This window comes from Drosophila biarmipes, chromosome 2L, assembly GCF_025231255.1.
Source record: "Drosophila biarmipes strain raj3 chromosome 2L, RU_DBia_V1.1, whole genome shotgun sequence".
Taxonomy (NCBI): Eukaryota; Metazoa; Arthropoda; class Insecta; order Diptera; family Drosophilidae; genus Drosophila; species Drosophila biarmipes.
In genome coordinates, this window is record NC_066612.1 from 20,483,257 (window position 1) to 20,550,430 (window position 67,174).

Here is a 67,174-nt window from a genome sequence, read left to right on the forward strand (position 1 = left end):
ACAAATGTTTGGGTCCACCACTGACCTACTAAGAAGACTGCGCGACGCACTCCCCGCCTGGGAGCGCCGAGCTCTGCGAGATCTGGGGGCTCCGGCTCCCGAGCTCCCGAGCTCCCGAGCTCCCGAAGACTGTCTTCGGGTTCTTCGTTGCGTGTGGCGCTTTTCTCGTCGCTGTACTCCCCTGCCTGCTGGCCTTTGTTTTTCTTTTTGCGCTGGGTCGTTTTTCAGCGTTTGTCGACGAATAATAAATAAGAAAAAGTTTTCCTGCAAACGCAAACCAAAAAGCAAAAACACAAGCAAGCCGAACCGTAAAAATAAAAAGCGTTTTCGCTGGCGCAGCGCTGAGATCCATCGACCGATCGCACCGCCTCTTTCTCTTCGCCACCTTCCTCTCTGCAGTCGAAAAACCGGGGGCTCTAATTCAGATATTCAGAGTGAGATATATGTTTGAGCCCCATCTTGAAAGCATATAGGTAACACCAGTACTGTTTCTGATATTAGTTTTATTTTATAAAAAATATGGTGCCGTGTCATTTAAAATCTTTTGTTGAACTTAAAGAGTTTATGATTCCATTATTTTTATAATGCACTAAAAAGCAAAAATTATAATTAGGTTGGCTTAAAGTTCCATAAGTTAGATATACAATTTAATTTTGAAATCAAATTTGTTGGAGAGTTTTATAAATTGAAGAAAGTATCTAGCACAACTTATTTTAATAAATATTTAAATCTTTTCTTGCGAGCCCTAGCAATATTTTAATTTTAAAAATAAACCAAACGATTGCATAATTTGAACTTTTTTTTTTCTTTTGTCTAGTTTAATTGAATTGGTTAAATTCAAATTGGTAAATAAGTTTACATATGTGATCTGAATTAAAAAGTAAATGTAGAAATTTTTTTGAATTTTGAATGTTTTTGTTGTGATTAAATCAAGTTGAACTGGTGGAATTTACATTGTTTAACTTAACAACTAAACTATTAGTCCACCCAGAAGTAACCTCAGTTTAACTGTTCTCTTCCTACCATTTCGTTCTACTATTGGGAACATTTTACGAACGAATGCTATTGATTGAAGAACAAAGCATTCATTTCAAAGCATAACATGACGTTTTGGTGGCTTGAGATCCACAGAAGTATTGGCGCGTTTTTCCAAGTGTATTGGAGCTGGGTGCGAGGCGGAGGAAGAGAAAGAGAGAGGCCGACGTTTTGCCGTGGGACTTCGGGGCTCGATCAGCCGCTGGTGGCGTCGCAGTTGCAAACGTGAGTTCGAGGCGTGTGAACGTGATTTTTGGCTTTTCGCTGGTCCTCCTCGATTTCCCCGGTTTCGGCGCAGTGGGAAAAGCCCCGGGCCCAGAGAAAAACAGAAGCGGGACCCCAGAGGTCGCGGAAACTGCATACGATTTGCAGTTGTGTGGAAATATGGACTTCACCACTAATTTTCATTGCCCTGCGAGTGTGTGTGAGCGTGCGAGTGTGAAATCTGCGTGAAACATTGCCAAATCCTTTGACAGATTTCTATTTGCACCTATTTTGCATTCGGCTTTCGGCATTTGGCATTTGCCATCGACGCGAGTGTCAATCGAGTGAAAGTAAACAATGGTGGGCATGGGCACCCAAATGGACAGCCGATCGCGGATCACTAGACCAACAGCGGTAAGTGGGGTTTGCCCATGGCGATTGCCTTGCATAACAAAGTGTCAAAAAGTTAACAATTGCAGCAGCAACATACATATATATGTAGCGGCTATAGAGGTAGATAACTTAAAACAAATAAAATATGTTGATGACCGCAAATGTGTGTTTAATCAAGATATATTGCGCTTATTCGAAAACCTACTTTCTATCGACAAACGAAATTAGGGATTTAATAGAAAACACTAGACGGGCTGATAAGCTACTTCTATCGCCAAAAAACGATGATTCTTTCTTTAAATCTAATTATAAGATTTAATAGAATTTACCAGACGAAATGCTAATAGTGTTTTTAAAAATATTAAGAAAAACGCTAATTTGTAGAAAGGGGAATCTTGGAGTTGCTCGATTTGTGTAAAATACTTGAGTAAAAATTTCCTTTTCGGTCATACTTCACTTTTATAATAAAATATTAAAATAAATATGCTTTAATTTTACACTGAATCCCCTATTGAATCTAATAAATAAATTAATTTTCCCTTACTATTTTACACTGATTCCCGTTTGAATCAAACCAAAATCAATCAATCAACCGAAACCAATCGCAGATCGGAGTATTTCAATATTAGCGTCCCCTTTGGCCAGAAGCCCCTGATGAAAACGAAATCGCAATTAAAAGATGGTCACACGTCCCCGTCATTTTTCAAAATGTGTTGAAATCGGTAAACGATAGGGCTAAGCGTTTTATGCATATTAACAACTTCTGTCCCCCCGAGTGCGAGTGGGCTTTGTTTTCTTTTAACGCATGACTACGCAATCATAAAAGCATAACCAACAACGAAAATGCTCAAAGTTTCCGCTGTGTTTGCTGTTGTGGTTGGCAGTGCCGGTCCCAAACAGAGGGGGAAAAAGAGAGAGAAGCGGAATAAAATAAAAAGTTTCACTTTCTTCGAGAGCAATGCGGCTGGCTTGGGATCGACTCGTTGGATTTGGTCCAAGCCCAAAAGCAAAGCCCAAGCTACAGCAAAAACCACACCAAACCGAAAGCGAATCGGCTGCCTAAAATATCGACTTGCCAAAATGGGGATGCGGAGTTCGCGGCCTTTTCCGGCGGAGTCCAATCAGTGAAATTTTTTGTTTAATTAACCATTTCGCCATGAATATGCATTGCCCAAGTCTGGGAAGGGAAATGAAGAGCTGCACCAGGTCGAGTCAAGGTTGTTGCCAGAGTCTTTTGTTTGGGCTGCACCGCGGCCTCGTCAAGTTTGTCGCCTGAGTCTTTTGTTTTGGTGGGGAAAATTTCACCACTCGCCAGCTGCTCGGCTGGCAATTAGCAGAAAGAGCAGCGGCAAGCCAAATTTGGTTAAGTGTAACATCAACTTCATTTCCAGAGCCAATTGAATTTATAAATAATTCATTCTAGCCACTCGCCAAGAGAGTTGCCGATGGACGGACGGGCGGGTAACATTGTATTTGTATTTGGGAAATGAAGACATGGACTGGAACGTCTTCTCCTCGAGACACCCCTGCCGTCCCCGGCAGACTGGGTTTTCGTAGAAAGTCGCTGACACATTAAAGTGTTGCAATACGTTTCTCTGCCGACAGCTCGGCATCGTCTGCGATTGACAAATGTCTTCCTCGATGCGAGTTGACTTAATGCCCATTTGCACTGCACCACAGCCTCGGCACCGCACTGCTGCATCCAGTGCTGCCAACTATGCCGCAGAAGCAGCTATAGAAGCCCCCGAAAAAGCCACCTTACTCCAGCATTTAAACCCACGGTCATAAAGTTTATTATGGTTATAACTAGCACATTCGGCATTCTCATAAATATGCTTTTCATACTTAGCGCTTGTTTACATATCATGGGGTGTTTATAAAAAAGCTTTATTGGCACTCCATTTAAATAGGTTGTCATCAACGAATCGAGTGTCATATAACGAAAATATGCCTTAAATATAATATCTTTTCCTTAACGCTGTTTATTATTTAGTCCTTAAAAAAGATCCTTGCTTCCTGTATTCAGGCTTAAGGCAATTTATCTAATTGTAATCATTTCCAAATCGAAGGCTAATCACAAGCTGTAATCGACGAGTTTTGAGAAGTCGAAAGACACTGACTGGAAATAAGCCGTTCTGCCACCACTGACTTCGGCGGTTGCAAGCTCTCACGGCTGATTGGACATATACATATTGATTTGTTTTGCCGAGTTGGGACGCCGACAGCCGCATTTGCTCCAGTTTCCCCGTGGATCCTGCGTTTCCAAGAAATATGACAATGTTAATGAATGGGATTCGGCTTGATTGTCTCGATGCACATGACAATCGACACTAATGCCAGCTGCCTTATTTATTTTTTGCCGAACAAAGCGAAAGTACTTCTGCTTTCCATTTCAGACGTCTTCTCTTGCGGCGTGACCTGATTTGGTTTTCAACACAAATTAGTTCGCAGAGAGCCATTTGTTTCGCACCCAAGTTGCGGTCTCATCCTCCGGTCCCAGACCTCGGATCACTTTCTTCTCGTAATTGCCATGGTCTGGGTGCTGTGCAGCTCTTGATTGAAGTACTTTTCCAAATGGGAGAAATGGGTACTGGCACAGGAATTCCACCTTGTCATTGATATTTAAATTTGATTCGAGTACATGATGTATGAGAATTATTTGCGTACACTCTCTAAAATGAAACCGAGGACCTTCCAACTTTTTGTTATTTAATATTGTTCTTATTAAATATTGTTAGGGATTGATTTGATACCATGACTACACGAAAGAAATCTTTCGACCTCAAAAAGCACATTTAATAGGTTAAAATAACATTGATTCTTAAAAGTATATAACAAATTTATTTTCCTTGTACAAATTTTTTTCGTTTTCTACCGTTTATTTATTTATTTATTTTACACTAATTACCTGAAACCAATTTGGTGTTATTTCGCAATTATATGCCAGACTCAGGATACCAGAATTTCCTGAAAATATTACGAAATAACTCAGGCATTGACCTTGCTTACATATGCAAATGGGCTGGAATTTTCCCGAAACGCAGAAGCAAGAGATTGCCAAAGATCAATGGTGGATATTACCTAACCGCATGACCAGTCGTGCTGTGCTCACACTTTGGACACACATCCGCCAGCGAACGGCCCACAAGGGAGCCGATCACTTTCTTTTCTTGGGTGAATCACCAGCGATCGATATGTGCACGCCATGTGATTGGGGCCTTGCGCATCGAGAGATAACCGAATACCGAATTCGGAGTGCATGTCAGTTTTGGCCAACCGGTTCGGTTACCAGGGCCCCTCGAGTAAAAGACCGAGGGCTCGGTGCGAGCGACCCTATTAGGATCGACCTGAAGTACACGAGTCCCGGCTTTCTGGCGGCGGTTGTGCAACCGAAAAGGAAAGTTGAAAGGGCCCCTGGGCGAGGGAGGCGAGGCGGGAAATGCCTTGGCTTTTCCAGCGCGCCGCAATTTACTTTTACTTGGCTAACCCATTTCGCTTTTGATTGCTCTTTGCATTTCACTTTGCCGGCTGCCGGCTGCCAGTGGCCGGTGGCCAGTTGCTAGTTGTCCGCCGCCAGCTGCCGGTTGTCGGTCGTTGGTTGCCGGCGAGCCACTCGGGTGGTGCGAGGTGGCAGGGTGGTGCAGGGGCTTGCGGCTTGGTCGGCGGCCAGTCTGGCGCGATGGAATCCATGCAGAGAGAGAAAAACCAGTGGCCATTATTTAGGAAGCGTTTCCGACTCATAAGTATATACGTATTATCTTTATCAGGATCACTAGCCGCGTTAGCTTGCCATGTCATTTTGGAAACTCTAAGAGCTAGAATTAGGGATGTGGCATGCAAATTCATGGGCATCCCGTGCAACGCATCAGCAGGGTGCCACGACCACAAATAACCAAAACACCGTCTAAGTCTTTTTAAAATTTGTTGTATTTTGAAAATATTTAAATGAGATTGTGTTTTTATTATTAATACCCATTTTACATTTCATTTAACTGCGTTGCAAACTTCTCACTGAAACCATAATACCCTCAGCAAGTGGAAATTATTATAAATTATCCACTTTCTTGCAATAAAAAGTACATTAGTTGAATTAATTTTTAAAAATGAATTTTTATTTCCAAGAGCCAAATAAAAAATTAAAGCTCTTTCTTAAGGACCCTTTAATGTTTATTTCAAAAGGGTTTTTGAAAAGGCTAAAATATTCTACCAGTGTAATGGTCGCTGCAATTGCGGCCATTCTCTCTCTGAGATGCAGTCTGGAGGTGGCATGCAAATGCACATCGATCATCTTTATGGCTTGTGATTGTCCAGTTGGCTTTGCGTGAAAGTAAAATTTGATTTTCTACCGGCTGCAGTCCAGTATATGGCTCTGGCGATTCGCTTTGGCCGAGTGAGAGCCGCCCGGCCTTTCCAGACCTCCCATCCCAGGTGCATTGAGCCCACTTGACTCCACTTCTCCGACACATTATGTTTTAGCGTCACGCCATTTGCTTATCAGCGAGCGCCTGTCGTTTCAATTAAGATTTCCTCTGCTCAGCTGGAACTGCTGCGTCTTTCCATTAGCCCAAGCATCCCAGCTTAAAAAAAGAGCTTCCGAAAGCAGGGAATTCAGAAAATAAAATGTACACTCAAATATTGATTAATAAAACTAAAGATCATTAAAATATGAAGTGAAATCTGGGGTCACTTAATTCTTTACTCGCTGTTTCTTCTTTTTGTTACAGTAATTAATTTTTTATTTAAGTCCGTCAAGTAAAACGAAGGGAAGGGGTCGTGAAGATCGCACTTTTAACATATAAATGTTCTGATATCTTTTGACAGAAACTGCTTGCACATTTGACTGAATACATAGACTTTCTACAATGTTTTCATGAGCTTATTTCATATTTAATCAAAAATCCTTTGAGCCGTTTTAAACAATAAATAAAAAAGAGAGAGAGAGAAAATAATGTAGATTAAAAAATAGTTTTTGCGGTAAGAAGGCGTGCGTAGTACTTAAAAATATCTTTCAAACGACAACTTACGGGCCTACAAAGTTGAACTATTTAAAGCTGTTTTCCCGTCAAACTAGAGGGGTTTTCAAACGTGGAAAAAAAATCTTATTTGGGGTATATCTTTGGAACGGAGCATCGGATTTTAACCAGGTGTCATTTGTTGCTTATTTTAAGTAAGAATACAACTAGACTAATTCGCACCGGCTCTGACAGCTTAATTTTTCTACATTTTCATTATTACACTTTGAACGCTCTTTCTGCTAAATCAATCGTTTTATTAATGTATTGGATCATCACAGAAGATTTTTAAATTTCTGTAGTCCAAATACGAAAGATCGGAAAAAAATTAGTATTCGAGTTTTTATGTCAGAATATAATCATTTTATTAATAATATTTCCTATTCCGTATTTATATGAATTATTTTCGTTTGATTATTTTAAAATAAATAAATTACATTTATTTATATATTACTATATTGTACACAAGGATAACCTTTTTTAATCAACTGAATATAATCTGATTTATTTCCTTACAGAGCGATGTACTGTGGTGTCTGCTGGTCATCTTGGCCGTGGCTCTACCACTAGCCTCCGCCGGCTTTGGTTTTGACTCGGCCAATTCGTGCAGTCCCAATGGAAAGATGTCGCGTCGTGGTCGGGCACAGATGCTGGCGGCGATTCCCTGTGACCTAGGTCAGCAGGCCTTCTGCCATTTGCCCGGATCCGCATATCCGTGGCACGCTGTCCGGCGATTCGTGCACGAGAACCAGGGCCTGATGAAGCGCATGTACGGCGATGTGCGGCACATTTCCATTCTTCGAGATGAGATCCAGAACAACGAGGTGGATGCGGACGACATGGAGGAGGCGGCGGAGCGGTACAGCAAGGACGGGGGACGACGGAGTGCCAAGTATTTGATGAATGGGAGGGATCGTGATCGCGACAATTTCGGGAGCTATAAGAGCAACGACGTTCTTATGGAACCTCATTTTCGGCCCGTTTCCACTAGTACTACGAGTACAACTAGAGGAACGACTACCACTGCGGCTCCGGAAATAATTAGCAGCACTACGGATAAGGTTCCCAGTGAAGTTACCAGCACAACGCCTGGAAATTCCACAAGTGCGAAAAGTACCACTACGCCTCTTCCATCATCTCCCGAACAGCCGGAGGTACAGGCGGAAATTGTGGAAATCCAACCCAGTCCAGAGTCAAACAGCGTCTACGAAGTGGTGCCCTCTTCAGCTCCGTCAACCACGTCCACTGCAAAACCTTCACCAGCTGGGGGCGAAAATATACAGATCATCGACTCACCGCAGCTGGGATTGCATAATCTCACCGGAGAGGCCAATCCCACCCAAGAAACCCCTACTGCCACAACTCTAAAGCCCACATCGCTGTCCAAGAGTTCATCAGCACCACCCATCAGAAGGAGGAAGCCTGCGGAAACCACCACCACAGTAGCCACCCAAACTTCCAGCTCCGTGTCGCCCCCAACCACAACGACAGCCACCTTGCTGACCCGTCGCAATGTGACCAAGTACTCACCCGCGTCCGTGACCACGCCCGTCAGCTTCGCCTCGCTCTTCTCCGGCACCTCCAGCGGGCTTTTTAGTCCGGAGAAGCTGCGCAGACCTCTGACCACCAGTAGTACAAGTGCTCCTGTTCCTGTCCCAGTTCCAGCGGCAGGAGGTCCACCAGCAGGAGCGACTGGAAGCGCTACCAAGTCGGGACTTCTGAGGGAGGGTCAGCTCTTCCAGGATGCCATGAAGCAGGAGCCAGTGACAGTAGCCAGCAACTTACGCGGAGTGTAAGTTTCTAACCTGACTCCTCTTAACATTTTTAAGAACTTGGTTCCTCCTTCAGAAATGCCTGTCCCGTCAAGGATGAAGTGGTTGCTCCCTTCTGGGCAAACAACACCCGAGGCGAAGTGTTGGCCTTGCTCAACCTGTATCCCTTCGAGCAGTACGTCCACTGGGAGAAGTGCACCCACGAGTTCAAGCAAATGTTTTGCCGAGATGGATGCAGGTGTGAGCAGCAGTACCGTCTGCACAGATTGTTGGCCTACGATCCGCACAACGAGTGCCGAGGTATCTTCTCCGACTGGTTCCGGTTCCCGTCCAGCTGCATCTGCAAATGCTACAACATCCCGATGGAGTTCCGGGCCACCTCACGCAGTCCGAGGTCCGACAGCCGATTCGATGCTCCGAAATCCGATCCCATTGAGGCTGCGGAGGCGGAGGTCCAGAGAGCCATCTACGAACATGCCACGGACGAGTGGTACCGCCCACGCGATGAGTTCGACTTCTTGGAGGGGTAATCCTTCCACGTATCTTCGGGATTAATTGTACAGTAGTTTTAGATTCTATAGAAATAAGATACAATTCCCTTTTCAATCAGACACTTCTTCTTTATAGTCCATTACTACAGCTTTCTATATCCTCTAATCTATACCCTTAAGCTTACTTTTAAAAGCGGCATTATGTAACTGTAAATATAGACCAACATAATGCCCGGTTTAGGAAAAACTTACAGAGCGAATGTACCTTGAAATACTTGCGAACGAATCGCAGCCATTGAGCTGCGCCCGATGGTATTTACTAGTGTTATTTATTTATTTATTCCCATAGTAGCCCTAAGCATTACCATAAAAGTGGCCATAACATTAACCCCAAATATTTTAAAATACCCCAGATAAGTGTTGGGTAAATACTGCTCATTTGGATTTTCTCACTTGCTCTTTTTGTTCACCTGCTAAATTTTGCTCACTTGATCCTTTTTGCCAACAGAAATGCCTCACTCATGAGCAACCCAACACCAACCCAGATTAAAGTGAAGGCGTTTTGGAAAAATATTTATTGCAAAATGTATGCTCATATATGTAATGTGTATATTTAGAATGCTAACGTATGTATAAAATAGATTTTATTGTATTTAATACGTTGATATATTACTGTTTACTCTTTATTGCATACAAGGGTACGTTGATAAATTAGATTTACGCGTTGAAAAGGGTTTCCTTTCTAAGCAATTTGAAGGCATTTCAGGCACTTCATTTCATTTTAACCGTTTACCACTTAAGGCTAGTGATAGCTTTTGTCAATCACTCAATAAAATAAAACTTCGATTGTTTCTTAACTAGCCGATATTTTATTTTTCGGTCGGCCAAAGGCACTTGCCAGAATAAGTAAAGTTGTAAGTAAAGCTCGATTTTGAAGAAGTTCTCAAAGAAAATTGGATTAGTTGAAACTATTTAATATACACAGTTGAACAGTTGAAGGGTTTAAAGCAAAACTCTATTGCCACCGAGTTTATCGAATCGTTTAGGTAAATAAAATACAAATCTACGTTTTTACTTACAATTACATAATAATAAATTGCATACAAACAGACTTTCGGCTTAGAATGTCGCCTTCGAAAGAAGTCCAGACGGTATATATAAATAAGATATATAAATTGTGGAAGCATTCCTTGTTTGTGATCAAGTTTGACAAACTGTATCTGCCGGAGCGGACAGACGTACCGCGAACAAAGACTACACCTACATATATAAATTAGGTTACAGAGACAAGAAACAGGTAGAAATACCGCGCCCCATATGCAAACTCCTCAGTTGCAAATCGACGCATATTGAATACTCTGCGTTGAACAAAACAAATACGAACTCGATACTATTGATGCGCGTTGAAAAAATACTAGGCGTGAGTGTCGCGTTGTGTGCTCATAACTAAAACTAGGAAGATCCCACGTCCAGGCTGGACAGGCGATCCACTCGGATCAACCACTCGACACGGGCACCCAAAGCAGCTTGTCCTGCTCCTTGTCGACGGCGTCCTTAATTTGGGTGCACATGTGCTTGATGCTGACGCCGGGGATGACGGCTGTAAAACCACGATTTTTATTAATTGTGATCGAAACTACTGGAGAACGGAAAGCTAACCTGATATGTACTGCTTGTAGTCTGTCTCCAGTTTCATGGCCCGTTCGTACATTTCCTTAGCTGCCTTGGCCGAGATTTTGTCGGTGCCAAAGTCGCGAATGTCGCGGATTTGCTTTGCGGACTTAAAGCGCAGCAATAGGACAATTGGGTAGATTTGTAGACGCTGCAGGCGCTCTACAGCGGAGATCGAAACGTCGAGGATGCAGTGACGTCGATCCTAGGGGGAAAATTGGAGCTTAAAGAAGATCAAAGCCATTCAAGGATTGTTACTCACATTCTTGCAGGCATTGCTGATGGCCTCCACGGTGGTGCTCTCGAACTTGTTGCCTCTCCGCCGGTAGTCCACAAAGATGTTCTCCTTCAGACCCTCCTCCATGGCCTCCTGCGAGCAGTCCATCGCAGTCACCTCGCACAGCTTGAATAGGTTGGAAAAGTCAATGGTAAGGCGGTCCATAAGGCACTCGGATAGCGGTCCAATGATCAGCACAGGCCGGCGAATAGGCGCTGAAAGATGGTCATAGAAATAACTAATTTAATTGTATTTCGTTAAGGGCAGCTTACAGTCCAGCAGCTCCACCCGCTGGTAGCTAAGGGCTCCACCGTCATCGTTGAGCAGGCCTAGGTCTGGAAAGAAGCTAAGCTGAGTATTGCTGAAGCTGGCAATCTCCGTGGAGTCGCGGGACGAGCTGCGCTGGTTCTTTTTGCGACGAAAAAACGATCTCCTGGCCGAAGTGCTGCCTCGTCTGGCGGTTCCCGTATCACAGTCCACCACCTCCCCCGAACGTAGTTCCTCCTCCACCCTGCGGATTAAAAGAAAAAGGTAACCACTCAATAAGTTTGCGTTAAATATAATTAAAATACTTATGGTAATGCATTTTAAGTGACACAACTAATTATGTCGTTATTTATTTTAAACTTGTATCATTCTAGACAAGTAAGAGTATTACCTTGTGAGGAGTTGAATAACTCCCCACAGCGGCAATTAAACACGGTGGCCCACGCGCGTAGTAACGGAATGGCGAAGGGAGTTGCGTTCAGCCTCGAAATTCGGTCTAGCAAAAGAAATGCCACATCAGAGCAGCAGGACGGCGCGCATCAGTGCCACTGGCTACAGAAGGATCAGACATAGGACTTTAGAGGAACCGTGGGCTCGACTGAGAGAGTTTGCCCGACTGAGCAGTCCAACCAAATCAGTTCCTTACGTCCTGCTAAACTTTTCTAAGACTCCCTCTCAAAACTTACTTTATTTGACTGGGTATAATGCCGCACTCCTTCCGATGGCCCATTGCATCCAGCTTCCACGCCCGCCACAAGCCAAAGGTGCCGTTGAAGACCGTGTTGTCCACGTAGAGCACCTCATCCTTCACAAACCGCAAATCGTCCTCGTTTAACTCACCAGTCCGGTCAAACCCCACGCGAATGTAAAATGAGTCACCAGGCTCGTCTTTAATTTGTTTTAGAGCTGCATGGAATAAAGGTAGGCGATACAAGCTGGAGGCGGTATTAACCAATCGCTACTCACTGTGCAGTTTATTCTGCACCAGCATGGTGACCGTATCCGTGAGCTTTGAAATCTCGTTGGCCGCCTGCTCGGCGGTAACTCCGCTCAGGTCCACCCCATTGTACTCCAGTATTTTATCACCCTTTCGTATTCCCGCATGATCGGAGGGCGATCCGGTCGCCACGTCGTGCACATAGATGCCTACTTTGTTGCCCCCAAACAGCTTAATGCCCAGGTTCTTTGACTTGTCCATGTGCAGAGTCACGTACCTCAGAGCTGGAATAAAAAGTTGTAGTCATGTCACAGGAAAGAAAAGCAAGAAGTGGTTTGTTAGTAGAGTATTCTTCATTGACCGTCTTAAGTACGTTTTTCTGTGTTGAACCTAGATCTTGAACCCTTCTTGGCCGGAAAATAATAATTTTCCTTACTAACTCTATGGCGCCCGAAAATAATTGACGAATCAGCCTTAGTCTTTTAGCTTACGATCCTGAGAATATGTACCTTATACAGCTGGAAACGCTTCCTGCTGCACGGTTACCTTCTTCGTCGAAGGATAGAACTATTGGAACTTGCTACTACCCCGGGAGTGTGGTTAGTAGTGGGTGGAGTGTTGTGGCTACGTACTCTCTGCCGGAACGGATGCAGGCGGCGGCGGCAAGGCGGGCTTAGGCTCCTCATCGTAGACCGTCGACGTGGCCGATGCTGTCGTTGTGGTTGTGGTGGCCGCCGACGAGGGCATGTCCTGGCTGCTGCTGATATCCGACTGGTTCTCCAGGCTGTCGGTGAAGCTTTGGTCCTTGATAGACTGATGCGAGAGCGGAGCCCTCGAGCCGGACCTCGTTGATGGAATCTGCGGTTGCAAAGGCAACGGGAAGAGTGAGTTGCGAGCAGGGGGACGCGGAGAGTTGCGCGGAGTTGGGGAGCCCGAATGGTTAACGGGAGATTCTGGTTCCAGATTGTGCGCTCCCTCGTACTCCATTGAAGGGAATTCTGAAAGAAGGGTCGGGATTTGATCGTATGCTTTGGAACACACAGGTCAAATGTACTTACTCTCCGGATTGTACTGTACGAGCATTGTGAAGGAGTCGCCGCACTGCCGCAGCACGTTGGCGGCTATCTCCTGCGTGGCCGCCCGCATGTTGATGCCACATACTTCCAAGAGTTGATCGCCCACCTGGAGACCGGCACGCATCGCTGTGCTCTTATCAGCGACGGTGGACACAAATATTCCTCCGCCGTTGTTATTGCACTGAATGGTGATACCGAGCGACTTGTCGCGCTTGTCGATGGTGACTCTTCTAAGGTCTCCGGGGCACAGAAAATCCGCGGGCACATTGGAGTTGCGCTTTCCACTTCCGCCGCCGCCGTGGCTGAGGATCTCCACATGAACTTGCGGCATGGGCGAACCGCGTCCACTGCCTCCGCCTCCGACTCCTGATCCAGTTCCACTTCCTCCTGCCATATTTGCACCATAACTGTTGTGAATACTGGAGCTCATCAGAGAGATGGGAGCACGATCTGAGGATGATGCTGACATGGACCCTCCGGAAGCTGGCGCCGTGCTCGTAACATAGTGGTGGTCAATGCTACCGGAGCTGTTCTTTACCATGCTGCTGCTCTTGCTGGCCACACTGGGATTGGATGGAATTCTCAGCCGCTGGTTGTCTTTCTTGCGCGGAAAGGTTCCGCCCTCATAGATCACACCTCCCACTCCCGAGACTCCTCCTGCGCCCACGCCCATGTAGGGATAGGGCCCGTGTCCGTAATCCAGGTAGGGGGCATGCGGAAGCGGTTGGGGATGTGGTAGCGGGTTGGTCTGGGCATGATGGTGCGGATGGTAGTCCAGGTCGGTGGGTATTCCAACGTTGTCGTGCGGAACTACCGCCGCAGGAAGTTGTTGTAACTGCTGCTGAGGCGGTGGAGAGGGCAGTGTCAAGGGACTGGATCGACGGTTGCTCCTGCCTCCGGGCCCAAAAGTGGGGAAGAGCTGCGTGTGCCGGTTCCCTGGGATATGGGTGGATTGGAGAAACCCGCCGTAGCCCCCGTGAATTCCGGAGCCAATGCTTTCACTGTCGCTCGGGTACTTGGGCACATGCCTCACCTGCATGGGCACATGACGCTTGGCGTATACCCCGTACTCGCTGACAGCCGGACTTTTGGCGGACAGTATCGACTCGATGGAGTTCTGCGATTTCAGAGACACCACATCCGGCGGCTGGCCAACCGGCAACGGGTGACTGCCTCTCGGAGGATTTAGCGGCATGAACAAGGCATTGGGATTGGATCCAGAGCTGTTTTTTGGCAGCGGCAGCGGTTGGAAGACGTCAAAGACCTGCTGCTTGCGCACTGGAAACTCGCCGGCAGCCGGACCCGTGACTCCACCCATTGATCCCGATCCCATTGCAAAGCCCGCTGAAGACGACGATGCATTCATTACCTGCTGCTGGGCCTGCTGACCACTGGTTTTGGGCTGGTAAAAATCGCCGCTGGGAGTGATATTCAGCGACAAGCGATGGTTACTGTGCGGTCTGGATCCGTAGCGCTCCTGTGAGGGTATTTTCACCCTGGCATTGGCTCCCATCAGGGGTGCCCGCTGTATCGGCTTTTGGTTCATCTCCTCGGGAGCGTAGAGCGAGTGCCTTGGATGGGTCGGATAGCCGGCGATGGGCATGCCTCCAGACGAACCGGGAGGAAAGAGTGCTGAGACTCCCGAGCTCACCGGATTGGAGTTGCGGTTGGGGTGCGCCTTGATGGCGCTCCCATTAGCTCCCCGGATGTGGGCCAAGGGCTTGGACATCTGTGGGGGCAAGGGTGGGGGCAGTTGTTCTTGCATCATCTCCGGCTGCTGCTTCTCTGGCACTCCCACTTCACCCACCAATTCATCATCCTTGTCCACGTTGATTGGACCGGCTGTGAAAAGTGACATCAGGGCTTGTTTCTTCTGATTGCCACGCATGGTGCCTGTTGGGTTGTCGTGTGAGATGTTGGTCCGGGGCCAGGTGCCCATACTCTTGGAGGCCTCCTTTTCCTTCTTGGTGCGCTTCTTGCGGTTAAACAAGTTCTCCTTGCTCTTCTCTGAGCTATTCTCACTGAGCACCGAATCCAGAGCGGCGATGGCGTCATCGTGCTCCTGCTCAAAGTTATCCTCCGGTGTTCCCGGCTTGCTGAACTTGAGTTTTCGGAAGAAAAACTCAGCGAATTTGGACGGATGTTTGGTGGCGCTACTTGGCCCACTTCCACCACCTCCGCCGCCACCCGACACATGCTGCATGGAGTCAATGGAGTCCGTCTGTGCCGACGAGGTGGTCATGCCCGGCGGCAACTGGTCCTGCACGTACTTGAGCGCAAAAAGGTTGAGACCATCGTTGCGAGGATCGTTAAGCACCTGCATCACCTCCTCGATTGACTGCACCGAGTCCATTGACTTGTTGTTAATGCTCAGCACTCTGTCACCAACGTCCAGCTCCGGTTCGTAGAAAGCCAGTGAGTTCTGCTCGATCTTCGCTATGAACACGCCCATGTCGAGTTGCAGGCCATGCGGGCAATCTCGATCCCTAGTCTTCAGCTGAACAGAGTACGCGTGCCGCTTGCTGTGACGAGTGCGGGAAACCAGCAGGAGGGAACGAGGTGCACAAGCGCGGATTTCGTCTAGAACCATACGCTTGGACAACGACTGGCAGTCAAGGTTGTTCACCTTGCAGATCACATCGTTGATCTTAAGCTTTCCGCAGGCGGGAGAGCTGCTAGTCACGCCACACACTAGCTTACGCTTGTTGCTGTCATCCAGGATGATGCCCAGATCGGACGTGTGTTCGTAGCCGGACAGCTCTACTTCCAGAAGGTCCTCACCCTCGTAACTGCTTAGACGGAAACTGCGTCGGGATCCGGACGCATTGCTATCCAGATTGTGACGTTCCTGCTGCTCCATTTGTTCCTTCAGCAAGTCAATCTTCTTCTGAGCCTCGTCTTTCTGCTTCTTAATCTTCTCGCTATCCCTGATAGCCATCAGCGAATCGGAAATGGCCTTATCTCTCTCGTGGCGCATCTTGTCACATAGCGTCTTCACCGAGTCCCGCTCCTGCACAATTTTCTCGCGCTGCGATATGGCCCAATCCCGAACGCGTTTGGCCTCCTCTGCATCCTGACTGGAGCGCTCCACCTCGGAGAGAGCCTTCTCCAGACTCTTGCGCAGCTTTTCCAGTTCTTTGCTGGTTTCCAGCTCCTTTCCGCTGGGGAACTCCTTTGACCACGAGCTCTCGCGCGACTTCAGCAGATCGCGCTTTTTGAGCTCCGCGTTGGCCAGCTGCAGAGCCTTGATCTCTCCCCTAGCAAGCTGCTCATCCTTTTTCAGCCGTTCGATCTCTTTGTTGGCCAGAACCAGATCATCGGACATCTTCTGGTGCTCCTGCAGCACGTTGTCTTTCTCGGACAGCAATTGGTTGAGCTCCTCGGTGAGCGAGACTACGTTCTTGGTCTCCTTGGAGAGCAGGACCTTCAGTGTCTGGTTCTCGTCACCCCGCTCCCGGTAGTAGTTGCGATCTTTTTCAAGCTCGATGTAGGATTTCTTGTACTTCTCGCGCTCCACTGCGGCCATATTGCGTTCCTTCTTCAGCTCGGCCATCTTCTCGGTGCAGCTGCCGTCGCAGCCCTGAGACTTCCCAAAGTAGTAGGGATTCCCACTGCTTCCTGGCGGCACCTGGCTGTTTCCATTCTGGGCCTGCTGGCTCTGCTGGTTTTGGGTCTCGAGCAGCAGGCGCTTGAGCCGGGCGCTCTCCTCCACTATATCCGTGAACTTATTGCGATCGGCCATGTAGTGCTCCTGGTAGAGTCTCAGTTCGGTGGCCAGTTCATCGCAACGCCGATTGGTGCTCGAGTGCTGGTGGCGAAGATTGTTCAGTTCCAGGAGTGCCGACTTGTACTGCGTTTGCAGTAGATCGTACTTTGGGCCGTTTCCGCCGGAGACGCCTGACACGCCCACTCCGCTGTTGATGCCCTTCGAGGGCCCGTTGTTGTTGGCCATATTGGCTGCTGTGGTGCTTCCACTGGAATTGGACGGTGGACGGAGGGTGTTATCATAGCCCACATACTCCGAGCTCTCTTCTGGAAAGGCGGGGGTAAGCTTAGAGGAGGTATTCATTGGTAAGAGAACCACAGACTTACCCTCCTGACTGCTCGTGCTGGTCAGGGAAAGATCTCCCGATGCCATCTTCGCCATCACAGCATCCTTAGCTCATACATGAACATGAAGGCTAAGCTGGCAAGCAAAAGCATACATAACACCTGTTGGGGTAGGATGATATAGTTGATGACTTTAAATACCATGTTGGATCAGAGTACCAGAGTGTACATTTACAAGGAGAGAAATTAAACGAACAATATAGACAGTAAAATACTCTAATACCTACGCTCTGGCCTAGTTTGCCAATCTCGATTATGTAGTACTATCTGGCTAACAAAGTCCTAGCAAGATGTCAGCTTAGATTTATAGGGTATCAATTGGAGTTTAAACCGATAACTAAAGATTAAATATTTGGAAGATACCAATTTGATACGGTCCGATCGTAAATTGAATATATAAACTTAACTTGTACTTGCTGATCACGGTGATAGTGTAACCAAAACTCTAATCCCACCATGCTTATTGTTTAAAGCACACCAACAGCAGTGACTGCATTAATTATCTTCGTTTAAACACAACAGCTGTGTTCGAAAGATTAGAAACGTTTCAGCCATATTCAATTTAATTTTGTTTTTAAATCATACATTTACAGGAATATATCTTATGATTTTGGATTATTTGAATATAAGCAAATTACACACATAATGGCAAAAAAAAAATGTACATATATTGAAAACAAATATTATAAACAAATTTCTAAATTGTGATAGCCCCAATCATTTTGCTGGTTTAATTTGAATATTTAAATATTTGAATTTTTATCGAGCACATACTATGCCGAACATTTTAAATAGGCTTTCAGGCCTGGAAAGTTCTATTGTAGTGGTCAGTGCTGTGCATATCTGAGCCATGAGAGTAAGTAGGAAAACCGAAGCACTGGAAAAACGAAACTTTCACAAAGTTTGTGAAACCGCGATTTCCACAATGGAACGAATGAAATTTAAATACAACCGCAAAACGGGATGGCAAATGGGTTTGGGCGCGGGTGGGAGGGGGGTCGCGAGTGGGAGGGCAGGTACCTCGGGTTTTGGGGCCTTTTCGAGCGGCGAATGCTTGCGAAAACGAAATGTGTGGCAATTAGGCACTCGAGCTAGGGCATCGGGACTAAGCCAAAGAATTAATTGAAGCAGCCGAGCAGAAAGCGTAAATTAATAGCAACATGTATGCACACACGCACACTCGCACACTCACTCACCGACTCGCCAGCGCACACACACTCGCGGGCGGGCAAAACAAGTTGGCCGAATGAAGGAGAAGAAAAGCTGGCGAACGCACAAAGGTGGAAAGCAAAGCGAATTATATAAACGCTTTTCGGAGTGGAGTTTGGATTCGTTTCGCAGGCACTTATCTTGTCCAACTAGCCGCCTATTGGGCCTTAAAAAACAACATTGCGTATGTTCCTTTTGGTCGAAAGTCTTTCGCACACACTCGCACACGCACGCAAACGCAACAGCTGAATGGACGAGCGAAAGAGAGGGGGCGAGCTCCACCCCAATTCCAGGCCGGCGGGAAAGAGAGGGAGAGATGCAACAGGCGGACGAAGAACGGGACAGCCGACTTTTACCGTTTTCGCTCGGGCATCCGGATTCCGGAAGTTCCGCTCTCCAAATCGCGGGCGAAAGGTCAATCTGCACGGCGCTCGGCGCACAGACAGTTTTCCAACGAGACCCGCTCAAAGCGATGACGAATGGCCAACGAAAAACGAACGAAATAAAATAAAAAAAACAACACAACTTCACGAAAACGTCACTTTTCCGCTACAGCCAGTGTGACCGCGCCATCATCGATAAATTATACCATCCGGCTCTGTACTTTTATACTAATTTTACTTTTTCAAATATACTAAAAATATTTCAAGCAATCACGAAGAAAAGTAACTATGACGAAATCACTCCGTATGTTTAATAAACAGAATAAATTGAGTTCTTATATGGTTTAATAATTTTTTAAACCTTGATATATTCAAACGAAAACAAAATGTGCGCGCTACTGCGCCACCTGGTGGGCCAACTCATAATTTAACTTGTTATCGACGACTTCGATTTTGTCTTTATTAATTCGCCTCTGGCCCAAAAGGCGGCGCATTGTCGCCAACATTCAAAATAAATACAAGTGTATCATTTCTGTTGAGTTACAACAGCCATTTTGTAATTTTAGTAAAAAAAACGTTTAACATATGAATGCTAAAAAAAATAAACAAAAGGAAAGTAAAATAAATGAACTGAAAGTTTTGAAGGGAAGGCTTAACGTCAAGTTTAAAGCAAAGTTAATTCAATGTTGATTAAAGAGATAAAAAGATGGAATTCAATATTTACCCAGTTACCCAGTCGTTTTAAAAAAACATAGTTCTGGATCGTATCAAGGCAAATGTGCGTGCTGGGTGCATTATATTGCTGTGCGTTCTAAATGAGTTTCAGAATAGGGAAATATGCAATATTGACTTTGCTTTATACCTTTCACAATCGCCAAAAATCCGTACAGGATAAAAGGACAAGAAGTAAATGTTATAAAGTTAAGTGGAAAAAGCAAACACCAAAGCAGGAAGCAGCAAATCACCACAGTAAAATAAATGTGGAAACCCAGTTTTATGTATTCCTTGGGAAAGCTTCCAGATATTTGATTTTTATCTTCTAGGTGTTACAGGTGCATTAAAAAAGAGTGCACCCAGAAAGTTTTCAGTTTGTTACTTCCAGGTGCATTCCAGATATATGCTTCCAGAAGCATACCACGGGTGCATTCTTTTTTGTCCCGCACCCGTGTAAAAGTAATGGATCATCATTACTCATCACTTCTGGAACGCCTTTTTGATACCATTTCATGATGAAAGAAACGATTGACCTAAGCAAATGTTTGCCACGCCCACTCTAACGTCCCCAAACGGCTAGAACGCTTAAAACTGTCTGCGCCCACATACCATGTACCGATTGCGGTGTACCTACAGCCGGTAGGTGGCTCTTTACAATTTTTCTTTAATGCTTATACATGTATCAGTAACGGGTATCTAATAGTCGAGGCAGTCGACTACATCGTCCTCGTTGTTCAAATCAAAAAAATACCTAACAATGTTTAGAACAAGATGATCTGGAAATGCTACAAATGTTTTTAATATGGAGTGCCTTTACAACACACAAGCGACTTTTATGAAAATCAACCTTTCCTCATGCGATTTTTCAATCAAACATGTTCACATTACTCATTATTTAAGTCTACCACGTTTGTTTTTGTTCTTTATAATTTTACATTTTTTGCACCGTGCAGTTTTTGCACGAGTGCACGTATTCCTCGACCTTCGGAAAATGACCAAGACCAGACAAGCCAAATTCGAAGGCGTGAAGGGTGGCACTCCTGACAGAAGCAGAAGATCTGCGAGGATACCTAAACAAGTGTGGGAAAAACAAGTGCAGAAAACCGTTAAGAATGTAGGGTCAAAGGTTGAGAGGCCTTCATCCTCGGGCTCTTTAGTGCCCACAAGATCGCTATCCACCTTGAGCGTGAGTATGGACTCGGAGGATTCTGCCATGACAAGTGGCTTGAATACCCCAACCCCAACACATGTAGCTCCCTCTCCGCGGAAAAATTCATTTAAGATGGCGAGATCTGCTGACAGCAAGAAACCTGGAATGTCGCAGATCTCGATGAATTCCTCCATAGTCCCAGGAAAATGGGTCATCAAAAAATTAGGTACTTTTGAAGTAGAGCCATCCCGTATCTACAAGATCAAAAAAGATCAAACAAACTATAGTGCCCAGGTAATAACTGGACCCACGCAAAGTGACGACAGTGAAGATGAATATTTGAGTACGAATGCCACATCGGAGGAAGATGAAAACGCCCAGAGCGAAGGCGAGAGGACAGACTCTGAAGATGCGATCACGAGTATGCGCGATAGCCAGATGAGTGTATCCTCCGACTCGAACATAAGGATGCGATTAAACCTACTCCAGAACATCAGGCACATACCTAATTGGGACGAGCTGAGTTCAACCTCGACGATCGGAAAGATTAAAACAAGGAAGGAGGACAATAAGGACCTCGGGAGGTTCCGGGATCCGTTAGCTAGCAACTCCTCCATCAGCTTGGCTGATAGCATACAGCAAACCGAGCCCGATTACGAAGAAGTTTTACCTCCAGACGATCCCGATGGGCAAAGTCCGCCTTCGCTATCGGCCTCAGAGCTGGAGTCTGATGACGACAGCGAATGGGAATTGGAGAGAACGGGGTTGAAATCCAGTGTTATACCTACCTTTACCGAATTTTCGTCTGGCTCGTGGTCTTCCCAGACTTCTACTCACGTTCGTTCCCATGTGACTTTTCCAATTGATCAAATTGTCCAGAGCTATTTGAATGGACTGATCGAAAAAGTGGTGCACAAGTTCGAAAATCCTGTCTATGTTCTGTCCAAAAGCCTGGACAAGAGTAAGCTCCTGGATCGGCTTTTGAAGGAAGTTGACGATAATACCTGGGAAAGGTACGAAAACGAATTGCTAACCAAGCGTCTGACCGAGCACCACTTGCGCCGGTTTAAATATTCCCTGGTAACGCCGAGCAAAGGCTTCTCGATCAACGAGGCCCATCAAAGGCGTTATATGGGTGCCCTGTACGAGTTGGACCTCTGGCTGCAACGGGAACGGGAGGCTGAGGAAATTTTCGTGGCGGAGAGGGATAGTCTTCTCGGAAAATTGGAGCAGTTGCAGGCGGAGGACAGTGAGAGGGTCGAGGAGATGGAGCAGATTATAAGGAAAACCATTTTCTGCCAGCCCCAAACCTCAGATCGCCTTAAATTCGTAAGCATTTTTAAAGGAAGATATTTTCTCGAAAACTGGTTCCACTTTTTTGGATTCATCGATACATATTGACGAGACCAATACATTTCTTCTAAAATGTGTTTTTCAGCATGAAAACATTGGACCCCATTCGGCTAAGGAATCTAAATTTGAAACTCTCTTTTATAGTTTCCCAGACATCAGCGCTCATATAGACGATCATTTTAGGTTTAAAGTTGGGTTTTTAGGTTCATCGATAGGTATATGAAATGTTTATTTCAACTGTAGAATTCTTGGGCGTCAGAGTGGGCACGGCATTGACCCCTTAGCAAATATGTGATGCGTACCAAGATAATGAATTTAAATCTGAAATCTCCGCTCTCTAGCTCTTGTAGGTTCAGAGATTACAGCGTGCACATGGACAGGCGTACATGGCTATAATACATACTTTTCCCCGAATGCACCCTTTTACTTAACGAGTAACGGGTACAATTAAAAATGTTATTAATTTTTTTAATAACTCATTAAATAGGTAACTGAGACCGCATTACGTCAAATGAGAAAAAAGCGTGATCTTATGTCCGAAACTCGTCTTGCTTTGATTATTAAGCAGCACAACAATGCCTACATTAAACAGGTAAGAGGTACTATAAAAGCATTTTGGATAATCTAATGATCCTTGCTATAGAAAATAGACGAAACAGAGACCATTTCTGGAGAAGTGAAATTGGACACGTATCTCTCAACTGAAACCGACGTTCAGCAGTTGACGAACACCCTAACTAGTGAGTATAAAACAAAACATACTCGTATATCCCACTACTGTGAGCTGCGATAATTAAAGTATTTACTATAAATCTAATCGTCTGTGTTGGCTTAATGCAGACAGGAATGCAGAGCTGCACCGAATGTATGCTCTGATAAAATCCAAAATTCATACTACTTCCCATCTGAGATGTTGCCGAAAGTTGCTGAGTCGCAAATTTCGGGTAGCCAAAGCAGAGCTGCGTAAGAAACAGCAACAACATTTGGCACTGCGGGACCACTTATACACCTGTAACCTAAAGCACAACAAACTTCTCGCCAAAATCAACGAAGTCCGACAAAAAGCTGGGATTATGTGCTATCCAAAGTTACTAGCGGACTTCGATCTAACAGTGAACCTCATTCTGGTGAAGCGGGATCGGGTGCAAGAATTGAAGGAGCAACACGACGATCTGCTCAGAAAAATTGACAAACTTGAATCTACGCTTAGAACGAGCACTGGTTCCTCTGACTAGGTATATTCGTAAGGCACGACTGCTTGCCCAAAGGGATAGCTATCAATAAATTATACAAAAAAACAACAAAACTTTACTTCATTTCTCGACAATATTTATGCCTGTGTTCCCAAAAGCAACCAAATTAGTTGTCAAAATTTCGAAAAAATAAACAATATATTTGTATACGTTAAGTTATTCAAAATTTGTGTTAGCTATCTCCATCCAATGGCTTTCCTCCTTTTCCGATTGGCGCTGGTGGCTGGCGCCGTCTATGGCACCCAAGAGCTGGGCATTTGGGAAAGAGCCGACCACACGCAGGAGCTGTTCGAAGGCGCCAAACGGGAGGTGAGTCCCTTTGCCGAGGACCTGATGGGCCGGTTCTGCTGCTGGCGGTGCGAGAAGTGCGACCCCGACGTGGAGGTCAAGCCGTGGCAGGAGTCCATGGTGGATGCCTGGAACGAGACGGTCAAGAAGACCTTTACCGCCCTGGGTGTCACAGTGCCCTTGTACTACAACCGCTTCTCGGACGACTTGCAGCAGGGCATCGACGACTTGGTAAACAACAGTGAAGATGCAGTGACCGACCCTGGGCTTGGCTCGAAATAGTAGTACTGCATCGGACTGCCGTTCAGGCTAAGATTTTAAGCGAAAAACACGGCAATGTTCGAGAGAAGGTAAACAAATCAGAGTTTCATAGCTAACTACTTTAATCCTGGCAGAATAAAGTGTACACTGAAAAAATCATTGATGAAGCAAATAAACTAGGAGAATGTTCATGCGGAATTCTAACTATAGCCAGACAGAACATTGCGTGAAGTGGAATTGGTGATGCGAGCATGGGCTCCCAGGGCACTAGTAGAGGAACATTGTACCATTTTGCTTTTAAAATCTAGTCGCCAGAGGTTCTGATTTCGGTTCGCCTTAAAGTTGATTTGAAATATTTTTAAATGGCTAGAATGGGTTAAATGCGGGCTCTAGGCGGACCTTAGCGAGTTGCGCTAAAACTAATTTTATTATATTGAATTCGAAATTCTTTAAAATATAAAAATTTATATTCCTAATATTATAAGATAATATGTAAAAAAGCCCCAAAGCTATAATTTAATTCGAAATTCAGAACTTATTTAAAAATGTTATATCCAAGCTTGGAAAGGTATATGTTTAAAAACACGAAAGATATATATATTTTTTAATTTTTTCCCCGATAGTTCCTATGGGAGCTATAGGATATAGTTGTCCGATCCGGCTGGTTCCGACTTTTATACTACCTGAAATAGAAAGAAGGCTTTTGGGAACGTCTCAGCCCGATAGCTTTAAAACTGAGAGACTAGTTTGCGTAGAAACAGACGGACATGGCTAGATCGACTCGTCTTGTGACGCTTATCAAGAATACATATACTTTATGGGGTCGGAAACGTCTCCTTCACTGCGTTGCAATCTTCTGACTGAAATCATTATGCCCTCTGCAAGGGTTTAAAAATTAAAATAAGTCAACTCACCTCGTGATTCTGTTTAAAAAACGCATACTTCACTTCTTTCCGTTTGTTACATACTCTTCCCCGCATACAATATACCCCTTTTCATACATTCGAGAACTAGGTATACCTATGTATATTTATTTAGATACATAGCATATTTGAGGTTAGAATGTTCGTAGTCTACTTATTTTTGCTAACCCTATTTCGGGACTCGAGGCGTTGAGGGCTGCCCGTTCGGATGGTAGAGTCTTTGGAGCCCGGAAGCTATCATGGGTGACACTGAACTAGAACTAGAGTTGCTGAAGCCGCCAGCGGCAGCATCAGGTGGCGCAGGAGCCTGTTTAGACTCCTTGCCCTCCAGATCGGCCATCATGCCCGGCTGACAGTGGCGAAGGGAGGGCAGCATTAGTCCCCGGCTCGTACTCGGCATGGGTGGAGGCTCCTGGCTGCACTTTCCCTTCAGCTCGTCGGTCCGGTCCAGCTGCGTCATCTTCAGATCCTCGACACTTACGTTGGAATGGTTCGCCAGCGTGGCGAATCGTTTGGCCTCCACCAGTTTGTCCCTCGCCAAAGCTAAAGCAATAATATAATATAACATTTGCCTTTACTCTCGGGGTTCAACTTACTGTAAGCCAGGTCTAGGATAACGCCACGTACCTCCGGCTCTGCCTCCACTTGAAGGTCCCTAACCAGATTCTTCACAAACTGCATATCTGTACGGATATCCAAGTTGCGCTCGCTGAGCTTTCGTTTCCTGTCCATCGTTAAAGAAAATAGTTTTCAGTTTCCCTCGAGTGATATGACATTTTGCCTTGGCCAACTTGATTGGCTAAAGATTTTTTAGGGCTGCAAGTTAGAGGGTGGGAACTCTGGCTTATTGGTATTTTCATGGAGACATGCCCAAGAATATTTATTTACTGCAATAAATCGTATATATATTAAATGATTTCAAGTTTACTTATTTATTCCCTTAATATATAAAGGTTTGCTTGCAAATGCCTAGTAACTAATCTGTTGAATTGCTGATTAGTTTAAGTTTAACAGAATGTTTTGTCCCATAATGGTGCAATATTATAGTGTTACCATGGTAAAAAAAAGAAACTAAAATATACTTTTTTGTTTGATTTTAGAGCGAATAATGATTGCTGGGGATAAAAAGGCTAAAGGGTTGCCATAGCCTTTGCATGAATAAGAAGACCACCCAAAGGTTGTTAGCCTCCTAAAAGGCTTGAAAATTGAGTTCGTGTGGAACAGCTGATAAACAGCTGACCACAATTCAGGAATTCAATAATTTAGGGAATTATTTCGATCGCAAAATAAATGGTTGGTTGAACATTTTTACGATGTAGCCAAAAACTTGTTTAAAGAAAAAAAGTGTTGTTCTTAGTTGCTTTTTTAATTTACACCTGACCTTTTTAAACCACCAGTGGTAAGAAGGTCTCCTTTCAGTTTAGACAGAAGAACACAAGTAGGGTAACGCCCATGGAGATGAGGCTTAAATTTCTAAAGATATGCTCTGCTGGATTGCGGTTATCTGGACCAAACCAGGCATAATAAGCAAACTGTACCAATTTGGAGAGCTCATTTAAGCCAGTTAGGTGAACAGTTGTACGAGCAGAGGCTGAACTTGCAACTGGCATTCGAAAAGGATCCGTTTTTTGGGTCCCTTCGGTAGCTATCATGGATTCGTCCAATTTCAAATCCGTGGCGGTGAGAGTTCTGATGTTCTTGTCTTCTCCAACCTTAAGTTCGGGACCCAGGATACCACCATCCAATGCACCATCAAAGAGACCAGTGACTGTATAAAATAATATAAATTAAAATCTATATATTTAAATTAGTGAGGAGATCCTGACCTTTTGTTTCCTTTTTAGACTCACCCACTGGCATGCCAGATCTTTGCGTCGTACTCGAATTGGGAACGGTTTTGGCAGGCAGAGTTTCGTTCATGCCTGTGGAGTCATCTAGGTCCACGGAGTCAATGAGGGAAATAAGTTCATCGATATCGAAATCATTTGAACTGGAAGTGTCGCCTTCTTTAGTGTGGGAATTCGTGTGCTGGTTCTTATTGCTCTGCTTTGGTGTGTCTACTGGCTTGAAATCCGAATTATGGGTCAGCGAATGCTCGTAAAAATGGAAAGTCGTCGGTGGAGTTGCTAGGGGCTTTCTGCTGATTTTCCAAGCAGAAAGCCAGGCGGCGTCTGAAGGCAGCGAATGGGATCCGATTCCCGTCGAGTCGAAATTTCTTACACTGAAACTACCCCCTTTCCCAGGAAGGCTTTGTATGGCTCCAGTTCCCAAAGGAACTTTAGGCTTCATAGGGACATTCCATCCAATGGGCAAAGCAGGGACCGACGAGGCTATCTTTCCGCCCTTGAAAATGTTTAACCCCCACTTGGCATGAACAGCATCCAAGGATATAGCTAACATCAGGAGCCCCGCCATTAGTAGGCTGGCTCTGAGACGTCTCTGATACAATGGCATCTTCAATTCAATCTAGGTAGATGATAACCGAATGCTGTTATTGCAATCTTCTCTCTGGAAGTAAGAAACTTTTTCACAAAATTATTTTGAAAAAATCGAACTAGCTTTCCGTTCAGTTCCGAAAATAAGTTTCACATGTGAATCAGCTTGTGAATAACGATAACAATTCAGCTTGCACGAGTGAAGAACAAGTGACACTCCATGTAGATATTTTTATGGGACGTCCGCTTTTTCACAAGTGAAAATAAAAATGAAAATATTTCGAAGTCACTCCGGATTTCATTTGTTCCTTATGCACTAACTACACTTTAGTGAAATTGGGAAATGGAGATCTGTAACCAGCAAAGCGATATTTTAATGCGCCACCTACCGGCTATTTCAGTAGATGCTATATGGGCGGCAGACAGATTTAAGCGTTTAAGCCGTTTGTGGGCGTTAGAGTGGGCGTGATCCTATCATAATAATCATATTAACTGTAGACGATACAGATTTTCGCGGATTGTGGGCGTTAGGGTGGACGTGGCACCCCGCTGAAACAAACTTGCGCTGCGCAGGATGCCCAGGAATCTGCATGCCAAGTCTTCCCTCTTCTAGCTCTTATAGTTTTCAAGATCTCAGCATTCATATGGACAGACAGACAGAGGAACATATCTAGAACGACCCGGCTATTGATCCTGATGAAGAATATATATACCTTATGGGGTCGGAAACGCTTTCTTCTACCTGTTAAATACTTTCCGACGAATCTAGTATACACTTTTACTCTAGGATTAACGGGTATAAACAAATATACTTTCTAAAATGTTCTCATTCGATACTCTTCAATAAAATAATCCTTTAATGCGAGAAGCTGAAATATTTGACTGCAGCGGGCAGAATGAGAACATTTAAAAAAGTGTATATATTTAGCTATGTAAATTAAAAAGAATTATTCGTCACAAAGGGCGATATCAGAACTTTTTTATGTTGAGGGTGCGTGATCACGCTGATAAAGTTTTAAAATTTAAGTAAATTGTTCGCAGGAAATTCTTAGGAATATTTTAGTCCCATTTTACTTGATTTGTTATTTCTTTTTATCAATAAAGTGGTTTGACTGGATTAAGCTCCAAAAGTATACTAGAAACTCACCTTTATACTGCACAGGAACAAATTAAGGTTCCTTAATGAAACACGATTTTTTCTAGGAGGAAAGGCAAAAGTACAACCAGACTGGCAGGGAGTCCGACTTAAACTGAAATTCCATACACAGGCGGCGTAATTTGTGCAAAATCCGCGCTGAAAAACAGTGAAAATTAAATTTTTTTCTTAATTGTCGATTCTTGAATGACGTTGACGAAAAGGTATCGACCCAAAAGACGTATTGCTAATGTGCTTCAAAGCGGGCTGCGGCGCTCTGCGTATGTTGGTCGCTCAGGGTAGTGGATTTGAGTTCCAGGTTCGAGTCCACCCTGAGGCTGGATTCGACTAAAAAAAAACTTAAAACTTCAATCGGCATTTTACCTCTCATTTACCTTTTCATTGATGCCAAGAGTTAAACGAAGTAAGTTTAAGTTACGAGTATATTTCATTTTTATTTTGTGTAAATACTTTTGACCACCCTTTATTTACTGCTGTACCCTTTGCCTATTTCTTTTAATATAATATTTTGGTTATCTTTTTTAATACTTTTTGTTTGTATTTTATATTTATTTACATATACATTTATTTAGCCGAACATTTTTGTATATTTGGTCCATATACAAAAATGTTCGGCTAAATAAGGACTTTAGGAATTAATTGTTCCTATAGTTATATTTTTGTGTGTAAATTACATATCAAAGGTTTTAAAAGAATAAACGATATCTAATAACAATAACAACGTGAATTCACTTTGAATCGAACCGTAATATGACTGGAGAGAACGATTTTTCATTATATTTTGGTTAATATGGTGAGCGCTTTCCATATAACTGTACAAAGATCCTCAGATATTTATCTCTGTGGACGGCAGTCCACATTGCAAAAACTAAAAGAATTGCATACCAAGACTTAATTAACGTGGAAGAAAAAGTGGTGAAAGTGTAAATTAAAACTTGGAAATTTGATCTGTTGGGGATAATTACCCCCCGCTATTAACCTAGTTGTATTCTCAATCAAAATACGCGTCGAATGTCACCTCAAAATCGGATGCTCTGTTTAAGAGTAATACGCAAACCAGATTTTCGGGGTTCTCCCAAAATGAAAATTATATTTTGTTTGTAAGTTTGTCCCTAAACATTATTTTAGAGTCTTGAAAATTCTAGACAATGTTAAAGAGCTTAATATAAGAAACATTAGTTCTACCACATTTGGAAAAACTATCTATTTTGGAACAAAAAACAGCTATAAAAAGTTAAATTTTGTATATCCTTAACTTGTGAAATACCAAAGCTACCTGCTTGTGCTTTACGTCGTTAGAAAGGCATTTTAAAATAATTTTGAGATTTTGGTTATTAATCAACAAAAACGGCCATATTTACCAGCTAGAGTATTTTACACCGCCTAAGCATTGACCTTTTTTTTGTGCAAATTATTTTGCTTAGAAATATTGTGAATGATGATTATGCGTCACTAGGGCCAATATCAGAAGCACCAATAAGCCACCAGAGTAAAAGTTATTATGGTGACGATGCCACTTTTTTTTTGTAAAGACATTCCATGCCGCAGCATCGTCAAAAAATGCCATTTTTAACTTTTATTTATATAAAATGATTCACGTCACGTATGACAAAAACCATAATTTGAAAAGTATTATGCATCATCTTGTAATAAAAATAAACTATTTAGTTTGTGGTATTGGTTTTATTCATATTCGTTTTATACAGCAATCGTCTGAAGACAAAATATCCTTTAATTCTTCAAGAAACTGAAACAGCAAGAAGATTAGCCATTTCAGTCATTTCCTTTTTCATGGGAAGACAATGAATACATGCGAGTTTTTGATTTTTGCTTTCCGAACAGAATTGGATGTGGGGATGTTTTGCATAATATGTTGTCACTAAATATCAAAAAGAATTGTCAAAAAAGTTTAGGTTCCATTGCGTTAGTAATAACTTATACATATATGAAAGAAGTAAATAAACCAATCCTAACAACTTATACCCAATTTTGTTCCCCACTGTTTGATGTGTTGTGGGCGGGTCTCAACCTTCTTATCCTTATTCTTATAATCAGTATCGAAACCAAAAGCTTGACTCCTCAGCAATATCCATATTTTTTTGTAACAGAATGACATTCTAAGATCTCACAAGAAAGGAAGTTAACTTCGGCAAGCCAAAATTTTAAATGTTTATACGTTCTGGAAAAAAAAAATTTTAGCATGACAACTGTGGCTACCACAGTTTTTGACGGTTTGTGGGCGCTAGAGTGGGTGTGGGAGTGACAAATACATTCCAGTTATAATTTTTTTTCCATCTAAAAACAGTAGGCGCTACAGATTTTTGCGGATTTTGGGCGTTAGCGTGGGCGTGGCACCCTGCTGAACTTGCGCTACGTAGGAATCCCAGGAATCTACATTCCAAGCCTGACTGTTCTAGATCTTATAGTTTTCGAGCTCTTAGCGTTCATACGGACGAACGGACAGACGGACATGGTTAGATCGATTAGGCAAGTGATCCTTATCAAGAATATATATACTTTGGAAACGCTTCTTTCTTCCGACGAATCATATATCCCCTTTTCTTTATGAGTAACGGGTATAAAAATTATTTCATAATATCTGTGACCGTTTTTTTAGCAGCTGTATGTTAGAGTTGACCGATTCTTATTAAATTTAATTCGAAATTCTAAAAAATATAGAATAAAAATTATTTCCAAAATTAAAAGATAATATGTCAGAAAACACCGAACCTATAATTTGTTTCATATTATTTACCCAACAATTTTCTGAACTTTGACAGCTATATAATATAGTCGTTATGAAAAGGAATTAAATGTTATTTCCAAGCGCAGGAGCTTATATGTTCAAAAACACAAAAGTTATCATTTAAACAAGAAAGGAAGTTAACTTCGGCAAGCCGAAGTTTGTATACCGTTGCAGTTATAAAAAATAATCAACTTTAGTAACACCATGTGAAATTTTTAAGGATATGGCAAAAAGCCCCAAAGCTATAATTTGTTTCATATTTGTCCGATTTTAATAAAATTTAATTTGAAATCAGAACTAATTAAAAAATGTTATTTTCCAGCTTAGAAGGTTATATGTTAAAAAACACCAAAAATATAATTTTTATTTCGGATAATCTTCCGATCGTTCCTATTGCAGCTATAGTCGTCCGATTTTGATAAAATTCCATTCGAAATTCAAAACCAAATAAAAAATATTATTTCCATGCGTAGGAGGTTAAACGAAGATATAATTTTTATACCCTTGCAGAGGGTATAATTATTTCAGTCAGAAGCTTGCAACACAGTGAAGGAGACGTTTCCGACCCCATAACCGGGAGAACAAGTTGGCGTTGTTGCTTCTAAATCTCTTAAACGATAACTTTCAGTAATCACAGAGATAACAAGGAAGAACGCTATAGTCGAGTTCCTCGACTTTCAGGAACCCATTACTCAGCTTGACGGAGGAAAAGAATATTGTAAAGCGCCACTTACCGGCTATTTTGGTATATGTTATGTGGGCGGCAGACAGTTTTAAGCATTTTAGGTTTTAATGAGACAAATATATTATGGCAAAAAAAAATTTCTACCATGACAGCTGTGGCCACCACAGTTTTGGGCGGTTTGTGAGCGTTAGAGTGGGGGTGCCAAATCTCATTGGTAAACCAAGGAGGCCTTTAAGGTTTTAATAAATAAATAAATAAATAAATTAAGAACGCAAGAATGGTTTTAAAGCTATATAGAATAGTTCAGTGTATCTGTAATAATCTCATTATAATTGGAGAAACTAATTGATTCATTTTTGGATGATATTGGTCTTCAGGTACGCCAAGAGCGTCAATTCGACATACCGTGACTTCATAAGGGTCTGAAACATAAACAAGACCTAACTGTCTATTTAAGGAATTTCGTATAAACCTTACTTGCTCTTACAATAATTCTAAAAGGCCCAACAGAAAATGATGGACGGATAAAGGACGGACAAGTGGCAAGAGGAGACCAAGAAATATTAATAGATTAAAGTCACCCAAAACAATTAAAAGGTCTTTGTTACAAAAAAAGATTTTTTTCTTGAAGACTGCTCATATATTAATAGACATTATTAACAAAACTGCGTTTGCACTTTAAAAACAGAAAAATGTTGCATAAATTTTTTGTAAACTTATTTTATTGAAAAAATGATTCAGTTTTTGATAGTATCCTTTCTTATATACTCGTATACATATATAAAAAAAAGGTTCACGTAAAGTAAGTCGCTTCAAGCACCAAAGAAAGTATTATAACAAGTTTCATATTTCGTATAAAAATAAGCGTATTGGAGATTTTAATAACGATACAATTTTGTTCATCAATATTAAATTATTATTTTTGAGAAGAGTTTAAAATTCGACGTCAATTATATGTATAGTATATCAATTTCAGTGGACACAGTAGGCCACAATCAATGTGACCATAATGGTTATGAGGCTAAAGTGTCCGCAAATTGGCTTTGATAGATGGACGCCGGATGAACGGATCTGATCAGAACTGGCGGGTTCTGAAGCAGCTTTAACTGTTTGGTTTGAAGCAGCGCTTCCTCCTGTAGTTCCACCGAAGAAATGCTTTATCTTGCTGACCAAAAAGTTACCCAAGTCCGCACCCACATCTGCAGGAAAACGAAATTCATTTCAGTACTTCTGGAAAAAGGTACATTTTTCATCAGGCTTACCCGAGGCTTTGGCCGACTTTTTAGGTGCCAGTGAAACATCCCCGTGTAGCCTAGGTCCCTTGGCGGGCTGGGGGACGGGGTCCTTGGGGAGCCCTCGGACGTTTAGTCCTCTCGGATAAGATGTGTTTCCATAAGCTGCGGGAGCCAAATTGTACGGAGGAGCAGATGTCAAGATGCGTAAGGGAACGGAAGCTAAGGGAGTCGTAGGCTTGGAATCCAAGGGGATCGGAGAATTAAAAGACGAGTGGTGCGAAGGTCCTGAAATAAAACTGGAGCTTTTGCGACTGCTGGCCGTGCGGTTGCTCTTGGCTTGTGCATCACCAGTGGATAGGGCCAATATAAGCAACACCATCACCATAAAACCTCCATCGAACCCCCTCGGACACAGGGACATTCTGAAATAGATCCAACGATTTATTTCTACTAATCATATCATTTTCAGTCAACTTTTTGGATATGAGATATATATTATAGAGTTATAGGATACAGTGTTTAGATCCGGCTTCTTCCAACTTATGTACTACTTTTTAAGACAGATGGATAAGGGTTTAGCGACTCGTCTATACTTTTTTGCGGAAGCGTAGCAATCTGAGGACACTCCTAGGAATTATATATTCGCAAAGTTAAATAGAAAAAATTGTTAACTTTCGTATACTGTTCTTTGTATTTTAGTTCCAAATATTGTTTTTGAACATTGATGCATTAAGAGCATTCATTGTGGCAAATGAATAGGATAGTAATTGCTCTTTAGCCTAACAGAAACAAACTCGGTTTACCGTTTTAATTTAAAACGTGGTGTTCACACCATTCCTCACACAATTAAAAAAGCATGAGAAAAATATAGAAAGTGTAGTTTGGTAATAGACAATTATAAACAACAGGAACTCTAAATAAGGTAAGAAGCTAGTAATGATATCACGAAAATGTATTATACGGAATACTTTTCTTATTTTTTTACATTCGGCACGCTTTATTAAAATCGTACAGCTAAACCAGAACATATTGAATAGCAGCACCATCATCTAAAATGTTCAGGACCGTCAAATAGGGTTTGGATACACACAAAAAATGTTCAATGCTCAGGCATTGTTCTAATCTGCCGTACGTCAAAAGTTGAGGAATCTCTAATACTATTCACCCCAAAAGGTACACATATTGAAAAAAAACATTTGCCCATAATTTTTAAATAGTCTGTAGCTTTAGTATTTTACAAGTTACGGGTGTAAAAATGTATCAATTTATAGTTGTTTTCTCGCTAAACTAAGAAGTTTTTCTAAAAATGGTAAAATTAACATCGTTAAGGACTCTAAAATAAAAGTTTGGGACAAACAGGCAAACAAAATAAAATTTTTATTTTGAGAAGTCCCTTAAAATCTAGTTTTGCTTATTACTTTTAAATGATTTTTGAAATTTGATTGATTTGATGTTATTCGAGGCATATTTTAGGTGAACAGCTGGGGTATCCCCACCGCCTCAACAGATTTTCTACTTTCACCGCTCTTTCCCGCAAGCCAATAAATTTCCTTAAAGTCTTGGTATACAATCCTTTAATTTTTATACCCGTTACTCGTAGAGTATAAAAGAGTATAAGATATTCATCGGAAAGTATGAAACAGGTAGAAGGATGCGTTTTCGACCATATAAAGTAATATATTCTTGATCAGGATCACTAGTCGATCACTAGAACAGTTCCTGCGCTGCGAAAGTTTGTTATGGCAGGGTGCCACGTCCACTGTAAAGCCCACACTCCGCGAAAATCTGTTTTTATGATAACTGAAATGTATTTGTCTCATCAATACCTATCGACGGACCAAAAATATGTGCCATGCCCACTCTAACGCCCACAAACGCGCTAATTTTTTTTACAAAATATAAAAGAGAACCGTTTGAAGTTAGACATATATATCTATTCGCATCTCGTGTCCCCTTGAAAGGCAATAAATTAGGTAAAGCTTTGCATTTGCTAATGAGACACTCCGCGAAAATCATTTTTTTATGATAGAAACAACATTTTAACAAAATTTGACTTAAAAAAAATGTGTCACGCCCACTCTAACGCCCACAAACGCCTTATAGTTGATTCATTCATAGATTCTGTTTTTCGTGTATACATACATACATATATACATAGTAGTCGCCCTCGCACACCTTCCTGCTGCGCTTCGTCACTACGTGGACTGCATTCCACAGTAATTATAGATTCTCGTCACGAAAGTTGATATCAGAACTTTTTTTCAACTGAGGGGTGCTTTTGTTTGTTTACAAGCACATCACGAGATATATCGAAAACTTAAATGTTAAACCCACAACCATAATTTAAATCATCCTAAAACGTTTTATTTTTATTTTTAAAGCTTTGAAATAGATTTTAAAACCTCGAACGCTGCACCACAAACACTTGATTTAAATGCTGCTTTATAAAACGAGGAGCCCTTATAATGAGTTTTTTAACGGGCAGAGCTATACCAAACTCTAAAAACTGCCGCACAACCAAAATATACATTTAATAAACTCACATGAATTCTGCACAAAAATAAATTTGACTTCCTTAATAAAATATGGTTTCTCTTTAAAAGGCAAACGAAACAGCACAACCACACTCATTGAACTGCCTCTTCTAAATGCTATCCCGAGGAGTCATATGTCTTTGAGAAATATTTAACATAATAAGTAATAAAATTGACGGATATGACGTGATTTCCCTTTTTGTGGTCGTTTTAAAATTAGAATGGAACAAAGAAGAACGATATAGTCGAGTGCATTGACTATCAGATGACTCAGCTAAGCAAGCAAGAGGGCACTAAGAAAAAAGTCCTGTATTTTTTTCTTGAATCAAGTATTTTCGAGAACAAAATAATGCCTTCAAGCACAAATTAATAAGACCAAAAATACTAGGTTTAAGAACCTTTTGGTCATCAAACAAGTAGGAATAATTCTGAAGTCTAGTCATACTGGTACATAAAACATGATCGATTTAATAATAAATAGTTCTTAAATAAATATACAAATACTATAATCTTTTAAGTTGCGGGATAGCCAGAAGAAGGAGCCAGTTTAGGCGAATACGTTACGATATGAATACAAATCCTGTTTATTAGTGATCATTCTCAAATTCTCAAATTTAAGCTTCATTTGAAGAACGCTTTACTGGACTCATTAATGTTTTGTTATATCTTCAATTTTTCAAGCTTATATAGTTTCCGAGATCTCAGTATAAATACGGGCGGACTGAGAGACGAACAACTTGTCCAGTGATTCTGCACAGAAATATATATCTGTGGACGGCAGTACACGTAGTGGCGAAGTTTGCGACAATACTTTGAGGGTGGGAAACGCTTTCATCTACCAGTTACATACTGTCCGTCGAATCTTGTAAATCATTTTAATCTTCGAGTAAGATTTTGATCTTCAAAACATTTACACTTAAAACGTGAGCTTTTACCCTTGAAAACGAAAGACGTTATGCTTGTAATCACTGAATATGTTTTTTATTAAATTAATTTTAGTAAAACCATAGGTCTACTTGATAACATTTTTTTAAATATTAATGTAAAATCAAATTTAAATAGTACATTATGTAGTCCCTTTTATGCAGATAAGAACTCTAAAAGCTTTGTTTTAGTATTTAGATTAAGCTGTGACTATTACATCAACCCCTTTCGTTTTATTTTTCCTAAAGAATTCTATATCGTTTTTAGTGGTTTGGTACATTTATTGGTAGCTTACGTTGGACTATAGAAAAACTACGAGTATATTAGAAAAATGTAATCTTTTATACAAAATATAAAAGAGAACCGTTTGAAGTTAGACATATAAATCTATTCGCATCTCGTGTTCCCTACAAGGGCAATAAATTAGGTAAAGCTTTGCATTTGCCAATGAAACGGGTTAGGTGATGATGGGTTAGTGGAGACAGTAGGTCACAATCAGGGTTACCACAGTGGAGATGAGGCTAAAGTGGCCAATAGTTCGGTCCGCCATACTATGAGCATCCCTGAGGCCCGATTCCGCCGAAAGTCGAGCCTGTGTCAGACCAGGCATCTTCATGATATCCGGCTGACCTCCGGGGATGATGGGAGCCAACGCCACAGACCCCTCAGGAACGGCGACTGGTGTTGTGGCCTCGAATGGAGCAAGTTGAACGGATCCGGAAGCGGAAACGGGACCGGGAATAGTTCCTTCCATCGCCGGTGCGGTTCCATTGGCTGGAGGAGCAATTTCCGGCGGTGGTGCCGGATAGCAGGCAATCTGATCTAGCTCGATCGTCTTGGTGGAATCGTTCGGATCCGGGCCAGGAACTTTAACAGGCACACAAATAATGTTGCCAGCAGGTGGGGCATTCGGATCAGCGGGTGCGCCGGGAGCTGGGGGAACAGGGGCATTGGGATCCGCCGGATTTGGAGCCACTGGAGCTCCAGGGGCAACGGTGTTTCCCGGAGCAGCGGGAGTTCTTGAGGTAGGAACAGGAGCCGATGGATCAGCTGGTGTTGGTTGCAGAGGAGCTAAAGGAACAGCGCCTGGAACTGTCGGAGCAGGAGGAACGGGAAGGGCCTGGGAGACTGAAGCAGGAGGAGCTGCATATACAGGTGGCACTGGTAGCGAAGGAGATCCAGCTGCTTGGTTTCCTCCGGTATTTATGACCGTAGTGCCCGATCCCACATCACTGGTGGTCACAGATCCGGGTGGTCCATTGTTGATAATGATGATCTTGTCGTCGCCTCCCTGGCTGACTCCTCCACCTCCACCACCGCCGGAATAGGAGTGATCCACCACACGAGTTTGTGTTGGGGTGAGGGCGTGGCCCAGGATAGCACCACCCAAAGCTCCGGCAATAAGACCAGTGCCTGTAAGAAAGGAATAAGCAGTTAATAAGAAGTTCCGTAACTCCACATTAAAATGAGTGTGCTACTCCTCTTTAAACTCACCCAACCCCAAGCCTGAGGAGGACTTTTGCGGCGCCTGTGGATAGTAAACGGCTCCCGCGGGCAAAGCTCCTCCGGCGGGCAGGAAGGTGGCGCCGGGCGGAAGGCCTGCGGCGACGGGGGGTCCTTGCGGGTAGTAGGTTGCTCCATGCGGCACTTGTCCGACGGGGTGGTAAGACGCGCCAGCTGGATAGCCACCTGAGGGATGGTAAGTAGCACCTGCAGGAATCTGACCGGATGGGTAGTAAGTTGCTCCGTGCGGCACCTGACCCGCTGGGTGGTACGAGGCCCCTGGCGGCAAGTGTCCCGCTGGATGGTAAGTGGCTCCGGCGGGAATTTGTCCCGCCGGGTGGTAGGTGGCTCCCGGTGGCAACTGCTGCCGGGGATAGCTAGACTGCACGTTGTGGGCGTTGGTGGCCGAGATGGGCTGGTATCCACCGGAGGAGCCATATCCGCCCGTGGAGTTACTTCGGCCCCTATACCCAGTGCTGGAGTGCGCTCCGCCGTAGTAGTGGGATCCACTCGAACTGGAACTGGGACTGCCAACTCCTGCTGGACGGGCTGGGCTCTGCAGATTCGGGCTGCTGTGCGTTTGAGTGGCCGCCGAATAGCTGGGCGGTGCTGGCTTGTAAGCCGGGTTGTAGGCCGGCGGTCGCTCGTGAATGTTGGTGTGAGCCCCACCCACAGGGTTCGAGGCAGAGTATGCCGGCGGAGGTCCTTGGGGCTTGGCAGGGACACTCCAGCCGATCGGCGAGGCGGGGGCTGAAGGGGCCGCGCTGTGCGTCTGAGAGCTGCTCACCTTGCTCGGCTGCGAGTGGGTTCCACTACCGTAACTCAGCCTGACATTATCTGCGTGGGGAGCAGGAGCCGGGTGGGAGGAGAAGGAGTGTGAGGGAGCCGGGTGGGAGGAGAAGGAGTGTGAGGGAGCCGGGTGGGATGAGTAGGTGTGCGAAGGGGTCCTTCTGCTGGAACTGGAACTAGAGCGACTTCTGCTACCACCACCGGACTTCCACTTGGCGTGCACGTCATCGGGGGTTAGGGCCAATACTAGAAGGCCCACAACCAACAGGCTGCCAGTGAGGCGCGTCGGGAAAAGGGTCATGCTGAAATGGAATCAAAACTCAATTAGTCACAATAATATCAAGTGGGATTATTTTTAAAAAGTTTTTTTAGGAAATATATTGTTCAATTTTTTGAGCTAAAAAGCTTGACATTCCTGATTTCACCATTGAGTAAAATGAATTCTAGTTTCTTAACCTTATTTAAACTAATTTCTTTCGGCTTCAGCTTTTACTTCACATTTTCACAGCTATAAACCGTGTTCTAGGGTATTTAATCTTCGAGTATGCAGACAAGCTGGTTGACTTTTTTATATATCTTTTCCTACGGCACCCTAATTCCAGTTTCTACTGTCAGTTATCATCAACCAGCATGGATTTTTTTTATGTTTGTTTTAAAACAATTGATTCAATTTGCGCTAATAATAAAGCAAAATTATGGCAGAGAAAGTGGACCCAAGTTTGTGTTGCTGACTAGGAATATAATTGAATTTCCATATTTCTTTGCAGTATTGGCGCCTATTAAACAGTTCGGGAATAGTCACGCCCTGATTGCCTAATTTTCAGGAGACTTAGACGGCTCTGCCCCAATTTTTATTTTCCGTAATTAGAAGCGCGTTATGCGTGTCTGGGGCGGTCGCTTAATGATAATTAACTTGCTGATTTGGGCGGCTTGTCGCGTGGCTACACTCCATTGACTTTTGCCTTCAGCTCCCAAACACCCAGTCTGGATACCAGAACTAAAAGCACAACCACTTAAAGGTCAGGGATTGCGAGGGCAAAGGAAGTTTTCTTTTTTACGCCAGAAGGAGAAAAATATTTCGAAAAACAATGACAAAATTAAAAGCAAATTAAAATAAAACAAGGAAGAGCAATATAGTCGAGTGCCCCGACTATTAGTTAGCGGTTACTCAGCCACCACCGGCTCAGGAGATGTTATGTGGGCGGCAGACAGATTTCCCATAATATTGGGAATATAATTTTTTATATTTGTAAGAATTTAATAAAAATCGGACTACTCTAACATAAAGATGTCAAAAAAATTTTTTTTTAATATCACTGAAGTCAGCAACAATCCTTAAAAATATCACATGGTGTTACTAAAGTTGATTATTTCCTATGACTGCAAGGGTATACATACTTCGGCTTGCCGAAGTTAACTTCCTTTCTGGTTTATTAATGTGTTCTGTTGACTGTAAGAATAGGCTATTTGCGCAGGGACCAACAATCAACTAAGGGCGATTACAACCGCAACCTAAAAACCTTGGACAACTTCTATTAACATTGTAATAGAGCTTATTTATTAAAAGCCAATGTTATCAATACTTTAATCCCGTATAAATAAACTTTGTATTCATTGAAAATACAGCTTATTTTGCAATTCTGCAGAGATTTTTGTTTATACCTTAGGCAAATGCTTTAAACGGCAGGCGATGCAGAAAACGTGATAAACTCGTTTGTGACTCATGAAACCACTGAACTGCAACGCATGCGCAGTTGTGACGTCAATGGGGAAATGAAAATTGTTTTACACGCGGTGGCTTACCTCATGTTTGTTTACCCACTGTCTCTCGATTCCATTGAAATGCCTGAGACTTGGTCTAGAAATGCTTATCGCTAGTGTCAGATGTCAAAGCATTTAACAGATTAGCATAGGTTCAACGACAAAATTTCAGGAAAATATTCGTCAACAATTACGGGAAATTTAGTAATAATCACCAAAAAGACACTTTATACAATACGAGCTTCAATGCTATCGCAGTGCTTGTGTCTGATGTCAAACGTTTTTAAGATTATCTCTTGCTTAAAGGAATTCAATTGAAACGGTTTTTTTTTTAATAATAAGTGAATCACTTATTTGTGCGCATTGGAAAGATCATTTTTTTGTCCAAGTTTTACATAATATATGAAAGAAATAAAAAGACCCATAGAGGAAGGATAAAAAAAATAAAAGTTTGGGCGTCCAAAACCAGTTGCTTTGTGTTTCTTTGAGTGGGTGACTTTCAAAAACAGTTTTGGCTCCATATATTATGTGATATTTGGCCAGCTGCTTTATTTATGTATTTTTGTGTTTGGCAATAGATTTTATGAGGTGTGGCAGCTGTCTCTTAAGATCGAGCGTTTGGGATTGATCTAATGCCAAGCTCACTGCGATTCGCGTAAAAACTGTATTCCTTTATAGTATTGTGTTTATGATGATCGGACTATAAGCTTAGTTTAAATGACTAATCTAGTAGCTTGTATTTCCTAGTGTAGTGTAATGGTTTGCCCTCTATCTATTCTTATTTTTACTTGTCGAATGTACGCATTATTTTTTGTCAAGTGCACACATGTATTTAGCGTCAACAAAATTGAATTACCTATTTTTAAACCAACCTGTTGAGTAGAGAATGAAAATGTTATCTGGATATATTATATATATATATATATTCATATATATATATATTCATATATATATATATCTGTGTAGATAGGCAAATAATACAAACATATTTGCTTATATATTCTGATGAGCTCAGTATTTAAAATATTGTAAGAATGGGGTTTAAGGAACTTCCAATTGATTTTGATTGGGAATATGTCTGGCCCGTGTTGCATTTGAACGCAAATCCCCATATAAAATGTTTTCTTTTTGTTATAAAGTGACCTTCGAGTCGGGCAGGCATTGCAAAAACAAATAAATAAAAAAGCAAGCGCATTTAGTGCTTAAATTAATGAAATTGTTCTTCCAACCTTACTTAAACAAACCAGTAATAATTAGGTATTCCTTTTCATTTTTTTGTCACTGCACCTTCACTTAGGATATAAATTTAATGAATTTATAAGTTGTTTTTGATATTTACTCTGGTTTTCTGTGAATTCGCTAGCTGTTTCTGCCGCGTGCGATATTCGCTTTTGTTTCGTGCAAAGTTTCTCGAACAACTGAACCGAGGTATAAAATCGTTGACGACTGGCGTTCTCCTCCGGAGCAATTTGCGGCGAGCAAAGCAGCGAATGAGCAGCGACCGCGGGAGCGAAGTGGTCAGAACACTGATAAAAATTGGTTTCACCCTTCAGCACTGTCAGTCTATTTTCATACCTCAACTAGTAGTACTAAATATTGTATATAAATAAACGCATTTTTGTACATCTGCGTATGGTAAACGGTATTGTAAAACCATTCAAAGATTAAGGGGTGGTGAAAAAGAGCCCAATGAAAGACAAGCAAATATTTAAATTTAAATTTAAATTAATTACATTAAAAATAAACATACATTTTAAAAGGAATTCCATTCGGTAAAAGTATTACTCAGCTTTTACTACTACGCGAACCAGTTTTGCGAATGAATGATATCATATAAACCAGCGACCTCAACATGTGAATGACAAAAACCGTCATACTCTCTTCCCATTCACCCACCCTCTCGTTTAATTTACTTTATAGCACGACTTTGTTGTAGCTTCTGCGTCGGTTTTTGTTGTAGGTGCTGCTGGATTTAATAAGCGCCAAGTGGGCTTCATTGCTCTTGTTGGATCATCGCGCGGACACAAATACAAACGGCTTTTGTTTGGATGTTTTGAGCTCGTGTCGCTTTGTTTTTAGAATTTATTATACCAGGTACTTCGGATGTAAGGCGGGTATGCTGTTTTTATCTAGAAGAACGAAACAAATGAAGTGTGCTAAATTCAGTAAAGCATTTCATTTATCAGAACATTTTAGTTGGGTTAATCGCTGAACACGCTGATGCTTAGATTTGCATATTTAGAATAAGAAACAGCGCTATAGTCGAGTGTCAAGACTATCAGATGCCCTTTACTTAGCTAAAGGGAGCAAAAGGGAGATACAAGCAGCAAGGCGAGATTATAAAGCTACCCAAAATTTCAATACGAAACAAAAACAACTCTTAACGAGGTAAAGAGTCGGAATTGAAGTTCTAATTCGACCCAATAAATATACTTTTTAAAATTTGTACATTTCAAACTTATTAATTCTTTTCTAAAAAAATGTTTTTCTTCGTACTTCTGCATAGTTTTGGGCTTTTAAGTAAATAAAAAAATGATTTTCATACCGAATTTTGTATAGCTCGATCAAGTCCAAACCGTAATTTGTATGACATCAATGGTTATATAACAAAAGGTTGAAGAGTCTCAAGGGCAATAAAACTTAAAATATATATTAGTCGGAATAAGAATTTTAGGAAACATAAGTTCAAAATACTTATAATACTTGCTTCCTTTTTGTAAGTTTTGGCATCAATAGAAAGGTAATTAATATGCTGTTTGAATGATACAATACATTTCTTAACAATTGCAGTACTTATTGAAAATTCAAAATTTGTTTGATCAATAAACTTTTTAAACTCTTTTCCTCAACTTAAAATATTGTGATGCAAAAAGTTTCTACAAACAAAAGAAATAGTAACTGCAAGCTGAATTTTTCTAAAATCATTTTGTTTATATTTTTTATGATTGACTTGTGAAAAAAATGTGTATGAGTAAGAGAAAAATATGGCGCAAAAGCATAATTCTTTACAAAAATCATAAAATATAAAAGCAAAATGATTTTCGACAAATTCTTTTTGCGCTTTTGTTGTTGTCCTAAAGTTATAGATCAAAAGTTTTTTACCTCGAGCTAATCAATATACCTACAAGCTCTCCGATGCTAAAATCAAAAGGGATACATACAAATCCACAAAGAGCGGAATTAATATTTCCATTTTGGAAGAAAAATATAATATTGTGGTTGGAATAACTTTTAATCGCTACATAAGACTTTAAACATGACAATGCGTATTCTCGCCAACACCAGCAGCTCCAATTTTCTAAATTTTGACTTTACCACTTTCGCCGCTTTAACTCCCAAATAAGTTGAAATTTATAATGTCTTTTAGTTTTTGAGATTACTTTCGGTTGGTGTATCCATTCTGCAGCTATATATATGCCACTTCGTGTAAAGCCGTCCACAGTGATAATCGATACGACATGTCTACATTTTAAATAATGAAATAATCTTTTTTCAATTTTCATTACCTTATAGTCCCTTGTAAAGGAAATATGCATTTACCAAAACTAATTTAAATTAATATTACTAAATGAAAATCTGTTCTTTTTAAGTTTTTTTTTTAAATATAATGCAGAGGCATGTTTTCGCTTAATTTTGTTTAACTGGTTTAAGTGATTTCACAATAAAAATTAAGTTCAATAAATCGGATTTAGTGGGAAATAAGTTATTAATGTTTATTTATATTTACTTAGGCTCTATCCTAGGAGTACTCATATTGACTCTATTTCGACTTTGGGGGCTCTTGCAGCTACAAAGTTGGCCACCTCGATGGGGGCACCAGCATTGCTGACCTCGTCACCTCCGCCGCCCTTCGAACCATCCTCTGCGCCACCAACAATATCGCCGGCGACAATGGGTGGCTCCGTGGTTACGGCTGGTTGGAAATGCTCCGGATGGTTTGGCGGTGCTGGAAAGCAAACCACCCGCTCCACTTCCCGCATCACCTCTGAGTTTTCGGGATCTGTTTCGTTGAGCGTGATGGGGAAGCAAATAATGCCACCATCTGGATAGGGTTGAGGAGTCGCCTCGAATTCCGGGGATTCCTCACTAGACACATGCTCACTTTCTCCTTCACCCTGCCCTACCTCATCCTCCTCTGTTAGAGGATTTTCAGGAGAAGCTACGGCGGAGGCTTCCCCTGAAATAGTGGTTTCATTCTGCAAAACTCCCTCCTGCTGACCATTGTTGACTATGATGATCTGGCGACCATTTCCCTGGGACGACGTTTGAGCCTCCTCTCGATTTCTGTGGTATGCGTGGTGGCGGTGACCAAACATCAGGTTGTTCATCATGTGACCCGCCAGCATTCCGGTTAGGAAATCTCCCGTTCCTACATGGTTTAAAAATGAAGAGATAATCTAAAAATGATTGAACTGGTTTGGTTTATAGTGTCGCAGTATTTTATCTGATGTGTTGAAGCGTTTCACTATATTAATTATACCCGTTTCTCGTTTACTGTACGAGTATATTTTATTTCAGGAAAAATATGTGACATGACGAAGGTAGTATTCCGATCAAGATCAGGAGCCAAGTCAATCTACAAATGTCCTTCTGTCAGACTGACCATTCCTCCATAAGGTGGCGTCTTGTATTTCCCTATCTTCTATTCTTCCTCTATCTGGGTATACAGCGACAATAGCGTTCTTCCTTCTTTTATTATTTAACTAATTGTGATAATATCAACAGTTTGACATAGAGTTCTTAAAATCTTTTTCTAAATCTTTTTAGATTAACCGTCTGCTTTTAAAATTTTGTTAGGTTTGAAAAAACTTGAATTTTTCTACTGCCATAAAAGTACAGTACAGCTGCCAGTCATATACTAACCCGATCCGCGGTTCAATCCCACAGGTGGTTGAGCGTAGTATACCGCTCCCGCAGGTAAGGCTTGAGCATTGGAGTAATATGTCCCACCCGCGCCAGGATACGACCCAAAGCCGTAGCCCGGGGGCATCTGCTGGCGTGGATAGCTGGGAACCTGCTGCTTGGACGGCATCATGGACTTTGGCGGTGCAGGCGGAGGCGGTGGTGGTTTCGGCACCGTCATGGCCGTGTGGACGGGCGAACCGCTGACCACCCGCCGCCCACCGCCCGACGACGAGGGTTTCTTGTACTTGCGCCACCCCCCGAAGAGGCCACCGAACGATCCACCGCCACGTCCCCGTCCGCCACGAGCATTAATTGGCTGGAATACGGATGCTGCGATAAGCAGCAGGCTAAGTGCTAAACACCAGGATCTCATCTTGATAGCGATTTGTCTGAAACGATCCCAACTAGTCGAGTGGTGCGGACGAACTGGAGGCAGGCGGCACAAATGCGACGTGTTTATCCGAGGAAAGTGCAAATGCGTGGGACGGTGCGCTTCTCTTTGATAAAAGAGCATATAGCCATGACAGAATCAAAACATTTTCTTTTTGCCAGACATTACCATTAAAGATCGCATCATTTTTAAATCTTGCCATAAAGAATTTTACTAGAAATGAAGGAAATTATCTGCTAAAAAGCTTTGATTTTATAATGATTTTATTTCATTTTATTAAAATAGCTTACATCCGTTTGGTTGGACCTCACTTACAAATAAAGTTCTGCCCGAATTCGGGGTTAATCTGTTTTTGATATAATTTGTAAATTTTTAAATCTTTAATAACCATTTTGTGTAACCCTCACCAGCCAAATCCTAAGTTCAGCGACTACCTAAAAAATAGAAAAATAAGGTTTTACGAAAATTTTTAATTGGACTATTTTTGACTCCCTCTGAAATCCTTAAATATCGGTAGGGTGTTCGCTTAATTTCTCGATCGAGGCGCATCCAAACTGATGTCGCACTCGTCTATCAGAGATAGACAACACTTGCTTGTGAGCCTGTTCTCCTATCACCGAAAATTGAATGAGTGTCGCCGTGTAATAATTCAATTGCCGCTAATTGAGACGGGCTCAAAGAGATCTCGGATTTTCTTTTGGATCCCAAAAAAGCAAAATATCATGTTCTCGGGCGATGTTGAGGCCTGCTGTTGAGGCGACGACAATTTGCCAAATGTGTCGCATCAAGTTTCATTACGGCTGAATTCGAATCTTTAGCTGCTGGGGACTGAACAGTCACAAAAGATGAATAACTACTGTGCAGTGAGGCGTACTTGAATCTCGTCACGTTGACGATGATGACGATCGCTCATGAACCTTATGTTGACCCATTTCGAAGGCAGTGCATTTGCATCTGCACCTTGAAGACCAAATCTGTTAGATCTTTGGGTGAAAACTAAGCAGAATCTTTGTACAAGTTATATAACTAAAATCTTTGGTTATTTCGGCATGATCTTTTTAGAGAATAATGGAGTCTGAACTAAAAGAGGCATACATATAAAACAAAAAATGTGTTAACTAACCCATTTAAGTAAAGAGAATCCTAGCTACCTTAGGAAGCCTCTTCAAATAAAAAATTTACAAAAGTCAAATTCATATTATATGATTATCTAGTTATGGAGTTTATGGACATTTCCACTGTGGCAAGTACTTTAAAACTTCTCATCAATCGGTGATTTAAAAGTTGTTTCCAGCCTCGCTGCTCACTGCCGCAGAAATTATTTCGAAATGCTAATCAGACTTGTGCTCTTGCAAGGACTACACGTAGTTGTGGATCGTTTGTGTTTCTTATAAACTACCTAGATGTTTTCTTTTGCCTGTTTAAACTACCTGCGATTTCAATTTATGGCTTGATAAGTGCATTTTTGTTGATGGTAAACTTTAGTCTGCTCTTTATGCTGACGAAATACTTGTGGGTATAAATTATATAATATATTTTCTCTTTAATTTGTTCCCGGTTTGCTGCAGCTTTGTGCCAAATCTAGAGACGCTCATTGAATTCGCACCCATGACAATGTTTGCCATCAGTTTTCTTATCTTCGGGCCAAGTTTTTTGATTTCGTATTATAACAGCTCTTGGCTAGTGTGTGATCCTGAGAGAGGAAGCTTGAGTCCTTTGCAGTTTTCAAAAATGGTGGGAGACATAATGAGATATTTTGTGATCGGAGTTATGGTTCTGAGTATGCAAGGGTACCGGGCTGAAGGAGTCACCCTGTGGTCCTGCATGACCTTTATATTGACCGGAATGGGCTACCTGTACGTAGTAACAAAGAAATCATACCAACTGAAGCCTATGGATACGGATCTGCATTTGATTAAATTTCGAGTAACGGTTTTCTTGTACACCTTTTCTTTGGTTTTGTTGGTTATCGTGGTCGCGTCGTATGCTACTTTTCAACGAAGCTTACCGAAAGGTACCGTAACCACCGAAAACTATTTGGATATGGACAGCGGTGATGAGATCCTGGGCAAATACCAGAAGCAAAAAGTGTTTTCCAGACGTCAGCTTTGGCTAAGAGCGGTTAATGGATACGCGAACATGAAGGATTCGCATGTGGTGTACAGAGTTTTAATGGTGGGTAATTTTAGTAACACGTTGCATCATTAAACTGCTAAAAATGTCCTTTTCAGTTGCCCATCTTTTTTATGGTATCTAATTTTATCCCGGTTATATCCAAGGACCGTTTCCTCATTGGCTGGAACAAATATGTGAACTGCCTCTGTCTGACCGTCCTGCCATTTATATGCCTGCCCCAAGGTTTTCAAGCTGCCAGCTGGCTTCTTATGCTCCTGGTTTGCTGGACTCTCAGCATCTTGGCCTTTATCTCCACTCACTCCTTGAGGCGACCAGATAATGTCTGGGCTTTTGCCCTCCTAGGATTGATTATCAGCTCGGTGGCCGGGAATTTGCTAAGTCGAGAGATAGAAAATGTGACCTGGCAGTACATTAGCATCCAGTTTGATGTGAAGCCTGATGCGACGGCTCTGATGTACTTTGGGTTGGGTGAGATGTTCAGTGTGGCTATAGTCGTGAGGTGTTTGCAACGGAGAAAGATGTGGGATGCCACCTTCGGAGTCGTGATGAGCATCGTCACCTATGCGATATTTCTGGCTTTTCCCCTTCTTTTCTACCAGGGATGTTTCAGTTCCAGTCGCAGCGTGAGTAGATACATATCTTATCGTTCTGCGAAATCCGATCATTGTGCTTCCCCAGATAATTACAACAGCTTCAACTGAGACTGGCATTCATTTTATTTTTCTCATCGTCTCCACCAGTCTACTTCATATTTCAATGAGTGGCTATGAGTTTCGCATATCTCTGTTCTACTACCTCTTAATATTGACGGTTTTCTATGTAACACTTCAGTGGATGATTCACTACGATTGGATGCTTTCCCTGGCCACCCTGCACAATATTAGGACTACCAACTAAGGTTTTTTTTTTAAAATTTACGTGATCGTGTCTAGCGCTTAAATCAAACAGCCTAAGAGTATGCAATAGACTCGTTCTTTTATTACGTCAACGACTCATCAGAACACATCATATGAAAAGTCAATGTAATAAAAAGTAGAAATCCAAGCCCAGATTTTCCATTCTATTTTGTTGACCTAATTGTCTTTCCCTAATAGAAAATCACAGTATGCTATTAAGTCATAGTCTTGGACAACTTTCTTAGCCGTTGGCCGACATAATCGCCATAAATTATCATGGCCTATTGATTGCTGTCGCCCATTTAAACTTAACGCTGAGGTCGAGCTTGACCAGAAACACGCACTTACTCCATTTACAACGTTTAGGCCTTTTCAAAGTCATTTATAACGCAATGTTGAATTGGTCTCGCATCCGAGGGCCCCGGAAAGTGCGTCGTATGTCATCTATAAGAGCTGAAGTTAGTTGCGAGGAAGGGGACCCTGGCAGACTTGTAAAATATTTACGAGCTCGAGTGAGCGCTGGGGAAAACAATCAGAATCGGGGCTTCAAGTCCGATTATGAGTGTGTGTGCGACTGAGGAGCATAAAAAGTAACTACTTTGTGGCTTATGTGTGAAGTGCGGAGTGCCCGAAAATATTGTTTGTCTATGTGTGGGTGCGGAGCTGAAACTAAAACAAAAGCATATCCTGCTCCTGGGCATTTTCGAAGGTGTCGGAGTGTGCGTTGCTTCGTGTATATGTATGTTGTGATTGTGTAATAAAAAATATCCAGCTGACATTTTGTGTCAAGCACCTTTTTCATTTTGGCACTTCAGGATACTCGTCGCATGACCAAGTCGTCCAGCTGGGCCAAAAGCTGGAAGGGAGTGGGAAAAACCGAAGAAACCCGGGAGGTTCCCGTTCTATGGGAGTTCAAAGAATATGTGGTATTGATGTGGGTGTATAATAACCGGAAAAATAGAATGTTAAAAAAGATTATGTGTGAGAAAAGGTTTTAGGACTTTGCTGAGAAACTTGTTATTAATTTAATTATTTAAATATTCAATATAACTTTATAGTAGTATACTTTTTTTTTATAATTTAAGGTGTCTAAAAATATGCACCAATATAAAAACACAATTTATTTCAACTTTCAAAAGCCCTTATTTAGTTCAGTTACTTTCGAAAACGAAAGGGCGACGTAAATCACCGGGTATCTGTTGGTCGTGGAACACCTTTTTTGTTTTTCTTGGTGCTGTGAAAGATTGGGGTGATGCTGGCTCGGCTCGCTAGCTGCTTGAGTGATGACAAATTACATTTGTCAGATTTATGACCAATTATGAGCGTGTTATATATCACCCTGGCGGGGGAAGGGCGGTGGCACTGGCTCTGGCAGTGGGCATGGCCAAATGGCAGCGAGAGCTACCTTAATGGCAAGCGCAATGAATAAGTCGCCGTCGTTTGTTTGCGGTCTGCAGCACATCCACATTCCCCGCCTCATCGGTGCAAGCCCATATAAGTCGGTCTAGGTTTGGTAATGGCGGCACGTCCTTTATGCTTTGGTACAATATCGCATTTCGCACATTTTCTCGCGCCCATTTCGCGTCCTCCAAATCCCCAACTCATCAAAAATTTGGCCGTATTTTTCCTGTTTTGAGAAATGCTTTCGGATTTCTTTGGAGAAATGGGCGAAGACCTCCGGGGAACAACATATCGCGTGTCTTTATTTTCACACTTTCGGCTTGTATTATTTATGATTTTAATGCGTTGCAAATGGCCAGAAATCGCTTTTATTACACGCGCAGTTAAACTTCAATTACGGTCCCTAATCATAATGCATATGTCTTAGAGCTCACAGCGAGGGCAGATATTCAACTAGGAGTATATACTATTAATCGAATCTCAGCAATGCTTTATGCATCCATAAAAAGCCCATTGAAAATTGATATTATTAGTAGTTAATAAGGATTTTTTTAAAAAATTGTTATATGAAAGGGAAATTTAAAAATATTGGTGAAAGTATTTCGGGGTGTATTCCCACGTAAGTTTTGTAATAGTCAATGCAGTGTCGTTTTAGGCCATTTGCGAAACTGAATACCTAAGCACTTTTACCATTTCAAACTCCTCAATCGACTCTCTTCTAAATCATTTCCACACTTCGTTGTGACAAAGCACAGAAGGCGCGCCGAAATATGCAAAAAAAAACGAGAAAACTCCCATAAAATAAGAGCCTAAGTGCGCAAATTAAAATCGAAAACCATAAATTATACAGAAATAAAAACAACTGGGGAAAACCGATGGGCGGTGGGCCGCTGGTGCTGTGTGTGTGTGCCAGCAGTCGAAAACAAAAACAACAGAGGCAGGAGCATTTTATGCTTCACTTTACAATTCAATCAGTTTCAATTTCCACCTGCCGAATACATTTCCGTTTTACAGTTTATTTCGGCTGGCGATGCCAAGTGCGGCCGGCTGTTTGTAATTTTTTAATTTCGACTTGAATTTCAAAATTCAATTAGTTTTGCCGCGCACACCCCGCAAGCGCGCACACAGATACAGATACGGGCGCGGATACATACATACGGATTCAGACAGGAAGGAAGAAAGGCATGAAGCAGTCAGCCCACAGATCCTGGCAAATGGGGGAGCTGGGTGGTGCGCACCGCAGATGTCCGCCTGCGTCTGCTCTGGCATTGTTGGTTTCACTTTTTAGATTTATGCTTTTAGATTTTAATGAAAAGCCACATTTATGTTGCCTTCGCACTCCCAGAAGCGAAGAGATATAGACTACATGGGAGGGGACGGCGGGTGTGACCGGAGCCTGGGAAAGATGCAAATTTTGTGGTCCTCCGTGGTTGCCGGGGGCTTGGGGGCTGCCCAATTTAAGCTCCATAACTCAAACCGCAGCGCGAAAGAAATTAGTTCAGCCGAGGCAGTTGCTCCTCTTTCCTATCGAACGTGAGAATCACAGATTTGATTTGTGACTAGGCAAAAACCGGGGAAACTGCCTGCTAAAGTGAAGAACAATATTCAATTTAAATTAGATCTCGCTGGATAAAGTGGGAGGAAAATTGTTACAGCCCCTTAAAACGTCTGTGCAATATTTGAGTTTTTAAATCAAATATATTTGCTGTTCAAATAAATTAAACATTATTATTCTGAAACTTATGAGAAAACATAATACATACGGTAGACGAGATATTCAGCTTCTTTTGTGTAATTATATTTTATGCTCATTATAAAAATGAAGACAGTTTCCACATACTCGTAAGGAAATCTAGATATTAATTCAAACGCAAGTTTAAAGACTGTACCGATTCAATTAACTTTTGGTGTTTAAATTTTAATGGGCATTCCTGGCAAGCTTGAGGACTATCAACAACGAAACTAGTGAAGCCAATATGGACTATTGATTCTTTGAATAATAACTGTAATTCGCACGATGAATCCGCACTTGAAAAGCAGTCGGCTGGCTGCCAATTAGGGGCGAAATTTGAAAGCGCACGCAGGAGCCGAGTGTGTTGCATTCTTTTTTCTGCAGCTTTTGTTGCCTTTTCACGCGCAAACAAGCTGCAATATCTACGGTCTGCCAGTCAGTGGCATCTATCTGTCCATCTATCTGCACGCAACTGTTGCTGCTGGCAACTGCACGGCAGCAACAGCAACACCAGCAACATTGGCATTCGCCACAGTATTGGAAACGCGTAAGCCGCTGGCAGCTGGTAGGCAGCGGCAAATAAACAGTCAAGGATATATGCCACGCCCTCGCCCACACCCACACCCACACACGCACTATCGCACGCCATCGAATCTGGTGTTCAAAAAGTGTAGCATACAACTCAGGGCACCTCCATCAGCAACATCTGCTGCTGCTGGTGTGCTGCTGCTGCTGTTGCTGTTGGTCCAGTGCTGCATGGCAACTGCACATTACCGTTCCGCAGTTTTTCATGCATTCATTTCGATAGTTAGCCGGGCGGCAGGCAACTCCCTGAAAATATGGCCCCGACAGGACAGTGCACCGAAGTGAGCCAGGCATTAAGGAACTTTCCAGCTGCACAGTGGTCCAAAACGCATTAGGAATGTGTGATGATTCATTAGATATTCTGATATGCTAGACAGGTGAAGGCTTTCCTCGATCTAGTTAAGGATTACTGGTTTTATATTTTCTTAAAAGATTTTGTTTTGTATTTAAGCTTCCCAATTCCTGTGCTATATCAACAGGTAGAATCAAATATAGTCTTTATTGTTCTTGGTTATATTTTTTATATACGTTTGCCGTTATCTAGACCTAAAGGAGTTCAGGTCCAGAACTCAATTCAAATAATTGATGAAAGGAAACCAAATTCCACTTGAAGTGAATTAAGGAACGGTGTAGCCAGTGTACAACTGCAGGGGATTGGTTCAACTGATAAGCAAGCACACGGCGCACCGGGCTCCCTGGTGACCTGTCCCCTGCTCGGGTGTCTCCTGTTCCGGCGCGAGGATGTGGCCCAGGATAGCATGTGTGCGCCTGCAACTTGACCCCGGGTCAAATGCAACAAGATGCGGTGCTTCGAGTGGCGCTTCTGCCGATGCTGCAAATGAAATTTTTCTTCAATTAGTTTATTTTCACACCAATGATTTTGATTTCAGCTCCGATGGCCAGTCCGATCCGCTCCTGTCTGTTGTTTTTGCTGGCGTTTTTCCAGCGTCCTCCTGCTAACGAGTGTGTATGTGTGGCAATTAAGGCGCGCGTAATTGTTGCCAGTTGCTGGATGATGGCCATGCCGATGCCGATGCAGATGCCCATGTCGTTGCCAGTGTTGGTGCCGATGCAACAATATCATTCCGGCCAAGTGAGGTCCGGCCATTTCTTGCTGAACATTGAGCATTTTGTTGCGAGGCGCCAATTTTCGATTGCCTTCCACTTGATGGACCGGCAGCGAAACCAGCAAATGAAAAACTAAAATGGGTGCAGAAAAAGTAACGAGGCAACTGGAAATGATTGAAGTGGGGGCCAATTTGAGGAGTGTACACTGTACATGCATAAACATGGATTCAGAGTGCAGGGCAGGTAGCACCCATCACATTACCTTTAGTTGCTGGCCCATTACGTATACGCCACGTAAGGCGGCGAGGAATGAATTGGATTTGTCAGCGTGGGCGCCACTAAGAGATACTCGTATCAGCGGGAACGGGACCAGAAATGAGCATGCGATACACGTGCTGGCGCAATTTGTCACATGAGCCTCTAAAATATGCCCAAGGGTGTTTGGGAAAAGGAAGCCGGGAGCTCCCAGCCACACACACTCGTAGGGCGCGGTAATTGTGTTTTAAAAACCAGTTTCTCCAAATCATAACGCTTTTTTACGAAATGAAAAAATCATTGGCTATCTTAGCTAATTCCTTGTTAAATTCAAAATATTATTAGTCCTCGCTGAGTAAAATCAAATTTATCGCGCAGTTAAGCCAGGTAATAAAAGGTTATAAACTCATGTATTTCTATAAACTTATTGGCATTCAGTATACTATTTTTTTTTTGTGGAGATACAATACTTTAAATAAGAATTTTTGGAGATTTCGATGTTCAGAACCGGGCACGAAAGCAATACACATTTAGATGGCAGGCAGCTTAGCGTTGCGAAAAATATGAAGTCTAGCTAAGATTAGATGATTTTTCAAGATAAACGCAGAGAGTTGGTGGGCACTTTTCGGATCCAAAGGAAACCCCTCTCTCGTACATTATCGCATGCAGAGATATGTGTATTTAAATGAAGCAATCAATAAAATGCTTGGAAAAATTCCACTTGAGCTGAGAAAGTTTTCGATTTGGATTTTTGATTCTTGAACTTAAATGTGCGTCTGAGTATTTCTTTTCAAACAGCTGTTTTTGTTTCACACAAACACACATGGCGCAGACACCGACATAATTTAATTTCGCATGCCTCGGCAGCGGCAAACTTTTGTGCCTTTGCCCTCGCGTCTCATTTGCAAATTTAAGTTATGTAGATTATAATTAGAAAAGTTTTGGCCCCAACAAAAACTTTGTTTACAGGCAACACCATACCCACCCGCCATTTTCCCCTCCCCGGTCATAAAGTCATAAAATTATAGGTAAACGCTTACGTGCATTGCCGAAAAAGCTTTTCCAATCCCGTGAAAAGCGAGTGCCTGGGTCCGCTGGGCAATTTAAATGGGCGGGCTAATTAATTACCACGGAATTAAAAAGGTTTGCGTACTCTTAGCCATTTGAAAACACAAAACTCGCATTGAGCAGTACGAATAATATAAACGGCGCGCAATATGAAACTAATCACTTTTAATTGGCTCACAAAGCAGGTTATGGCATTGAAAGGAAGTTGAGAAGCCTTTTCGGGCCAACAAGTAAAGGCATTTTTCCAAATTAGGTCCGCTATTTGTTGAGCCAATGAGTGTTGGTAACCGCGGAGTTCATGACTCGTAAAGCATTTGCGATAATGAAGGCCATATTTCGAAGTCTCAAGTTAATGACAAATGTTGAGGGTTGGCCTGAAAGATGCATCAAAAGCAAATAAGTTCTATTCTGATGGTTTCATTCATTTGAATTATATTTATTGCTTTCAAAATTGTCTTATTCCTGGAAATTTTATTCTCAGGAGTTTCGTATTTACTTGCAATTTATTACATTTTTAACATAGGTTATATATATAATTATTTATATTTAAATTAAAAATAATAGTACTTATATCGAGCAGCTCGTTTCATGTATGCAAATTTTCTTTACTTTTTTCTTAGTTTTCTTTAATTAATCGGATTGTATGATAATCTTATTACCCACACTCAACGTTTGTCTATTCACATTCTTGGATAATCTCATTCCCCGTGCCAGGTATTCTCCCGCGCTAAAAAAATAATGCGAAAGCCGCAAAACAGGCGAGCAAACGCACAAAATATTCATTACGTATTCGACGTGTGGTACGGCGCGTTGTTTTTGGCATTGTCAGCTCGATGCGCTGATTTACAGCTGTTTTTTCGCGTCGTGTTTTTGCCGTGTCTTTTGCACCTCGCGTGGTCGCGGATTTTTTACGACTCACGTGCACCCGTAAAATGCGCGCATTGTGTGCGTCCGCGTGAGCCGTGTTAATTATGCTTTTAAGCAAATTAGCCACTGCATTGATATACGCGAATAATGCGAAATCGATTCTGGCGAGCAAGCCAATAAATTACCCGCAAAACAAGCGCAGGCGTCAAAACAGAAATCGACAAACAAAAAACAGGTGCCAACATGTGTGTAAATTTGCGCACTTTTTTGCGCTTCGCCACAAAGGAATGCTTTAAGCTGGGCGATTCTTTAATTTATTTCGCAGTTTTTATTTGTTGCTTGCTCCAAGTTTGGTATGTGCCAGCCTGGCAATTTGATAATTACAGAGGAAATCCGGTTAGCGCCGCTTATATATGCTAATTTCGTTATTTTCGTTTAATTTTTAAAACATGAGTGCCCTGTTATCTGTGACCCCGAGGCAGAAAGGGACGGGCGGCAGTCTTTAATTTCATTTAGCATCTCTGACAGCATTTCAAAGGCGGGCGCAGGAGCAGGCCCAGCACGCACCATTCAAATTAGGCGGCGCGTACATTATAATCTTCTATTGGACGGAGGACGCAGGACGCCGGACGGACAGGTGTATCCTGCTCACCTGTTCATACGAGGCGACCGTGTCGCCTTCAATTATGTCACATGCGCACTGCGTCTTCATCTGCGAGACGAGGAGCATAACAATCACGGCACACGCCCAAGATTGCCGTCTATTAGGGGCAAATGCCCTCCGCCACTTACCGCCTGCCCCTCCATGCCTCGTCCTTGGCCAATTTCAGTTGAGTTCTTACCTTTCTCACTTCATGCGATAATTTGGTGACATGACTGGATGTGGAAATGTCGCACTTGAAAATTTCCCGTGGCCTCTTAATTGGCAAACCTTTTTAATATTTAATTATGTCTGATATTCTGCGAATATATTATTCCATTTTTCTTTTTATATTTACCCAAGGCATCAGCCGAGGCCTGGGCTAATTAAAAATTTTAAGTGATGTTTTATTAGTTCGTTTGATGTGAGGAATTCTACAAGACGTTTAGTGAAGACATAGGCCAGGGGAAACAGATTCAATCGAATGGTTATGTTTAAAAAAGTTAAAGCAAACGCGATCTGGCTTACTAGGCATGTATGTAACGTATGTTATATATTGGTGATTTGTAGCATTTTTAGACAGGTTGTTGTATTTCTTCATCCAAAGTTTGAACTCCACGAAATTAATCCTGCTATGGAACCCATGAAAGGGTCCTCTAATCAACAGCTTGCATTGTGGAGTTTAATTAAATCCACTCCCTTTCCGGTGGCTAATTTCATATGCCCCTCAACCAATTACCAATTTTATTGCCAGCTATAAAAGTTGACTTTGGTAGCCAGAGATTTCCGTTGCTCTAGCCAAGATCAACAAAATTTGCCTCATTGTTTCAATTTATTATTAACTTTTATACCTTGAACCGAACTTTATTTACCAATAAATGTGTTGGCTCCCGGTCCGAGTTACAGGGCAAATTTTATAGCTTTTTAAGCCAATTTCCGTTAACGCCCCAATTGCTGGCCCATTTATGCCTTGTTGTCAAAGTTGAAGGTCATTAAAATGCCAGTCTGTGTCCTGACATAGTTCCTCATCCGATTTTGGAGCTTAAGGACGTCCGCCCGACTTCGGCAATTGACTCTGGAGCTACTCTTTAAGCAAAGTTGATATATAAGTTGAAAATTTCTGAGAAACCGGAATCCAGAGATGGGAAAACACACCCGTGCTCGACTTAGTTTTAATGGGAGTATCTCTGGTTGCTGTGCTGTTGCTACTCTTTGTATTTCTGGGAAATGCTTGGCATTTTATGAAGAGCTGCAAAAGCTGAAGAGCTGCCAGCAGAGCCGAGAACGCAGAGCCTCGTAGCTCGCCACTCACATGCAAGCCCTGATTTTGTCATCCCCGCCCGGGGCTAGTGAAATAAAAATGAGCTACCGAACTGCGACGACAACGTCACGAACCCAACCGCCAACTAGCCAACAAAAATAACAACAATAAACCTGGTAAAGGGGCGAGGGCACAACAACAAAAAAAGGAAAAATTACTAGCATAATAACGCAAATATTTTACGATACACAACAAGCAAAACAACAAGACTGGGAAATCAGGGAAAAGCCAAGAACTTAAGTAGCTCCAGGCGCGCAACGAAACAAAGTAAATAAAATTTTCCCTTATTTTCGTTGAACAACATTTATGGGGTTATATTAACTAGATTGTGAGGTTTGTGTCGATAGGTAAAGGAATATCGGTCGACGCGTCCGTTTTGGGGTCGATTGTTTAAAAAAATTTAATTATTAATCCCTGCTAAGCCAATGAAAGAATTCCAAACTCAGATAACATTTGTACTAATTTGTATTTGCTTAAAGCTCATTTTAAGAAATCATCAAAATATTGTGAATTATTACTATTGAATCTCCATTTTCATATGTTTTGATGAAGTAATAAATCAGTCCGCCTGTAATTGCGGTATAAAAAAGCAAAAACACAATTTTTCAACTTTCAGCTCCTTTTTTCAGAGCTCTTGCTTAAGGAAATTTTTTCGGTGGGAACCTGAACGGGGACTCAAAGTTTTTTCAGCAGCCTTCGAGGTAAATAAATAAAGGTCAGATTTTGTAATCTTGTGATTTTTGTATTTTTGATGAAAGAGAAAAAATTATTAGATATATTTTTTAGAACATTGGACTCCGATTCACTTTAATTGCCTTCAAGCTTTTAATAGTTGCTGACCACTATCAATAGCCAAACCAAATGGATGGCACCCACTATCTTTATTTCCCAACCTTGGTGCGAAGGGTATCTAGAGTTCGCCATGGCAAAAGTAAAAGTTGTATTTTTATGTTTTTGCCCGCATCTTATTTATTCGCTGCTGGCGCACGCATAACTTGTATTGAGGTTAATTTTTACAGGGGACGTGATTGGAGTGGGTGGAGTGGGATTGTTCTGATGGATTGCAGTCACCCCAACCAGCTGATTGTCAATCGCCCGGGGCGGAGACACAATCAGTTGCGCTCGCTTTGGGCCAATGACGCTTCATTTAAAAAGCAAATAAAATTAAAATACGCACCAGCGTGTGTGTGTAAATGTACAGGCGTACATTTTTTCGACAGATCAAACAGTCGAATTATGGGCAAATACGTGTCTGCCGATTCGCTGCGACTTCGCCAGGCAAATTAAAAGCAAATATCGCTGGCGAAAAAATCAATTAAAATCAAATAAGGCTTTGGGTAAATATGCAGCTGGTTTAAAATTATTTTTATGTGCAGGAGCGGCAGCTGATCCCTTTCCGCCCACCCTCTGCACTCCGCAATCCGGGTCTCATTAAAGCACACAAATTATAATTATTGAAAGACCCACCAGATTGAGAGGACCAACGAACCCTCGGAATCCGCAGGACCGCCGACACTCGATAGTGTTTCAATGGATGCCACTCGAAATGGCATTCCATTGACCGCCCCTGCCACGCCCTCAGCTGCCCCGCCAGTCAAGTGCCATCGAAGGGGAAAATCGAGGAAATCGAGGAAATCGTGGGGGGCTTAAAGATGAAAACTCAACGGACTCCGATCCGAGGGCAAACAAGAAAGCGGACAATTAATAAAAATGGAATTTACTTTTATATGTCTCGTCGCAAACTCTCCTGCCAGTCCTCCGAATGGCAATGTCAAACAATCCCTGGTCCTTTCGTGCACTTGTTGGCAAATTATTCCGCATCTCATCATAATGATAATTGCGTGGAGTGAGTGTCAGAGTCGAGAGCGAAAATGTTCTCGCCAAGATTGTTGAAATAATCGATTGACCATGCGGCCGGCAGTCGGCGAGTGATTTATTCCGAAAACAGTCAATCAAATTACGGCCTCAGCGGCGGAAGAGGAAGGTCCTGCGAGAAACAAAGTAGCTTTTAATGCGCCGACTGATTGAAGCCTTTGTTGATCAACATCCTGTGGGGAGGTGCCATTATTTACCTTAACAAAATGCGGGGAAGGGCAGCGAATGAGCGCGAAAAAGACGCTTGCAACTCCTTCTGATTGCCTGTTTTATTGATCAATTTTTGAGCAAACTGCTTAAGATACTTCATAATACTTTGTGCAACAGAATTAAAACTCTTTTTCTTACACATTGAAAATAAAATTCCAAAGACCTAATTTCTTGACCTCTTTATTTGTATTATTAAAGTGTTAATTTATTCATTTATTTATTGTAAATAAAGTACAAATTAGATTAACAATTTAAAAAGATATAATTCCTAATGTTATTATTTTTTTAGAGATGAATCTCATATTTTGTTATAAAATATAAAGTCTCTTTTAGTGGGTTTCGATTGTCTAAGTAAATAATTTCGAATTTCATTGTTTATTAAATCTTAAATGTATCTTAAACTCCAACGTATAAATAAAAGACCGCAAACATACTTTCTAAAATGCAACGAATATTAAAAACCTCCTCCGCTCAGCATTTCCACAACAATTAGGAAACTTTGTATTGAAATTTCCCCACAACTGCCAGAAGTAATCTTGCAAATGACATCAGAATCGGACTGCGCCTTTGTCATAAGTTTCGCCGGTTATTTACTCCGCCAGCGACATCTCATTTGGTTATCTCGGATCCACCGAGTACAGCAACTTTTGTTGTTGCCACATTTATTGGGGCCCGAACCTTCTTTACTTGACCCTAGTCCGCTTAAGTGGCTCAGAAAATAAAAGGGCCAAGGAAACTTTTTTGGCCGCAGCGAACTAAAAATTAAAATTAAAAATTATTACACGCAAACCTTTTTTCCGCCCGGCCAGGCACTTCCTTCTCAAATTACGGCGACAAGGTATTCGGCTTAGGAAATGGGTACCCGCCAGTTAAACAAAGGCCAAAGGCAACCCCCGGGCAAATAATACTTAAACCCTCATTAAAGGAACTGAAAAGTAAAGGGAAAAAACCGAGCGAATGAAAGGCAGGAAAAAATGTCACCCTTGCTCAGTTAATATAAACAAAGAGTGGCAAATACGAATGCAAACTTGCTAGCAAGTCAAGCAAATTTGGCCAATTTCTTCTGTTCCCTCCCCATTCCCCATTCCCCAACAAAGTAATTAAGTTTTGTTTGGAATTTTTCCTGCGCCTTTTGTGCCGGACACTACTTGGCGAGTTTTACATTTTGCATTTTCCTGTCTCCCAGTTCGGCAAATAATTTCCGCTGGACTACAAGCAACTCGCAAATAGTTTCGGGAGTGGGAGTGAGATCTCAGTTGGACGAGTTTTCCCTGAGTTTTCCCCTCGATGCGGTCCCATTAAGCCAGGCTTTTTAACGCATTAGGGTGGCAAATGGGCTTTAATTTAATATCTTCTGTCAATGGGCCACCGATAATGTGACGGCAAAGGGACGAAAACGACGACAGGCGGGTCAAGTCAGCTCGGAACATGGCCTCTGGTCCTTCGTCTGCGGCCAGGATATCTCTTTTCCTTGTCGCTGGTCAATGCACGCCATAAATAATTCGCATATTTCGTTATGCTTTAAATAAAATGATGGAATTATCCTGCACTGGGTTCAAGGCGAAGGCCGTTTGCTCTGTAAATAGTAAAAATAAGGTTCAATGTTAGTCTAATAATAAAATATGACACATTTTAAATTGACCACTTTTATAAATCTAGATCACTTAAAAGGTTCAAAAATATATTATTACTATGGTGTAGAAAGATATAAAATTTCGTTGAAATGTTGTGTCACGTTTTCGGTCTACTTCAATTTCAATTTCTTCCAATTCGATTCGTTTTTGTATAAGTAGAGTATTAAACTATAAATGCGTGTAAGCTGGTATGTATGTCCACTTTTGTCATCATGTATTTAATTACTCAGGCAGTTTTCATTAAATGTGTTTGGGTCCCGCATCCTTGCAGACCGGACCGCCCAGGACTCTCCCCTCCGCGCCCTCTACCATAAAGTATGCGAAATATCTTCCAATTATTTTTCCCCGTGAATTGCATGTGCATGTGTGCGTGCTTGCCTGTCCATGTGTGAGTTCAAAGTGTTTGGGCAGCAGGCGGCCGAAAAAGTGGGCAAAAAGTAGCGTGGCCCAGGCAAATAAAGGAGAAATGAAAACTTTCTGCTGGCATTTCCTCCGGTTTCCCCACCCACTCATTCCACCGATCAGTGCACTGTAAATTCGAGTCGAGGATGCATTTTTCATGCGTTAATTTTTCATTTTTAATTATTCGATTATAAAGACCTTAAATAATTGAAAGCCTGCCCAGCGGCAATCACGTACTGCAGGCCAATAAAAGTACAGGAAAATCGTGTTAAAAAAGCGAAGAGATAACAGGACTTTTTGACTACGTGTTAAGCGTTAAAGTATCTTATAAGGTGATAAAAAGCAGAGTCGCAGAACATTTTTTTCTTGCACCGGAAAGTGTTCGGAACCCTTGTAAATGGCAGGCAAATTCAAAAGATTTGTTGTCAGGCAAGCAACCTTATTTTACATAGTATCTTAAACTAAGATTAGAACTTGGTAAAATTGCTTTAAAGATTATATGCCACTTGGCATTTAACCCAAACATTTTGCTTACAAATATGTTTATGCAAGCTTCTTTTGCACTCAAAGTCAACACAGGCCACAAAGTCGCAAAATATTTAACTGAGCACAGAATGCAGAAAGCAAGAGTGAAACAAAAAGAAAGAATTACCAGCAAACAAGCCCGCAAATGCCAGAAAAGAGAAAGCAGTGCAAGGTATGGCATTTTATTTGGCACTCGAGCAACTAACTTTATAACGAGAGCAACTATTTTCGCAGTAAATAAGTTTGCTGAAAAATCACCGAGCATGGACCATGGGCAACTATTTGTTAACGTTTATAAACTAAACTAAACTCGATGCTTAACGAAAGTAAAGCGGGTGCAAAGGCGTACCAGCCCCAAAATTGTTGGGCTGCACATTATTTTTATAAAAATATGTTGCTTAAAATGCAAGCACAAGGCAAACATTTGTTTCACATTTTTGTTGCCGTCCCCCGGCTCCTACTGCGTATGTGTGGGTATCTCAGGATCCGAGTGTCTGTGTGACGAAAAAGGACTAAACTATGTTGCCGCCGTCGGCACTCGCCTTGAATTTTCCGCAGCATCCGACGTCAGGGGAAATCTTGCGCCAATAACTTGCAACTGCTTATGAGGCGACCCAAGAACTCGACAGCCACGCGACAGCCATATGAGTTAAAGTGGGCGCTGAATCGGGGGCGTGGCACTAAGCTCCTGCGGGAGGAATAGTCCACGAAATATCTGGAAAAATGCGCTAGTTTTTATGCGCATTATTGCGCCACTCCGAGCGCTCAGCTGCAAGAGTATTTGAGTCAGCCCTGAGGTCTGGTTTCCGTCTGCTCCAGGACCCACACTAAAAACAAGGAAGTACATACTTTTTTAAGTTTTACAAACTGAAAAGGTTCTAAAACGTAAGGCGACGAGCAGTGTCTAGAGCAGCATGTTGTACCTACTAGTATCAAAACTATTACTAAATATATAAATACTTTATTTAAAGAAGACTTACATTAATAGATCCAAACACCGTGTTTTCCTCAGCGTGCAAAAATGTTGGTAACGAACTAAAAAGGAAGGTTGGGACTTTTTAAGTAAAATAAAATAAATTAATTAAGTTAAAGTGTTAATACTTGAGTGAGGTATTAAACACAAACATGTTTAACGCCTTTTTCACACCATACAATTTTTGCAATTGTATTTATAGACACACAAGAACTTTATTTGTTGTTAGTGTACACTTTTTGCGTACGATCCTGTTTGTAGTGCTGATGGTTAGAAAGTTGTTGCAGTTTCTTACCATAATTGCCTGAAGCTTATCGCGTATCCGGCAATGTTTAAACTGAAAAAGAATTTCCCAGGCGCAGGCAAGCCAAAGGAAAAATAGCTGAGGGCAAATTTATAGCCGGATTGCTTAAAAAATATGCTTAAATCCGTCGTGAAGAAACTGAATTCTGGCGAAAAAGTTTTGCTTATAATGAGGGCAAAGTCAAAAGAAATCTGCGGATTTCATTATCGCTGGCCGACAAAACTAAATGCGCCTTGATTGATTGTTGGGCACACTTAATTTAATGAATTATTTAAGCAAACGAAAGCAAAGCTAAATGCTTATAACTTTTTTGTCCTTTTTATCCGTCTTCGGCCTCGAATGCTTACTTTTTAGACTTTTTTGAACTTCTTGTGTGACTTTGACGGACAGCGCGAGGCAGGGGAAATAAACCATTAATAACATGTTTCATTTATTCATTCATTTATTTGGCCGTTCTCTGTACGGCTGCGTGTCTGCCTTTCCGCTTGATTAACATAATCCTCCATTTATTATGAGAGTGAGTGTGTGTTTGGGAGGGTGTGTGCGTGCGTGCGGCGCTGTGATTTAATTATGTAATAGTTTGACTGAAGTGGACTTGGGCCTAAGCTGCGTGCTGTCTCCCATTGTGGGCAGTGTGTGTGTGCTGGTATTATTTTAATTGATTTGTTTTGCTGCTTAGCTGCTTTGGCCCTGTCTGGTCTTGGCCAGGTCAAGCCGCAGCCTGTTTGCGAAATGGTCGAGCTACTTGATGAGACATGAGATTGGATTTCCCCGTCCTGAAATATGAGCAGTTGGTAACTGATGGACAGGACGCTCTGGTTAGTTAATTACCTTCTCTTTTAAGTTGCCAGAAATTATTTGGGCACTTAATATTATTTGAAGCATTTTGCTTTTTGAGTTAATTCCAGTTAAAAAATGTCGCTCTCTTTGAGCTTTTTTGACCATCCTGCTTTTCCCTCCTGCAAAGTATAAATGAAACTCACAAAAAGTTTAAAAATCCTATCTTACCACCCCACAACACGTAAATAAACGAACAAAAAACTGTCAGGACTCTAAATACTTTTGAATACTTTTTTCAACTCGCCGGCAATAGAAAAGAAGGAACCCCAAAAAAAGAAAAACAATAAATAATATAAATGTGTAAGGAATTCAAAGAAATTAGCATAATTTTTGGGTGTTTCCAGAGAGTGGCCCCCACCCCCTTTCTTCCTACTCCTCTCCTCGAGCACGCTGGCATATGGGCCACGATTCTGCCAACTGTCGGCAGCTCCCTGACCTGACCCGACCTGATCCCGGGCACTTGCCGGGCATTAGTGTCCGGTGCTGGCATTGTGCTCGCCAACTTTTTCCCTTCGACCATTGTGATTCCGAATTCGAGACTGCTGCGATACCCAGTGGCCATTACAGCAGGTGAGTGTGCTGGAATAAATTATCTCGAACTAGAACCATTAACAGAACAATTAAAGGGAGATATAACTAACTTGTACAAAATATTTCGGGATTATTTCTAAAGACGTAAAGAGTGCAGTATTATAAATTGACTGCAATCTGAAGTTATTGATTACAGTATTGCCACATTTATATCATGCGAAATAGGAAGACTTTGAAGATTTTTCTCTAAACATTCACAGCTGTTACTCAATTTTTATTAATTTATTACTGATTTTTAATGTCTAACTTTTTGGTATACCTTATATTTTCATAGGATAAAGTCTAGTCGTAAGGAATTTAAGATTTAAGATTCAGTTGAACAAAGTTTAAACTTTGGTACTTGTCCTGCGCATAAGTCAAACACGTGCCAGGAAGAAGTTGGCAAGTTTTGTTCGAAGACACTCTCACACCTGCTAACTGGTCAAGACAAATTTAAATTCCGCACTTGCCACCGCGTCCAGAGGGTGTAACAACTCTCTTTCGACAGAGACCGAGGCGTGGAATTCCGGGAGCGGGACAGTGAAATGAATAGCTAATCTGTAGAATAAATTAAATGAATTCTCCGCTCCTTCGTTCTATATTGGTAACACTTTTGCCGTGCCACTTGTGCGCGTGTGTGGGCCAAGTAAATCGCATTAATTTGGTATGCTGGCCACAAAACTGGGATTTATTAAATAGTCAACTGAAACTCACACCAACAAAGGGCTGTGGCCAAGAGAGACGTGCGTGACACACACACAAATGCCGGCGGCAAGTCTTACTTAACTTATTCTGCCAATGTATGGGTCGCATTCGCTGCATGCGATAAAGCTAAAAGGTTCTCCCACACACACTCTTACGTACATTCCCGACATGACCCCGCACACAGCTATACACGGCGGCAGGACACCAACCAATGACCCTTTTGTATCTGTGTGCGCCTTTCCGCTCGCCATTCAATTGCTCACAGTGGAAAATCAGTTTGAGATATTCCCGTCAGTGCCCCCGAAAGAGTGCTATAAAATGCTTTGATTGTAAAGTATGCGGAAAAATAATGAAATCAGTGATCAGTGGGTAGGAAGGGCCAACAATAGAATCTTGTTTTATATGTGGCTTTAAGGCTTGCTGGAATAACATTAAATTCTTTTACCCCTCAAGGGCCCTTGAGAAGCTTGTTTCTTCCAACATCATTTTAGCTGAAAAACTACAAAATGTACACCTCTTCAGGTACTTAATATGTAGTGCGATTTTTCCTAATTTTTTATTAAATGTTAAATTAAATATAAGTAAATAGATATATTAAATGTAGTGGGAGTGGAAAAGTATTTGCAATAAAACAAATGTGATGGTAAAGGCAGAAGACTAAGTTGTATAATCCTGTTCAAAAAGCCCTAATTAGAATCTCCCTCACCACTGTGCCTTCCAGACAAAGTAGGGCTTGCTGTCCCGCAGGATGAGCTGCAGTCCTCGCCTTTCATTACCCGGACTCCAGGAAAATGGGATGGAAAACAGTGGAAGGACAAGGGAGCCAGGCACACATCCGCCGCCGATGGCTGTGCAAGAGGCTCCACCCGAGCCACTGAGTCAAAAGTCCCCCGACTGGAATGCAAATGCTGCCGCCCAGCAAGTCAATAAATAAATTCAAACAATTTGACAACTTGCTCAATGGAACTCTCCGTGCCGCGGATGTGGGGATCGGGAGGCTCCCTTTGATTGTCACTGGGTGCGTGGCTAGCAATTGCGTTTGAGCGAATTTAAATTAAAGTGTCATTGAAACTGGCAGCCCCTCAACGAAAATAAAATTTATAGTTTCGGCAGCTCGAAGGAGCAGTCGTTCGCCGAAGTACGGGAAATGCCTTTGGGTGCCACTGCCCCGTCGACGCTCCTTGCCATTTTCAATTTCTATAAGTGTACACGCACACGTCCGGCTTAGATTTATCACTTTTGATTCGGGCAGTTCAACAAAGCCTTCATCCCAAGCCCTCTCTTTGGGCAACTTGTATTGATTTAATACATTTATTTGCTTCCC

At 42.1% G+C, this 67,174-nt stretch overlaps 11 protein-coding genes across 16 annotated transcripts; 5 read left to right on the forward strand and 6 right to left on the reverse strand.

The window, feature by feature from the left end:
* The first annotated feature begins 1,266 nt into the window (after positions 1 to 1,266).
* On the forward strand, positions 1,267 to 9,474 carry LOC108033337 (protein spaetzle 4). 2 transcript variants are annotated; one of them, XM_050885469.1, is made up of 3 exons: positions 1,267 to 1,752; positions 7,163 to 8,436; positions 8,493 to 9,474. In XM_050885469.1, the coding sequence occupies exons 1-3, from the start codon at positions 1,597 to 1,599 to the stop codon at positions 8,944 to 8,946; spliced, it is 1,884 nt and encodes a 627-aa protein (XP_050741426.1). In that variant the 5' UTR covers positions 1,267 to 1,596; the 3' UTR covers positions 8,947 to 9,474. The 2 variants fall into 2 exon arrangements, with proteins under 2 accessions (XP_050741426.1, XP_016963112.2); XM_017107623.3 differs by having other exon boundaries at positions 1,267 to 1,653.
* Positions 9,475 to 9,844: 370 nt separating this feature from the next.
* Positions 9,845 to 19,033, reverse strand: LOC108033823 (disks large homolog 5). Of its 2 annotated transcripts, none has more exons than XM_017108448.3 (10): positions 18,811 to 19,033; positions 17,228 to 17,347; positions 13,118 to 17,167; positions 12,692 to 13,057; positions 12,089 to 12,343; positions 11,809 to 12,028; positions 11,128 to 11,366; positions 10,841 to 11,070; positions 10,567 to 10,783; positions 9,845 to 10,507 (listed from the first exon to the last, which is right to left on the reverse strand). In XM_017108448.3, exons 2-10 carry the CDS (start codon positions 17,280 to 17,282, stop codon positions 10,404 to 10,406), a joined length of 5,736 nt encoding a protein of 1,911 aa, XP_016963937.1. In that variant the 5' UTR covers positions 17,283 to 17,347; positions 18,811 to 19,033; the 3' UTR covers positions 9,845 to 10,403. The 2 variants fall into 2 exon arrangements, with proteins under 2 accessions (XP_016963937.1, XP_016963938.1); XM_017108449.3 differs by having other exon boundaries at positions 18,442 to 19,033.
* Positions 19,034 to 20,426: 1,393 nt separating this feature from the next.
* LOC108033247 (uncharacterized) lies at positions 20,427 to 23,289 on the forward strand. Its single transcript, XM_017107513.3, has 4 exons — positions 20,427 to 22,030; positions 22,542 to 22,646; positions 22,698 to 22,794; positions 22,895 to 23,289. Exons 1-4 carry the CDS (start codon positions 20,543 to 20,545, stop codon positions 23,287 to 23,289), a joined length of 2,085 nt encoding a protein of 694 aa, XP_016963002.1. The 5' UTR covers positions 20,427 to 20,542.
* A 187-nt stretch (positions 23,290 to 23,476) lies between these two features.
* On the forward strand, positions 23,477 to 24,015 carry LOC108033396 (uncharacterized). The gene has a single exon (XM_017107714.3). It carries the CDS (start codon positions 23,497 to 23,499, stop codon positions 23,875 to 23,877), a length of 381 nt encoding a protein of 126 aa, XP_016963203.1. The 5' UTR covers positions 23,477 to 23,496; the 3' UTR covers positions 23,878 to 24,015.
* An 856-nt stretch (positions 24,016 to 24,871) lies between these two features.
* On the reverse strand, positions 24,872 to 25,572 carry LOC108033587 (uncharacterized). The gene is made up of 2 exons (XM_017107933.3): positions 25,376 to 25,572; positions 24,872 to 25,322 (listed from the first exon to the last, which is right to left on the reverse strand). Exons 1-2 carry the CDS (start codon positions 25,509 to 25,511, stop codon positions 24,949 to 24,951), a joined length of 510 nt encoding a protein of 169 aa, XP_016963422.1. The 5' UTR covers positions 25,512 to 25,572; the 3' UTR covers positions 24,872 to 24,948.
* A 108-nt stretch (positions 25,573 to 25,680) lies between these two features.
* LOC108033452 (uncharacterized) lies at positions 25,681 to 28,490 on the reverse strand. Of its 2 annotated transcripts, none has more exons than XM_017107786.2 (3): positions 28,362 to 28,490; positions 26,630 to 27,301; positions 25,681 to 26,547 (listed from the first exon to the last, which is right to left on the reverse strand). In XM_017107786.2, exons 2-3 carry the CDS (start codon positions 27,231 to 27,233, stop codon positions 26,195 to 26,197), a joined length of 957 nt encoding a protein of 318 aa, XP_016963275.1. In that variant the 5' UTR covers positions 27,234 to 27,301; positions 28,362 to 28,490; the 3' UTR covers positions 25,681 to 26,194. The 2 variants fall into 2 exon arrangements, with proteins under 2 accessions (XP_016963275.1, XP_016963273.1); XM_017107784.2 differs by having other exon boundaries at positions 26,606 to 27,301; positions 28,362 to 28,488.
* A 4,107-nt stretch (positions 28,491 to 32,597) lies between these two features.
* LOC108033555 (uncharacterized) lies at positions 32,598 to 36,419 on the reverse strand. The gene is made up of 3 exons (XM_050885470.1): positions 35,580 to 36,419; positions 33,064 to 33,458; positions 32,598 to 33,000 (listed from the first exon to the last, which is right to left on the reverse strand). Exons 2-3 carry the CDS (start codon positions 33,455 to 33,457, stop codon positions 32,774 to 32,776), a joined length of 621 nt encoding a protein of 206 aa, XP_050741427.1. The 5' UTR covers position 33,458; positions 35,580 to 36,419; the 3' UTR covers positions 32,598 to 32,773.
* Positions 36,420 to 36,529: 110 nt separating this feature from the next.
* LOC108034156 (basic proline-rich protein) lies at positions 36,530 to 41,986 on the reverse strand. Its single transcript, XM_017108959.3, has 3 exons — positions 41,887 to 41,986; positions 37,989 to 39,088; positions 36,530 to 37,907 (listed from the first exon to the last, which is right to left on the reverse strand). The coding sequence occupies exons 2-3, from the start codon at positions 39,085 to 39,087 to the stop codon at positions 36,967 to 36,969; spliced, it is 2,040 nt and encodes a 679-aa protein (XP_016964448.1). The 5' UTR covers position 39,088; positions 41,887 to 41,986; the 3' UTR covers positions 36,530 to 36,966.
* A 2,260-nt stretch (positions 41,987 to 44,246) lies between these two features.
* LOC108033394 (uncharacterized) lies at positions 44,247 to 45,859 on the reverse strand. Its single transcript, XM_017107712.2, has 2 exons — positions 45,411 to 45,859; positions 44,247 to 44,916 (listed from the first exon to the last, which is right to left on the reverse strand). Exons 1-2 carry the CDS (start codon positions 45,823 to 45,825, stop codon positions 44,297 to 44,299), a joined length of 1,035 nt encoding a protein of 344 aa, XP_016963201.1. The 5' UTR covers positions 45,826 to 45,859; the 3' UTR covers positions 44,247 to 44,296.
* Positions 45,860 to 46,978: 1,119 nt separating this feature from the next.
* On the forward strand, positions 46,979 to 49,028 carry LOC108033443 (mitochondrial sodium/calcium exchanger protein). 3 transcript variants are annotated; one of them, XM_050885408.1, is made up of 5 exons: positions 46,979 to 47,086; positions 47,138 to 47,355; positions 47,412 to 48,018; positions 48,075 to 48,602; positions 48,658 to 49,028. In XM_050885408.1, exons 1-5 carry the CDS (start codon positions 47,060 to 47,062, stop codon positions 48,874 to 48,876), a joined length of 1,599 nt encoding a protein of 532 aa, XP_050741365.1. In that variant the 5' UTR covers positions 46,979 to 47,059; the 3' UTR covers positions 48,877 to 49,028. The 3 variants fall into 3 exon arrangements, with proteins under 3 accessions (XP_050741365.1, XP_050741367.1, XP_050741366.1); XM_050885410.1 differs by lacking the exon at positions 47,138 to 47,355 and having other exon boundaries at positions 46,982 to 47,086; XM_050885409.1 differs by lacking the exon at positions 46,979 to 47,086 and having other exon boundaries at positions 47,170 to 47,317.
* A 2,491-nt stretch (positions 49,029 to 51,519) lies between these two features.
* LOC108033246 (uncharacterized) lies at positions 51,520 to 51,828 on the forward strand. Its single transcript, XM_017107512.2, is given in 3 exon segments — positions 51,520 to 51,546; positions 51,638 to 51,700; positions 51,703 to 51,828. Coding segments are annotated over 3 exon segments (216 nt in total).
* Positions 51,829 to 67,174: the final 15,346 nt, after the last annotated feature.

What these genes read in the sequence shown, in the direction of transcription:
- LOC108033394 (XM_017107712.2), bottom strand. Translation starts at nt 45,825, where the DNA reads ATGAGATCCTGGTGTTTAGCACTTAGCCTGCTGCTTATCGCAGCATCC. An exon ending in GGGATTGAACCGCGGATCGG is followed by an intron (nt 44,917 to 45,410) that starts GTTAGTATATGA and finishes TAAACCATGTAG; the next exon opens with GAACGGGAGATTTCCTAACC.
- LOC108033247 (XM_017107513.3), top strand. Translation starts at nt 20,543, where the DNA reads ATGACCAAGACCAGACAAGCCAAATTCGAAGGCGTGAAGGGTGGCACT. An exon ending in ACAATGCCTACATTAAACAG is followed by an intron (nt 22,647 to 22,697) that starts GTAAGAGGTACT and finishes TCCTTGCTATAG; the next exon opens with AAAATAGACGAAACAGAGAC. An exon ending in GTTGACGAACACCCTAACTA is followed by an intron (nt 22,795 to 22,894) that starts GTGAGTATAAAA and finishes GGCTTAATGCAG; the next exon opens with ACAGGAATGCAGAGCTGCAC.
- LOC108033823 (XM_017108448.3), bottom strand. Translation starts at nt 17,282, where the DNA reads ATGGCGAAGATGGCATCGGGAGATCTTTCCCTGACCAGCACGAGCAGT. An exon ending in TCAGCAATGCCTGCAAGAAT is followed by an intron (nt 10,784 to 10,840) that starts GTGAGTAACAAT and finishes TTTTCCCCCTAG; the next exon opens with GATCGACGTCACTGCATCCT. An exon ending in CTACAAGCAGTACATATCAG is followed by an intron (nt 10,508 to 10,566) that starts GTTAGCTTTCCG and finishes GTGGTTTTACAG; the next exon opens with CCGTCATCCCCGGCGTCAGC.
- LOC108033337 (XM_050885469.1), top strand. Translation starts at nt 1,597, where the DNA reads ATGGTGGGCATGGGCACCCAAATGGACAGCCGATCGCGGATCACTAGA. An exon ending in TATATGTAGCGGCTATAGAG is followed by an intron (nt 1,753 to 7,162) that starts GTAGATAACTTA and finishes ATTTCCTTACAG; the next exon opens with AGCGATGTACTGTGGTGTCT. An exon ending in GCCAGCAACTTACGCGGAGT is followed by an intron (nt 8,437 to 8,492) that starts GTAAGTTTCTAA and finishes TTCCTCCTTCAG; the next exon opens with AAATGCCTGTCCCGTCAAGG.
- LOC108034156 (XM_017108959.3), bottom strand. Translation starts at nt 39,087, where the DNA reads ATGACCCTTTTCCCGACGCGCCTCACTGGCAGCCTGTTGGTTGTGGGC. An exon ending in CTCCTCAGGCTTGGGGTTGG is followed by an intron (nt 37,908 to 37,988) that starts GTGAGTTTAAAG and finishes CCTTTCTTACAG; the next exon opens with GCACTGGTCTTATTGCCGGA.
- LOC108033555 (XM_050885470.1), bottom strand. Translation starts at nt 33,457, where the DNA reads ATGTCCCTGTGTCCGAGGGGGTTCGATGGAGGTTTTATGGTGATGGTG. An exon ending in AAAGTCGGCCAAAGCCTCGG is followed by an intron (nt 33,001 to 33,063) that starts GTAAGCCTGATG and finishes GTTTTCCTGCAG; the next exon opens with ATGTGGGTGCGGACTTGGGT.
- LOC108033452 (XM_017107784.2), bottom strand. Translation starts at nt 27,233, where the DNA reads ATGCCATTGTATCAGAGACGTCTCAGAGCCAGCCTACTAATGGCGGGG. An exon ending in GTCTAAAAAGGAAACAAAAG is followed by an intron (nt 26,548 to 26,605) that starts GTCAGGATCTCC and finishes TATTTTATACAG; the next exon opens with TCACTGGTCTCTTTGATGGT.
- LOC108033396 (XM_017107714.3), top strand. Translation starts at nt 23,497, where the DNA reads ATGGCTTTCCTCCTTTTCCGATTGGCGCTGGTGGCTGGCGCCGTCTAT.
- LOC108033587 (XM_017107933.3), bottom strand. Translation starts at nt 25,511, where the DNA reads ATGGACAGGAAACGAAAGCTCAGCGAGCGCAACTTGGATATCCGTACA. An exon ending in TATCCTAGACCTGGCTTACA is followed by an intron (nt 25,323 to 25,375) that starts GTAAGTTGAACC and finishes TTATTGCTTTAG; the next exon opens with CTTTGGCGAGGGACAAACTG.
- LOC108033443 (XM_050885408.1), top strand. Translation starts at nt 47,060, where the DNA reads ATGGAGTTTATGGACATTTCCACTGTG. An exon ending in TTTATGCTGACGAAATACTT is followed by an intron (nt 47,356 to 47,411) that starts GTGGGTATAAAT and finishes GGTTTGCTGCAG; the next exon opens with CTTTGTGCCAAATCTAGAGA. An exon ending in TGGTGTACAGAGTTTTAATG is followed by an intron (nt 48,019 to 48,074) that starts GTGGGTAATTTT and finishes TGTCCTTTTCAG; the next exon opens with TTGCCCATCTTTTTTATGGT.